The sequence below is a fragment of the Hordeum vulgare genome, chromosome 1H (assembly GCF_904849725.1).
Source record: "Hordeum vulgare subsp. vulgare chromosome 1H, MorexV3_pseudomolecules_assembly, whole genome shotgun sequence".
Taxonomy (NCBI): domain Eukaryota; kingdom Viridiplantae; phylum Streptophyta; class Magnoliopsida; order Poales; family Poaceae; genus Hordeum; species Hordeum vulgare.
The window spans coordinates 465,766,215-465,821,400 of record NC_058518.1 but is presented as its reverse complement, the minus strand read 5'-3'; the positions used below and the strand labels follow the sequence as shown (position 1 = coordinate 465,821,400).

At 45.6% G+C, this 55,186-nt stretch overlaps 2 protein-coding genes and 1 non-coding gene across 4 annotated transcripts; 2 read left to right on the top strand and 1 right to left on the bottom strand.

Moving 5' to 3' along the window:
- The first annotated feature begins 9,966 nt into the window (after positions 1–9,966).
- Positions 9,967–10,038, top strand: TRNAD-GUC. The gene has a single exon. It is a non-coding gene; the product is annotated as a tRNA-Asp (tRNA).
- A 20,541-nt stretch (positions 10,039–30,579) lies between these two features.
- Positions 30,580–33,860, top strand: LOC123445726. Of its 2 annotated transcripts, none has more exons than XM_045122759.1 (3): positions 30,580–30,914; positions 31,023–31,557; positions 33,147–33,860. In XM_045122759.1, exons 2-3 carry the CDS (start codon positions 31,046–31,048, stop codon positions 33,367–33,369), a joined length of 735 nt encoding a protein of 244 aa, XP_044978694.1. In that variant the 5' UTR covers positions 30,580–30,914; positions 31,023–31,045; the 3' UTR covers positions 33,370–33,860. The 2 variants fall into 2 exon arrangements, with proteins under 2 accessions (XP_044978694.1, XP_044978703.1); XM_045122768.1 differs by having other exon boundaries at positions 30,635–30,907.
- A 738-nt stretch (positions 33,861–34,598) lies between these two features.
- On the bottom strand, positions 34,599–38,952 carry LOC123445718 (phosphatidylinositol:ceramide inositolphosphotransferase-like). The gene is made up of 12 exons (XM_045122746.1): positions 38,533–38,952; positions 38,326–38,415; positions 36,945–37,031; positions 36,785–36,853; positions 36,306–36,386; positions 36,161–36,232; positions 35,986–36,046; positions 35,800–35,902; positions 35,606–35,701; positions 35,482–35,528; positions 35,062–35,207; positions 34,599–34,896 (listed from the first exon to the last, which is right to left on the bottom strand). Exons 1-12 carry the CDS (start codon positions 38,563–38,565, stop codon positions 34,822–34,824), a joined length of 960 nt encoding a protein of 319 aa, XP_044978681.1. The 5' UTR covers positions 38,566–38,952; the 3' UTR covers positions 34,599–34,821.
- Positions 38,953–55,186: the final 16,234 nt, after the last annotated feature.

Sequence of the window (55,186 nt, the reverse complement as noted above, 5' to 3'; positions counted from 1 at the left end):
TCCGGCGAGGCAGGAACAACCGTAGGTCGGGGATGGACGGTTCCCTCCGTTTCCCGACTGAATCCGGCGACAGCTTGAGGTCCGTCGAGACGGAGCTCGCGGGGGCCCAGCCACGCCCGCCCCGTCCAATGCGCGGCCGTCTCCGCACCGTCGTCGTCGTCGTCCGCATCTCCGTCTGCCTCGGTCGTCCCGACGGAGCGGCTGGAGCCGCGGGTGGAGCAACGGGAGGGCGGCTACTGAGTGCTCAGGGAGAAGTACCGCACCAGCCTGAACCCGCAGGAGAAGGTCAGCTACCGCGCTGAGGCTCCTTGCGGTTATGTGCCGCCTCACTGAACCACAAACTTCTGGCGCTTGACCTGCTGCAAGATTGGCTCCTTCACGTGTGATAGTTCACGGGTGGTCAAGCTTATGGTTCATGCAATACCAAACTGTTAACTGATGCAACTGACAGGGTGATGAGCATCTCACATGCGTGAGATTCGTGAATTTGATCATTTTGGTTAAGTGAAGGAAGATGGAACTTTTTCCTTACCATGCTGGTCTTCCTGGCCCGCTTGTCCGGCATGCACATCGACTCGTTGCCAGCCAGACACTTCTTGGTCCTTTGCCCGAGCACCACACTCTCCAGGGACATAGCCGGCTGCAAGGAATGCATCAGAGTTTATCACGTTTCAGCTATACATATGATGTGGTAGCTCTTGCTCAGGGTCTCAATGCTTCAAAAATCTTGACTATTTGGGGGTTCCAATCAGGCTTCGGTCATACCTCACGATTGTTGGTGGGAGTCCTGCTTGGGTCTTTGTTATTCTGCTGCTGCTGCTCCGGTAGCTCCCGTGTGCGGGTAAGATCAGATCCAACTGACTGGAAGCGGCCGTTTGTCGAGCCATCTTTCATTTCCTGATCTATGGAACGAGGTAAATACTAGGGTTTAGCAACTGCTGCCAAACCCAATGTGAAAAGACATACGAGCCTGAACATGGAAATGTGGATCACTGTTTCCACTCACCAGTCATTTCGTGATCTCTGCAGTCAAACTCAGCAGGCCTTGTGTTGGTATCAATTGCCTGCATGATGTAACATAGATTGAAATGGATCGGGCATGCCCAAACGAGTTGCCGAATTACTAGAGAAGTAGTGCGCAAAACTTGGAACCAACGGTCATACCATATCTTGAGTGATATCGACTTCCAGTATCTTCTTTATCTTAAGGAGCTTTCTGTTGGTGACTTCACAGTGAATGACAGCTTTGCCTGTGAGACACAGGTTGACATGTATTTTATGAAGAGAACAAATGTAGTAAACTGCATAACATGGATAATGTGTACTGACATGATCAACTAATCGAACTTTGTGAGGTACATCGAGAGCTCAACTCCACAAGGAATGGAAGGGAGGGGTGACCACCATTGAAATGGGGCGAGTGACGGGAACAAAGTGAAGCTTAGGACAACTTTTTTTTATTTGAGAAGAAGATGAGGAGAACGTTTTTTAGAAGAAGATAAGCAAAGTGCTCCGGAGGACGCGCTTTGTGTCTCGTGCGGAGGCTTGGTGTCTATGCTCAGAGCAGCTCACTCGCAAAAGCTTAGCAAGTTGCGCAAAAAACAATTTAAAATATATATTGTTCAATTTATTTATTTTAAATATGTTGTACACAAAAATGCTATTACCCATCAAAAAACAAAACATTATTACCACTCAATAAAAATGATAATTATTATTAAAAAAGTAATTCAATTTTTATGTAAGCATTACATTATATTTTAAAACTTTAAAAGAAACTCCTTCCGTCCAAAAATAGATGTCTTACATTTAACATTATAATTTACATTTAACATTCAATGATAAAATAAATAGGTTCTGCACTTTTTTCTAACCCGGTGCAACGCACGGGCATTTATACTAGTAACATACTATGATAGAATTTGGACTCCTCTATAGCTAGCTTGAGATCATAAACCGGACGAAATTTTTGAAACCTGAATGTATATACACCGGGCGGATCAAGTCCAGCGGGCCGCCCCGGGTCCCCTTGCTACACTATAGCAATTAAGACCTCATCTTATACTATTTTGGTATAGTATACACAGGATTTAGGCCTCGTGCACCCTGGGCCCGGCCCCCTAGGCCTGTGAAATAGATCCACCACTTTATACGTCATATATGAAAAACAAATTAGCAATTTAATAAAAAGTAAAAAAATGAAAATATTTTTAAAATAAACTTGACCTTTCATTATACTTGTAATAAAAAATTCACAAAAAGAAAATTTGTCTTGTTTTCAAAAAAGATAAATTTTCAGTCAAAATAGTGTGAATAGTGACCTATAATAGCTAATAAAATTTGTCTTTTTTTCCCAGAAATCAATGTTAAATTTTTCTCGTGATAATTTATATACTAGTGCAATAAAAAGTCAAGTTTAATCTAAAAATACTTTCGAACTATTTTAACTTTTTAATTAAATACTAAAAAATCTATATATAGGATGCATAAACCAAGAATCAAAGTGTAAATCTCACTACTTTGTGACTACGAGGAAACTCGTAACACCCTAATTTTTTTATTTTGGGTTTAACAAAAGTTTTTATTATTCTAATGAGAGTTATTGGGAATTTGATGAACTTTTCTTATAAAATCTTGATTTTTGAGAAAACCTCTTACAAAAAAATTCATGAGTTTGTTTTTTTGACTTCTAAAATTTCTGAATGATTCTTTCAAGCCAGAAAAATTAAGATGCGAGATTTTTATTTTTAATATAAGACCACAACTGAAATTATTGCTATAGACCTTTCTCTTGAAAAATATTTTATCACTTCTTCCCTTGCCTATTTTCAAAACTTTCACTTCCAATAATTCTCCCGTGTCCCAAGACAACATCCAATCAATTTTCACAAAGTTCCTAACCTATTTTGTATTTTTTATCTCACTCAAATAGTTTCAAAACGAATTCTAAAATTATTTTTGGACCATTGAACTTTTCAAAGGAATCCATAGCTATTTTAAGAATCTGACCCCAAGTAAATTATCCTAGCTTGTCCTTAGTACCCACAACCCAGTTATCCAAAAACCTTCTGTCCTCTGGTTCAGAATTTTCAAATTGGATTTGAATGAAGTTGGATCATATTTGCTTCTTTTGCTGAAATTCAATCTTCTTCAACTTCGAAAATTCTCACAAAATTTAGGGAGCCTCTAAGTGCATTAGTAGACCACCACACCAAGTTTCAGCTCCAAAAAAAATTATAAGTGCCAAAGTCATTCTATGGAGCACCTGGTGGGCAGGGAGCCAAAGACTTGTAAAATCCTTGCTCCAATCTCACCAGTGAGCCATGGCTCCTTCCCCTGTTCCTCCTGTGTGCTCTGAGCGTCGCTCGACATTTTGGCCGTCTCTGGGTGTCGCCATTGAGCTGGCACGCCGGCGTTCTCCGCACCCACGGCGGCAGCAGCACTCACGACCGCCGAAGTAGTGCTTCTACTAGATGGCCAACACCGTCCATTTCCTCTAGAGATGTCGCGTGTTCGACCGTGGCCTGCAGCACCACATGTGCATCGTCGTGGCCCAGTCGGCATAGAGAGCAGCGACTATCGTCCGCCACTCCCGCGAGTCCATCTCGTCGCACCGCTCGATTAGTTCGGGTCCAAACTAGATTAGGAGTAGTAATGAAACCCCTAGATCATTGTCAACCCCCTCGCGTCGCCGTAACCCCTGAGGCCTTGTTCGGTTCCATAAATTTTCAAGAGGTTTGAAGGGGATTGGAAGGGATTAAATCCCCAGCAAGTCAAAATTCACCTCAAATCCCTCCAATCAACCGAACAAGCCCTGACAGAGCTTCTGCCTCGCCGTGATCTGCGCCCGAGCTTATTCGCTCGCGGGAACCGCCTCGGCAGCCTATAAATAGGAGCCCCCAAGTTGCTCAACGACCCAACACCTCGAGACCTATCTAGACCAGAAAGAGGCCCCGAGGAGGCCTTCGTCTCCGTCTCGACGGCTTGATCCGCCTTGAGTCTCGGCAAAATTCGGTCGACGTAGCCGACGTACAGTGCCAAAACCTCGTGTGTAACCTTCCAGTGATCCAACTGCTGTGACCCACGTGTTAATTCGACGATTGCAGGTCGCTACGGAGAGCTTCATCTTGCCCGCAGCCGTCGTCCGCCGGAGTGGAAGCTGCCATCGACGTGGTCCTAGCCGACGACCATCTCCACCACCCCTATACGCGGAGGAGTCCCCTCAGTGCGTCTCCACCTTTCCCCTCCCCTGCTTCACCGTTGATCGTCGTCGGCGACCTCGTAGCCCTCTATCGTCGGTGAGCTTTCAAACCTGATGAGGGGACCCCGCTCGTCACGATCTTTTTCTTTTCGAATCATTTTCTGAAAGCACATTTTGGTCGAAAGGTGTTTTCTTCTGTGGCTGGCGGAGTCTTTATGAAACGTTTTCTATTTTCCTCAAACTAGCTCGTGGATAACTTTCTCTTTCTAGCAGATAGGTCCCTAGGTTCAATTCCTTTATATCTTTTAAACTAAAAATGATATGAACTTGATTCTTTTTCTAAAAAAAATCTTTTCCAGTCTAGTTTCTTATAGCATTTATTCAAAAATATTTTGGGACAACTTTTTATGAGAGCATGGTATTTACGTAGATATCAATATTTTTGTGATGTAGATACCAAAGGAGGAGACGATGTCGTCAACTTCACCGTGTCCACTTCCGACCTCGTTGATCTAGGCAAGCATGTTTGAACCTTTGATATGGTGTTTGTCGTCACGCTTTCTTGATAAAAATTGTTGCATGTAGACATGGTAGCATGACATCTTGATGTGATCTCATGCACGGATGATATTAAAACTTACAAAGTTGCCGGTAATGAATTGACAGCCTAGTCACGTGGGACGCGATAGGTTGTGCCATGGTCATGGTAGAGCATGACAGTATCTTAATGAACTAATGAACTCTAGTATCGGTATAGATCGAGTTTTGTCACTGTGTCACCTTGTTTTTCCGTGCTGCCACATGCTTTCCCGGAAGGGAATGCGGTTTAGTAGGTTGCAAACCTATTTTCATGTACACACCAATAGAGGGGTCGGATGAAGGATCCATGGCCCTGGAATAATGCGAGTCATCTGGTCAGGGGGCATCGGTGTTTCCGGCTAAGGCCAAGAGGGAGGGCACAACTTAGTTGCCTGCGGTATAAATTTGATCCCATGCTATTCGAGGTGTCGGCCTTCCCGTCTTATAGTGTTTCTTGAGCGTGACTTCGGGTGATTTCGAGTCTCGCGAAGTCGCGAGGTGCAATGGATGTGTACTGGTTATGTGTGTTTACTTCTAAAATACCGTAATCGGAATTAGTCTCACTAACTGTTGAAACCCGTTGGTTGCGGGTAAAGAGTACACCTTTACAGAGTCAAAATTATTCGAGTAGCCGTGTCAACGGTCAGGGACATCTGGTTAACAGGTCAGGCGTCAGTCTTCCTGTCGGTCTCTAGAGAACAAATAATTTCTATGACAACATTTACCTCTAATGATATAAATGTTGTGATTATTTGCTAACTTGTCACCATGATTGATGCGTTGAGTATTCCATGGGTTGGTCGTACCACATGGATACTCTTATATCTTTATGTTTGAGTATAAGACCTTTTCATGGTGTCGCTCAAATGCCCGACTGCGGTGTGTGTTATATTATTTTTATTATAAGCCCTTTACGCGGTGTCGCCTAGACACCCGACTGTCGCATATTTTTTTATTATATAAGCATTTTTTGTGGTGTCGCATAGATGCCCAACTGTGGGGTGTGTGGTATTACTTTCAATATAAGTCATTTATGCGGTGTCACCATACACCCAACTAAGGCATGCAATGCTTTATTTTCTCATAAGACCTTTACGAGGTGCCTCCCCAATGCGTGACTGTGGTAGTTTATTTTCTGTTTACCTTTTGAGGCGTCGCTTCAAACATCCGATCGGTGTATTTTTGCTTTTCTTTTGGAATTTTTGGGGGGACTACCGCCCAACTTTTCCACTTCTTGATTTATTACAATTTGCAGTTAAATTATTATGCTTGTTGAATGTTACAGTTTATTTAACTTGAGCATGTGCATTCTGTCTGCATTCGTATATCTTATCACCAAACTATCTTGCAAGTACATTTAAAGTACTCACCTGGCTTATTGATTTGATCAGATTTTAATGAAGGCGATCTTATGGATGAAGTACAATTTTCTCACAAGCAATTTTCTCATAAAATAGGATTATATTAGGCTTATTAGCAACGTGTACTCTCAACCAGATCAAAAGAACGACTCAGGAGGGACATGCTCCTTTACTCATCAAATCGCTTGATTCTCATCATGCATGCATTTGTTTGCTTCTACATGCATTGCTTTTGGTTCTAATTTTTTTAAGTTTGATTTGCATTTGTTTGTGTTTTTATGTACTGGTACAAACTACAAAGGTTAGGACACAAACGATTAAAACATATATGACTAGAAGCCCCATAAAATGAATACATAAATTATCTCATGGCGTCATTGATCCCGATTTATACGAGTGCATAAGTAAACCATCATCGTAAAAATATACACATTTATATGTCATGTCCATATAGTCTTTAGTTGTTCTTAAGTTATTGTTCCGAATTAGAAAGAAGATGACATGCTTGATGTCGCTCAAGATGGTCACATTGAAAGTGGTGCAGAGGACCATGGCAACCATTATGTTGAGTTAATGCATCTATATGACAAAGGCTTTACGATTAGCGCACACACATAATTTTTCTGGACGCTAGGTGAAGTATACGACATTTTTATAGTGTGATACCATTAACTCAACATAAGTGTTATGTGTATAATATTTTGTTACCAATATGATCGTTAATTTACGAGCGAGATATGTGTTGTCATTATATATTGGTTGTCCGATCTACAACGTCATATTGAAGTCACAGAAAAAACATCATGTGTGCTTTTACGTCGTCCCTTGAATTAGTAACTGAACTCTGAAGAAAATGCTTCAAAGTCAGAAAAAATGCACTCGACGAAAGTCTTCCGTGCAACCCCCCTTCAACAATTTCTCGTCCAACCCGTGGCAACGCACGGGCATTTTTCCTAGTAGTAGTACATGATTCTTAATGGTATATGCCGTCGTCCGCTGCCTATAATCATAATTTAATTTTTTGCATCTCTTCGCTACGATTCGAGGCAAACAACAACAACACACGATGCTGAAGAAACGGCGATCTGCTACCGATGGCGTTGTTGAAGAGCCCGTTGTCCGGAAGCAACACTCTTTCGCAATCCGATATGATTCCAGCCCATTGTACCTAATAGCATCAGACAACTGGTGCTCACGGCATAGCAAGTGCGTGAGTGCACGGGCAACTGTTGGCTGGCGATGTTTGGTGCGCTTATTACGGAATCCCGTTGCGGGTGGAGGCCACGTACGGGTTAGGGCAGGGCAGCCGACATTCGATTACTTCGTCTTCGTGGGCGTGCTGACGCTCAACGGCGTCTATCATCCCATCGGGCACCGTATAGGACTTAGGGTTAGGGATACCTCTGTGACGAGCGCTGCTACTTCTCAAACAACAGCGCCAGGAATTGACACGTTGACCGAGATTGGGCTTGCGTTGGTTTTTTTCCTTGAAGAGGAAACGGTGATGCAGCACAGGAGCACTAAGTATTTCCCTCAGTTTGAGAACTAAGGTATCGATCCAGAAGGAGGGTCTCGTCAAGTTCAGAGTACCTGCGCAAACACAAACAAGCTTGCACCCAACGCTTCAAAGGGGTTGTCAATCCCTTCAAGATTGTTTGCAAAGTGAGATCTGAAGGCGGAAAGTGCAACGAAGTAAAAAGTGTAAGGCTGAAAATATGGTGTGGAGTAGACCCTCGGGGCCATAGTGTTCACTAGAGGCTTCTCCCAAAATAGCAAGTATTACGGTGGGTGAACAAATTACTGTCGAGCAATTGATAGAACCGCGCAAAGTCATGACGATATCTAAGGCAATGATCCAGCATATAGGCATCACGTCCGAGACAAGTAGACCGATACTTTCTGCATCTACTACTATTACTCCACACATCGACCGCTATCCAGCATGCATCTAGTGTATTGAGTTCATGACGAACAGAGTAACGCTTTAAGCAAGTTGACATGATGTAGAGGGATAATCTCAAACCAATGATGAAAACCCCATCTTTTTACCCTTGATGGCAACAACACGATACGTGCCTCGCTACCCCTTCTGTCATTGGGTGAGGTCACCGCACGGTATGAACCCAAAACCAATCACTTCTCCCATGGCAAGAATCATACATCTAGTTGACCACACAAAAACCACAACTCGAAAAGAATTACAAGGATATGAAATCATGCATAAGAGAGATCAGAAGAAACTCAAATAAGATTCATAGATAACCTGATCATAAATCCACAATTCATCGGATCTCGACTAACACACCGCAAAAGAAGATTACATCGGATAGATCTCCATGAAGATCATGGAGAACTTTGTATTGAAGATCCAAGAGAGAGAAGAAACCATCTAGTTACTAGCTATGGACCCGTAGGTCTATGGTGAACTACTCACGCATCATCGGAGAGGTCATGGTGTTGATGGAGAAGCCTTCCGTGTCCGAATCCCCCTTCGGCAGGGCACCAGGACGTGCCCCAGATGGGATCTTGCAGAGACAGAAGCTTGCGGCGGCGGAAAAGTGATTACGATGCTCCCCTGAATTTTTTGGGAATATTTGAGAATTTATAGGCGCAAGATCTAGGTCAGGGGACCTCCAGGGGGCCCACCAGCCTGCATGGCGCCCCCTGCCCGCGGGGTGGGGGCTTGTGGGGCCCCTGGGGCTCTTCTGGCTTGGCCCCCGAGCTCTCCGATCTTCTTCCGTTTCAGAAAAAATCTTTTCGGGGATTTTCTTCCGTTTGGACTTCGTTTCAAAATCTCCTCTCAGAGGGGTCAAAAACATGGAAAAAAGAGGAACTAACACTTGGCACTGGATTAATAAGTTAGTCCGAAAAAATAAATAAAAGGCATGCAAAACATCCAAAGTTTGACAAGATAATATCATGAAACCATCAAAAATTGTAGATACGTTGGAGACGTATCAAGCGACAGTCGGCTATGATGACTTTTATTAGGCGACAAACGTAAGTTGCATCGATGGCGAGTTCTTTCGGCTATCAGACGCACATACATGCACTTCTTCGTAGATAGCGTTCCGGTAAGACAAAAGAACACATGCTTAAACACCTTGATTGAATCTTCCTGCGGACTGCCTCCTCAATTTAATACAATGACGAGAACACATAAAGCGAAACACCCAATTGCCGCCGTGAATGTCGGTGAAGTTGAAGTACAACCGTTGATGGTGAGGGTGCCAGGCTGCATGTAGGGCCGCAATGGAGGTTCACCACCAGCCGCAACCCTGCCCACACAACGTTGCAATCTCGGTTGTGAACGGTGTGTTGTCCAGCGAGCTCTACCAGGCGTCGTAGATGATCCTCCACTCTGCTTGATGCACCTCACCTTCATTTCTAAAATGAATCTTTTTAAATATTTAAATAGAAGACTGCATACGAAGCAAAATGAATGAATATATATTTTAAAACACGCCTATACAAAATGAATGAATCCGAATTAGAAAGAAGATGACACGCAAACCTTTTAAAAGACTTATATTTCTTTATTAATAGGTATATATAATAATATAATCGCATGTTAGCCTTGCGAGATACGCGGAAACCGTGGGGGGAAGAGCCACAGCCACTACGTGCAATCGGTGGGGGCCTCGTGACTTCCTTCGATTAGGGGAGCAACGAACGAACGACGACTTAAGAAATGTGATTTTAGGGTAGAGATAGACTAAGCGAGAATAGCCATGAAGGAGGTTAGGCTCCCTCACGGTTTTAATGTCGAGGCGCAGGCCTTGTCCTATGCAATTAGTAAGCCCAAATGCTAACATAAGCAATTAGGTCGTTGTAGTATAGTGGTAAGTATTCCCGCCTGTCACGCGGGTGACCCGGGTTCGATCCCCGGCAACGGCGCTTTTTACTTTTTTGCTCGCCTGATTATCCCATTGGTTCATGGTTCTGGATTCTACCATGGCATGGCAGCAGCAGCACACTCGTGTTCACGTTGCACGCACGGTGGCTTGTGCACACCATCATGAAAAGAACTACCTGTACAGACATGAATGGTGTTGCAACAGAATATGCAGATCAACGACGAAGGACCAGTTACCTTAGCCGTCTAATTGTATCATCATCTATACTAATAAAAGCATAAGAAGGCAGATCCAACTCGCGATCTTAGCCGTCTAATTGTATCATCAACGGTTTAATTTCACTGTTAACGAAACTCGCTAACGAAACCCCCGCTAATACCATCGCTAATGACGAAACCCCCCACGCGCTATCGATACGCACGGAACCGCTCCCGCTCGCCCCTGCCGCTCGGCGCTCGCCCCCGCGCCGCTCGCAGGTCGCAACTCGCCCCCGCCCCTCGCCTTCTCTCTCGGCCCAAACCGTCGACTCTTTGCGCCTCCCCACGGGATCCTCCTCGAGCGCACCATCCCGCGATCGGCATTGGCGCGCGCAGCTCCCGATGTCAACGTCTCCGCCTTCCCCACTCCCAACTCCCTCCCCATCCCGATCCCGATCCTCGCTGCCGCCGTCGGTTGTGCTCGTCGCCCCATCACCTCTTCATCCGCTGCCGCACGCCTTCTGGATCGGTGAGGGGTGCCTCCCATCCCTTGCGCCCGCCTTGGTAGAGAGAGAGGGGAAAGAAAGAGATAAGAGAGAGGGAGGACCGAATAGCTGCGGGAGGAGGGAGGACCGGATAGCAGCGGGAGGAGGGATGACCCCTCCATGTGGCTGCCGTCGTTGCCGTGCTCGGTCAGGAGGAGGAGGCCGCCTCCATCTAGCCGCCGTGGGCGTTGTGCCATGGCGACCGCACGCGACGTCGAGGAGGTCGTCCAGAAGCTCGCCTCCAACCGCGTCAGGCCCCGCGATGTGAGTACCCTGCTCCCTTCTCCTCTGCTCTATCCCCAAATCTGCTCCGACGATGACCTATCTGCTGTGCCCTTGTGCTCTGCATCTCTCGTCGCAAGCGGTATGCTTGTGATGTGCATCTCTCGTCACAAGCGGTATACATGGACGCTCACATGCAGTCAGTGTTTGAATCCACAGTTAGCGATGCATTTTCATGGGCAAATTGCTTTACATATGATCCTATTTTAAAAATTAAACTACATCATTTAAGAAAAATATGCATAGTCCCCGATAGCATGGATTGGCAAAATAACACAATATTTCTGCAGAATCCACAATAGCACATTCTGTAAAAATTACTCTAAACAATAGCAAAAAAAAACAATGCACAATGGCACGCTACAAGATAATGAACACAAATGAGTTGGGAGGGAGATAGATGTCACACTCAGACTCGATACCTTTTTTAGCTACCAATGCATGGAGCATCATGTTGTGGAGGAGACCAGGATGAAAAATAGTTCAGACCAAACCTCCGCTGCTACACAGCAAGTCATTCATAATGTGTGCCATTGTAGGATCCAATGAACAAGCAGTTGACTGGCTTGTCAATGATTCAAATACTAACATGATCGAAAACAGAAAATAAGTGAGCACTGCTGATCATGAAAATTAGACATCGCCGCATCTGGGATAACCATGGCATGCCGACCATGCACGCATACGGAACAACCATCCCTGCCGCTTCCTTTAATCCATGACGACGGAGAGGCGACATCTCCTGCATGACAAGGCAGAGGTGGCCCTCCTCCGTCATGGTCGTGCTCGATCTGGTCATCCTCCACGCCGGTGTGTACATGATGTCCCCACTCCATCCCTACAGGCCGCAGTCTTGGAGAAGAGGGTGATGCGATAGTTGTATTATTTGGATCTATTTGTGGTAGCATATTAGCAGCACTGTAGGATAGACCTGTTTTCTATTGCAAGTGAAGGTTCTTAGTCACTGGTACCATTATCATTTTGGTTTGAAATGAATAACCAAACTGGCATTAGCAAAGCTGCTGAGCATATACTCTGTTTATATTTTTACAAAAATGCTAGCATTAGATATGTACTCACTCTGTAACTAATATAAGAGCATTTAGATCATTAAAATAGTGATCTAAATGCTCTTATATTAGTCTAAACATTCTTATATTAGTTTACACAGGGAGTACTTTATACTAAGTTTTTTTTTCGTTCTGTATTTAGTAGAATTGGCTCTCGAGATGCTCCGCAGAGGACATCTCCAGCAACTCCGCGGTCATCTTGTGTGGCAAAACTCGGGGGTATGAAACTGACTCCGCAGGGATCACACCAACAAGAACACCTACAAAGAGGAGCCCAAAGGTCATGGAGCGTCGTTCCGCACGGAGCCCAGTTAGTGAGGTAGAAATTTACTTGTTTGACAGTCATTGCGTTACTGATTGCCCTCACTGGCTTTAAATTTGCAACTTTCTGTTCAGTTCAAAAACACTCGACATCCAAAGTACCGCTTTCAATATTTTCTACAAGAACTGAACTTTCGTTTCTCAAAAAGCCTTGTGCATCCCACTGTACGCCTTGTCATTTAGCCACCTGCAAATGTGTACAATTAGCTCTCCTAGAAGTAGTATGATGATGGCTTTAGCATCTATAATTAGTTCAGCACTGGAAAATGTAGAATTTTTCACAGGAAGCTTCATTTATATTACTTAATTTATATTGTCTACATTCATTTTTCAGAAGAAGCGCCCAAGCAGGCTAACTGAGCTGGACTCTAAGGTCAATCAGCTCCAGAAGACAAAGGAACAGTTGAGCGCATCTGAGTCACGAAGGGGCCAAGCACAGCAGGAGGATGATGAAGCAAAGAAGCAGGGGCAGGATGCATCGTCGAAGCTGGAGGAGTCGCAGTGCCAACTTGTTGAGCTCTCAGCAGCAAAGGAATCCCGTCTCGAGGAGCTACGCAAGATCCAACAGGAGCGTGATCGCACCTGGTAGGCCGAGCTTGAGGCATTGCAGAAATAGCAGTCCGCGGATGCTCCTCCACTCAGCTCGGAGTGTGATATTATCAATATGAATCGTGTGGATCTCTATTAAAAATGCTCACTATCTCCATGGTGGCGTTTGTTGGGGAACGTCGCATGGGAAACAAAAAATTTCCTACGCGCACGAAGACCTATCATGGTGATGTCCATCTACGAGAGGGGATGAGTGATCTACGTACCCTTGTAGATCGTACAGCAGAAGCGATGAGAGATCGCGGTTGATGTAGTGGAACGTCCTCACGTCCCTCGATCCGCCCCGCGAACAATCCCGCGATCAGTCCCACGATCTAGTATCGAACGGACGGCACCTCCGCGTTCAGCACACGTACAGCTCGACGGTGATCTCGGCCTTCTTGATCCAGCAAGAGAGACGGAGAGGTAGAAGAGTTCTCCGGCAGCGTGACGGCGCTCTGGAGGTTGGTGATGATCTTGTCTCAGCAGGGCTCCGCCCGAGCTCCGCAGAAACACGATCTAGAGGAAAAACTATGGAGGTATGTGGTCGGGCAGCCGTGAGAAAGTCGTCTCAAATCTGCCCTAAAAGCCCCATATATATAGGAGGAGGGAGGGGGACCTTGCCTTGGGGTCCAAGGGAACCCCAAGGGGTCGGCCGAGCCAGGGGGGAGGACTCTCCCCCCCCAAACCGAGTCCTACTTGGTTTGGTGGGAGGGAGTCCTTCCCCCTTCCCACTTCCCCTCCTTTTTTTTTTCTTTCTTTGATTTTTCTTCCTTGGCGCATAGGATTTGGTGGGCTGTCCCACCAGCCCACTAAGGGCTGGTGTGACCCCCCAAATACCTATGGGCTTCCCCGGAGTGGGTTGCCCCCCTCCGGTGAACCCCCGGAACCCATTCGTCATTCCCGGTACATTCCCGGTAACTCCGAAAACCTTCCGGTAATCAAATGAGGTCATCCTATATATCAATCTTCGTTTCCGGACCATTCCGGAAACCCTCGTGACGTCCGTGATCTCATCCGGGACTCCGAACAACATTCGGTAACCAACCATATAACTCAAATACGCATAAAACAACGTCGAACCTTAAGTGTGCAGACCCTGCGGGTTCGAGAACTATGTAGACATGACCCGAGAGACTCCCCGGTCAATATCCAATAGCGGGACCTGGATGCCCATATTGGATCCTACATATTCTACGAAGATCTTATCGTTTGAACCTCAGTGTCAAGGATTCGTATAATCCCGTATGTCATTCCCTTTGTCCTTCGGTATGTTACTTGCCCGAGATTCGATCGTCAGTATCCGCATACCTATTTCAATCTCGTTTACCGGCAAGTCTCTTTACTCGTTCCGTAATACAAGATCCCGCAACTTACACTAAGTTACATTGCTTGCAAGGCTTGTGTGTGATGTTGTATTACCGAGTGGGCCCCGAGATACCTCTTCGTCACACGGAGTGACAAATCCCAGTCTTGATCCATACTAACTCAACTAACACCTTCGGAGATACCTGTAGAGCATCTTTATAGTCACCCAGTTACGTTGCGACGTTTGATACACACAAAGCATTCCTCCGGTGTCAGTGAGTTATATGATCTCATGGTCATAGGAATAAATACTTGACACGCAGAAAACAGTAGCAACAAAATGACACGATCAACATGCTACGTCTATTAGTTTGGGTCTAGTCCATCACGTGATTCTCCCAATGACGTGATCCAGTTATCAAGCAACAACACCTTGTTCATAATCAGAAGACACTGACTATCATCGATCAACTAGCTAGCCAACTAGAGGCATGCTAGGGACGGTGTTTTGTCTATGTATCCACACATGTAAATGAGTCTTCATTCAATACAATTATAGCATGGATAATAAACTATTATCTTGATACAGGAATTATAATAATAACTATACATTTATTATTGCCTCTAGGGCATAATTCCAACAGTCTCCCACTTGCACTAGAGTCAATAATCCAGCCCTCACATCACCATGTGAATTACATTGTAATAAATCTAACACCCATACAGTTCTGGTGTCGATCATGTTTTGGTCGTGGAAGAGGTTTAGTCAGCGGGTCTGCTACATTCAGATCCGTGTGCACTTTGCATATATTTACGTCCTCCTCCTCGACGTAGTCGCGGATGAGGTTGAAGCGTCGTTTGATGTGTCTGGTCTTCTTGTGAAACCTTGGCTCCTTTGCTAAGGCAATGGCACCAGTGTTGTCACAGAACAAGGTTATTGGATCCAGTGCACTTGGCACCACTCCAAGATCCGTCATGAACTGCTTCATCCAGACACCCTCCTTAGCCGCCTCCGAGGCAGCCATGTACTCTGCTTCACATGTAGAATCTGCTACGACGCTTTGCTTGGAACTGCACCAGCTTACTGCACCCCCATTAAGAATAAATACGTATCCGGTTTGCGACTTAGAGTCGTCCGGATCTGTGTCAAAGCTTGCATCGACGTAACCTTTTACGGCGAGCTCTTCGTCACCTCCATACACGAGAAACATCTCCTTAGTCCTTTTCAGGTACTTCAGGATATTCTTGACCGCCGTCCAGTGATCCACTCCTGGATTACTCTGGAACCTACCTGCCATACTTATGGCCAGGCTAACATCCGGTCTAGTGCACAACATTGCATACATGATAGAGCCTATGGCTGAAGCATAGGGGACGGAGCGCATATGCTCTCTATCTTCATCAGTTGCTGGGCACTGAGTCTTACTCAATCTCGTACCTTGTAACACTGGCAAGAACCCTTTCTTGGACTGTTCCATTTTGAACCTCTTCAAAAATTTATCAAGGTATGTGCTTTGTGAAAGTCCTATCAGGCGTTTTGATCTATCCCTATAGATCTTAATGCCTAGAATGTAAGCAGCTTCTCCTAGGTCCTTCATAGAGAAACTTTTATTCAAGTAACCTTTTATGCTCTCCAAAAGCTCTACGTTGTTTCCAATCAGTAATATGTCATCCACATATAATATTAGAAACGCCACAGAGCTCCCACTCACTTTCTTGTAAATACAAGATTCTCCAACCACTTGTATAAACCCAAATGCTTTGATCACCTCATCAAAGCGTTTGTTCCAACTCCGAGATGCTTGCACCAGTCCATAAATGGATCGCTGGAGCTTGCACACCTTGTTAGCATTTTTAGGATCGACAAAACCTTCGGGTTGCATCATATACAACTCTTCCTTAAGGAAACCGTTAAGGAACGCCGTTTTGACATCCATCTGCCAAATTTCATAATCGAAAAATGCAGCTATTGCTAACATGATTCTGACGGACTTAAGCATCGCTACGGGAGAGAAAGTCTCATTGTAGTCAATTCCTGGAACTTGTGAAAAACCCTTTGCCACAAGTCGAGCTTTATAAACGGTCACATTACCGTCAGCGTCCGTCTTCTTCTTAAAGATCCATTTGTTCTGAATAGCCTTGCGGCCCTCAGGTAGTATCTCCAAAGTCCATACTTTGTTCTCATACATGGATCCTATCTCGGATTTCATGGCTTCTAGCCATTTGTTGGAATCTGGGCCCACCATTGCTTCTTCATAATTTGCAGGTTCATTGTTGTCTAACAACATGATTGTCAAGACGGGATTACCGTACCACTCTGGAGCAGCGCGTGATCTCGTCGACCTGCGTGGTTCAACAGAAACTTGAACTGGAGTTTCATGATCATCATCATTAACTTCGTCCTCAACCGGCGTCGCAATCACAGGGGTTTCCCCTTGCCCTGCGCCACCATCCAGAGGGATGAGAGGTTCGACAACCTCGTCAAGTTCTATCTTCCTCCCACTCAATTCTCTCGAGAGAAACTCCTTCTCGAGAAAAGTTCCGTTCTTAGCAACAAACACTTTGCCCTCGGATTTGAGATAGAAGGTGTACCCAACTGTCTCTTTTGGGTAGCCTATGAAGACGCACTTTTCCGCTTTGGGTTCCAGCTTTTCAGGCTGAAGCTTTTTGACATAAGCATCACATCCCCAAACTTTAAGAAACGACAACTTTGGCCTTTTGCCATACCACAGTTCGTATGGTGTCGTCTCAACGGACTTCGATGGTGCCCTATTTAAAGTGAATGCAGCTGTTTCTAATGCATAACCCCAAAACGATAACGGCAAATCAGTAAGAGACATCATAGATCGCACCATTTCTAATAAAGTACGATTACGACGTTCGGACACACCATTACGCTGTGGTGTTCCAGGCGGTGTTAACTGCGAAACAATTCCACATTGTCTTAAGTGAGTACCAAACTCGAAACTCAGATATTCACCCCCACGATCAGACCGTAGGAACTTGATCTTCTTGTTACGATGATTTTCTACTTCACTCTGAAATTGCTTGAACTTTTCAAATGTTTCAGACTTGTGCTACATTAAGTAGACATAACCATATCTACTCAAATCGTCAGTGAAGGTGAGAAAATAACGATATCCGCCGCGTGCCTCCACGCTCATTGGACCACACACATCGGTATGTATGATTTCCAACAAGTCACTTGCACGCTCCATTGTTCCGGAGAACGGAGTTTTAGTCATCTTGCCCATGAGGCATGGTTCGCACGTGTCAAGTGAATCAAAGTCAAGTGACTCCAAAAGTCCATCAACATGGAGTTTCTTCATGCGCTTTACACCAATATGACCCAAGCGGCAGTGCCACAAAAATATGGCGCTATCATTGTTTACTCTAACTCTTTTGGTCTCAATGTCATGTATATGCGTATCGCTATCGAGATTCAATATGAACAATCCTCTCACATTCGGTGCATGACCATAAAAGATGTTACTCATAGAAATAGAACAACCATTATTCTCAGACTTAAAAGAGTAACCGTCTCGCAATAAACAAGATCCAGATATAATGTTCATGCTCAACGCAGGCACTAAATAACAATGATTTAAGTTCATCACTAATCCCGATGGTAGTTGAAGTGACACGGTGCCGACGGCGATCGCATCAACCTTGGAACCGTTTCCTACGCGCATCGTCACTTCGTCTTTCGCCAGCCTCCGTCTATTCCGCAGTTCCTGTTTCGAGTTGCAAATGTGAGCAACAGAACCGGTATCGAATACCCAGGCACTACTACGAGAGCCGGTTAAGTACACATCAATAACATGTATATCAAATATACCTGATTTTTCTTTGCCCGCCTTCTTATCTGCCAGATACTTGGGGCAATTGCGCTTCCAGTGACCCATACCCTTGCAATAGAAGCACTCTGTTTCAGGCTTAGGTCCAGCCTTGGGTTTCTTCGGCGGATTGGCAACAGGCTTGCCGCTCTTCTTCGAATTGCCCTTTTTGCCTTTGCCGTTTCTCTTGAAACTAGTGGTCTTGCTCACCATCAACACTTGATGCTCTTTACGGAGTTCAGACTCTGCGACTTTCAGCATCGCAAACAACTCGCCGGGAGACTTGTTCATCCCTTGCATGTTGTAGTTCAACACAAAGCCTTTGTAGCTTGGCGGCAGTGATTGAAGGATTCTGTCAGTGATAGCTTCTTGCGGGAGTTCAATCCCCAGTTCAGCCAGACGGTTTGAGTACCCAGACATTTTGAGCACATGTTCACTGACAGACGAGTTTTCCTCCATCTTGCAAGCATAGAATTTATCGGAGGTCTCATACCTCTCGATCCGGGCGTTCTTCTGAAAGATAAACTTCAACTCCTGGAACATCTCAAATGCTCCATGACGCTCAAAGCGACGTTGAAGTCCCGGTTCTAAGCCATACAAGACTGCACATTGAACTATTGAGTAGTCCTCCTTACGTGCTAACCAAGCGTTCTTAACATCCTGATCAGCCGTAGCGGGTGGTTCATCTCCTAGCGCAGCATTAAGGACATAATCCTTCTTTCCAGCTTGTAAGATTAGCTTAAGATTACGAGCCCAGTCTACAAAGTTGCTTCCATCATCTTTCAACTTAGCTTTCTCTAGGAACGTATTAAAATTGAGGATGACACTTGCGTGAGCCATGATCTACAACACAAATATATTCAAAGTGGACTTAGACTATGTTCAAGATAATTAGAGTTTAACTTAATCAAATTATATGCTAAACTCCCACTCATAAAGTACATCTCTCTAGTCATTTGAGTGGTTCATGATCCACTTACACTATCCCAAGTCCGATCATCACGTGAGTCGAGAGTAGTTTCAGTGGTAAGCATCCCTATGCTAATCATATCAACTATATGATTCATGATCGACCTTTCGGTCTCATGTGTTCCGAGGCCATGTCTGCACATGCTAGGCTCGTCAAGCTTAACCCGAGTGTTCCGCGTGCGCAACTGTTTTGCACCCGTTGTATGTGAACGTTGAGTCTATCACACCCGATCATCACGTGGTGTCTCGAAACGACGAACTGTAGCAACGGTGCACAGTCGGGGAGAACACAATTTCGTCTTGAAATTTTAGTGAGAGATCACCTCATAATGCTACCGTCGTTCTAAGCAAAATAAGGTGCATAAAAGGATTAACATCACATGCAATTCATAAGTGACATGATATGGCCATCATCACGTGCTTCTTGATCTCCATCACCAAAGCATCGGTACGATCTTCTTGTCACCGGCGCCACACCATGATCTCCATCATCATGATCTCCATCAATGTGTCGCCATCGGGGTTGTCGTGCTACTTATGCTATCACTACTAAAGCTACATCCTAGCAAAATAGTAAACGCATCTGCAAGCACATATGTTAGTATAAAGACAACCCTATGGCTCCTGCCGGTTGCCGTACCATCGACGTGCAAGTCGATATTTCTATTACAACATGATCATCTCATACATCCAATATATCACATCACATCATTGGCCATATCACATCACAATCATACCCTGCAAAAACAAGTTAGACGTCCTCTAATTTTGTTCTTGCATGTTTTACGTGGTGACCAAGGGTATCTAGTAGGATCGCATCTTACTTACGCAAACACCACAACGGAGATATATGAGTTGCTATTTAACCTCATCCAAGGACCTCCTCGGTCAAATCCGATTCAACTAAAGTTGGAGAAACCGTCACTTGCCAGTCATCTTTGAGCAAAGGGGGTTACTCGTAACGATGAAACCAGTCTCTCGTAAGCGTACGAGTAATGTCGGTCCAAGCCGCTTCAATCCAACAATACCGCGGAATCAAGAAAAGACTAAGGAGGGCAGCAAAACGCACATCACCGCCCACAAAACCTTTTGTGTTCTACTCGAGAAGACATCTACGCATGAACCTAGCTCATGATGCCACTGTTGGGGAACGTCGCATGGGAAACAAAATTTTTCCTACGCGCACGAAGACCTATCATGGTGATGTCCATCTACGAGAGGGGATGAGTGATCTACGTACCCTTGTAGATCGTACAGCAGAAGCGATGAGAGATCGCGGTTGATGTAGTGGAACGTCCTCACGTCCCTCGATCCGCCCCGCGAACAATCCCGCGATCAGTCCCACGATCTAGTACCGAACGGACGGCACCTCCGCGTTCAGCACACGTACAGCTCGACGGTGATCTCGGCCTTCTTGATCCAGCAAGAGAGACGGAGAGGTAGAAGAGTTCTCCGGCAGCGTGACGGCGCTCCGGAGGTTGGTGATGATCTTGTCTCAGCAGGGCTCCGCCCGAGCTCCGCAGAAACACGATCTAGAGGAAAAACTATGGAGGTATGTGGTCGGGCAGCCGTGAGAAAGTCGTCTCAAATCTGCCCTAAAAGCCCCATATATATAGGAGGAGGGAGGGGGACCTTGCCTTGGGGTCCAAGGGAACCCCAAGGGGTCGGCCGAGCCAGGGGGGAGGACTCTCCCCCCCCAAACCGAGTCCTACTTGGTTTGGTGGGAGGGAGTCCTTCCCCCTTCCCACTTCCCCTCCTTTTTTTTTCTTTCTTTGATTTTTCTTCCTTGGCGCATAGGATTTGGTGGGCTGTCCCACCAGCCCACTAAGGGCTGGTGTGACCCCCCAAATACCTATGGGCTTCCCCGGAGTGGGTTGCCCCCCTCCGGTGAACCCCCGGAACCCATTCGTCATTCCCGGTACATTCCCGGTAACTCCGAAAACCTTCCGGTAATCAAATGAGGTCATCCTATATATCAATCTTCGTTTCCGGACCATTCCGGAAACCCTCGTGACGTCCGTGATCTCATCCGGGACTCCGAACAACATTCGGTAACCAACCATATAACTCAAATACGCATAAAACAACGTCGAACCTTAAGTGTGCAGACCCTGCGGGTTCGAGAACTATGTAGACATGACCCGAGAGACTCCCCGGTCAATATCCAATAGCGGGACCTGGATGCCCATATTGGATCCTACATATTCTACGAAGATCTTATCGTTTGAACCTCAGTGTCAAGGATTCGTATAATCCCGTATGTCATTCCCTTTGTCCTTCGGTATGTTACTTGCCCGAGATTCGATCGTCAGTATCCGCATACCTATTTCAATCTCGTTTACCGGCAAGTCTCTTTACTCGTTCCGTAATACAAGATCCCGCAACTTACACTAAGTTACATTGCTTGCAAGGCTTGTGTGTGATGTTGTATTACCGAGTGGGCCCCGAGATACCTCTTCGTCACACGGAGTGACAAATCCCAGTCTTGATCCATACTAACTCAACTAACACCTTCGGAGATACCTGTAGAGCATCTTTATAGTCACCCAGTTACGTTGCGACGTTTGATACACAGAAAGCATTCCTCCGGTGTCAGTGAGTTATATGATCTCATGGTCATAGGAATAAATACTTGACACGCAGAAAACAGTAGCAACAAAATGACACGATCAACATGCTACGTCTATTAGTTTGGGTCTAGTCCATCACGTGATTCTCCCAATGACGTGATCCAGTTATCAAGCAACAACACCTTGTTCATAATCAGAAGACACTGACTATCATCGATCAACTGGCTAGCCAACTAGAGGCATGCTAGGGACGGTGTTTTGTCTATGTATCCACACATGTAAATGAGTCTTCATTCAATACAATTATAGCATGGATAATAAACTATTATCTTGATACAGGAATTATAATAATAACTATACATTTATTATTGCCTCTAGGGCATAATTCCAACAGCGTTCAGGTTCCTCTCTGACATGGGGCTTCTCAGATGTGTGTTGCTCTCTTCCATCTTGAGGCTTTGCTGCTGCTGCTGCTTTCGCTCGACGTCTTGGGCGATCTTGTTGTCCACGTGCTGCCTCTGAACCTTTTGACTCAATAGGTAACTTTCTGTTAGTCCCTAGAATATAGTTTGATGGATGGATTAAAATAATTGTAGCCTGGTTGATGCAATTGCTAATTAGGGACCGGAAACAGAAGAAATGTTCGACAGTCTCCTTTTAATGGTTACTGTAACATGGGTCGATACTTTATGCTATAATAACATTAGAATTTTAATGTGACCTGAACATGGAACTTGTAGGTAATTTTCTGTAGAGATCTGAGTAGTTACTGCAACTAATGGAAGCCACTCTGCTCTATATTAATGGTGTACATTATAATTCGGTTCATGATGGAGTGATTGAGAAGTATGATGTATGTTTCGGGATACCTGGCCGCTGCTATGCATCAACATGTGATTGAGAAGTGGGGACGACCTAACGAAGGATGGTGCATAGATAAGTCCTGCTTAGCAATCCATAAAATTGGCTTTCTGTTCCATCAATACAATGCAGTGTGTATATCAAAATTCTTGGACTGAGTTTCTTATTACTGGTACCATTCGTCCAGCAACGGTCAAGCAACAATCCAGAAATTGGAGTCTATCTCACTTGGAGCTCCAACCTTTTTTTAACAACAGAGGCATGACTCATCCCTACATTTTTCAAATTTTGTAGCTTGAAAGGTTTCAGCTATTTCCATCGAAAGACGTGGAGGTGTCCTACTGTGTGCTCAACAACAGAAGATGAACTGCGAAATTTTTGTCAAGTCGCAAGGTTCAACCTCCCATCACTTATGATTTGTTCTTCATAGAGATTCCATAGCTTAATTTATGAGCCATCGCGTAGATGATACCAGTGTGCTGGACCGTCGACTGGTGTTCAATGCCCAGTATTTGCTTCGTGTCAACATGGAGACTGCTGATGTCCGGTCTGTAAACAGAGGAAAAGGCATATCTATTCCCAGCTCTTTGCCAGTGAGTTCAGTATGCACCGACAACAGGATCATCCGGTACTACTACCACCACCAAGCATAGTTTCATTTGCATGCTACTGTCATTTTATTTATATACGCATGTTCACTATCACTGAACATGCTTTCATTTGCAGGCGTGCCAGTATAGTTTTGTTTAGGTTTTCAAATGATTAACAATCCAATGCTTGTTTATCGCATCCAGTTTGCTTCATACAGAGTACTTGCTAATAGAAATCAAGATATTGGTCACCTCCCCATGTTCAGCAGTACAAGTCTGATATTGATGCTCGTTGGCAATCATGATTCTGGAATCAATTTTTACTACCAAATTACTCTGTCCCCTTGTCATATCAGTACCCAACTCCTTGCACATCATGATGACACTCTTTTGCATGTTTTAAGGCTGTTTTTTTTTCTTTTCTTTTCTTTTTTTGCTTATAGAGATAGTGGTGTCATTATCTATTTAGCTTCACCCCCTACACTCGAGCGCTGGGAAGCAGCAGGAAGTCGGGCATCCATGGTCCTCGGGTCCCCGCACAGCGCCATCGCGCCCGCGTTGCTTGCTCTGCTGCCAGCAGCCTGTGGCATGCCATCGAGGCCCAGGTGAGTTCCACCACCCCTAAAACCTTCTCTTCCGATGTTCAGTTGCAAATACTGAACCTGTCCATGGACAGCTACCTGCAGCAACTCCTATTTTTTTCATTTTCAGTTGTACATCTTATCTCTATCCTTGCTTTCTTTTTTTATGTATACTACGTACAATCTGTACGTTGTTTTCTTCTACCATTCTTTGCTGCATAATCTTTTTTAGTAAATGCCCCAATTTTGGTTATGAAGCATGTATAGTATAGAACGGGAAAATGGATACTCAGGGCATGAACACACTTTCATACTATACTCCCTCTTATATTAATTTACGGAGTAAGTAGTAACTAATGTCTACTGAAATATTGTGGCCAAAAGTATGTGCAATTCTTTACCTTGGCCCGCCCAAAAGAATGTGTATTATTTATTCGGGCTTTCTTCTTTCTTCTTTGTGATACAGTTTGGAGTTAGGAATTTTTTTTCTATAATCTGAATTTTAAAGAAATGTTGACTTAGCTGGTGAAATCCTTGGACTGAAATCCACTGATTCTTCGGAGGATTCCCATGATTATATCCTCGGACTTTAGGAGATGAGTTTAATTTGCATACAAGTGATGCTTCGAGATTATATCTTTGTATCCACCATCAGTGGCTGGATCACACAATTCCTTTTATTTATCAATTATAATTTTCCTATCCGTTAGCAGGACTCCAATCGTGTTCATGTTTCAAAATAGTTGCCTAGGAGCATGCTTATAATCTTTGTGCAGACCAGCGAATCAACAAGACTTTTTAGTTTTGTGTTAAGAGAAATGTAATAAAGATGCCAAAAATTTTCTCAAGGTTTCTTAGTTTAAGGAACAACAAAAATTATCTATGGTCAGCATGAACACACTTTCATACTATGACTTTTTTTTGAATTAGCAATTTTGTAACATGAATTATCAAGTCAATTGTTGTTTGCAAGTTTACACATTGTAATTTAGTTACTACATAACTGGTTATGGGCAAGCCGAGTTAGCGAAGAATTGATTTGGTTTTTAAATATATGGTTCAGAATTGAGTTTTTTTTCTTCGAAATACTTAAGTACTCCCTCTGCAAACTATCATAAGAGTGTTTAGATTACTAAAGTAGTATTTTAAATGCTCTTATATTAATTTGTAGAGTAAGTAGTAACTAATGTCTACTGAAATAATGTCTGATGTAATAAATAAGCCAAAAATTTTCTGAAGGTTTCTTAGTTGAAGGAAACAACAAAAATTATCTATGATCAGCATGAACACACTTTCATACTATGCCTTTTTTTAAAATGCACTTTCATACTATGCCTTAGTAGCATGGAGTATGTACGCTCTCTTTTTTAATGTTTTCTTAAACTAATTAGTACATCCATATTTTTTTCAATTTTTGGATTTACATGTTTTTATCAGGTCAAGCAGGATAATATCTGTGGTTCTCATGACATTTGGGATGCTTGAAACTTTATTATCTTTTGAGTGAAGAGTCGTCTTTGTTTTGCAAACACTACCTGGATGGAAAATCCTACAAAGCGTTTGTAGAGAAGCATACGAGAGCTATGTTTGACAAATGCGTGATATATAGGTTAGGCTCTGTAAAAAATGATTCACAGACAATAATGTAATGGATTCTGTTATATTAATACATTATCATGTTCTCTTTTGGTTTTAATTTAATAATACCTACTAATAAGAATGAATGAGTATATTTTTTTATGGTTATATCAGATTACTAGTAACAGCAAAAAAGAAATACTCTGTTCCAGTGGCTCGATTTCTTGCAGAAATCACGCGTTCTTGGACAGGCCATACACAGCATAGCAAAGATAATAACCTTGAGAAACCATGTGTCGCGCATACACACGGCGCCTGCATGCTACGGCCTACGGACGGCGCCGTCAGTACAGTACAGTACAGTTCAATGCCGGCCCCTCGCTAGGCTCTTCTCCACAGTGCGTGGGGCCTGGGCTGCCCTTGCTCGCCCCGTCGCCGTAAACCCGACCTGCGTCGCAATCACGGCGGTACCACACGAAGCAGCCAGATCCTGCCCCGCGATTCCGTTGCCTCCTCTCCTCGCCCCTCGTTCCAGCTCGCGGTTAATGTCTGCTGCTGCTGCTGCTGCTGCCGCCGCCATACGATTCCGCTGTATCATGGTCACAGTATAAGCGGGAGACAATGCTTGCTTGCTGCCACGGCAAATTAAAATCCAACGAAGCACTACTACGAGCTTTGCTGGTGCGCGCAGTAGTACCGTCTCATGGATCACATGATGCTTTGCTCTAAATGCAAGATCCGGACTGTTTTGCAGTACAATCTTCAGTACTACTGGCAAATCTTTAGCCACTATGTGGTCTGCGCGTACTGTGATGGTACATCTGATCAGTTGTTAATTGGCCTGGTCCAGTGCCTCCGTGCTGTCTCTCTGAATTCATGAAGATGCAGCGAATTCTTCCTTGTGCCACTAGAGTACTCCTAGACTGTACTAGTAGTGCTATTATTTTCCCCTCTCTCCTGGCCATGCATTGGTCTGACACCACACATAATGGGAATGGATCGCACGGCCCTGAGCACTGAGCAACATAACTCGGTTTTCTGAACACCGGGCACCTCTGCTCCTTGCCATTACCTCCGGGATCTCTTCTTCTCGGCACAGTTTCTCTCTCCCTCTCTCTCTGCCATGGTCTCATGGGTGGCATCAATATGACAATATCCAGCCTACCTGTGCCACACGAGCATATTTTTTCTCTCTCGGCACAGTTTCTTTCACAATGTTAGCAAGCCACAAGAGGATCGGCGATACAAATTTGTTAGCACAAGAGTATTCTTGCACCGAGCCCGCACACTCACTCACTACACGCATCTTCTGCGATACTGGTTAGTGCTTGGATTTTGCAGATTTGTCATGTAGCACGAGGGCTTTAGCAGTGATGAACATGGCGGCAGGCGGGGCTGAAGAGTAGGAGTAGGTCTCAAGCCACCAAAAGCGCTTTGTTCTAAAGAAAAGAGTTAGCGCTTGCTTTGACACCACCCTGGACTAGTTGATATGTGCCCAGGCGCTTTTCTAATGTCACCTAATCCTCTCATGATTTACCCGAGTGCTTCATCCAGAGAGAAAAGTCACACGCCTCTGCTACACTTTCAGTAAATACGAATCAATGGCGCGCTGACGCGTGTTGCGCCTTGGGATGGTGGCTGGCCGGTGGGGCCCGGCTGCCAGCGTTGGATAATGTAGGGAAGAAGATGCAGACAACGCAGTCCCTCCAGGGACCATGGGGCATCATGCATGCATGGGTGGAGTGGTCGACTGGGAACAAGAGGAAGCAGCTTAAAATACTGAACGCTTTGCAGCTAAGATATCAGCACATCTGAGTTGGTGCCTGGTGGTGCTTTGTAATGGAGTAGTGGTTAAGTGCTATAGCTAACATTATATCCCCTAGATTCCTGCTAGTGTATGTAGTATTAGTTTAGTTCGTCCTTATTTTATGAAGCACTCAGGCAGTTGTGATTTACCACACTCGAACGGTTCCATGGCATCTCCTAGTTTCCACAACCATCATCCACACACACACACACACAAAAAAAAAAAAAAGTTTTCACAAGCATCAGCTTTATTTTCCAGTGTAAAAAAGGTGCAGACAGGCCGTCACAAAGGGCCACGGAAGCGAAGCCTGAAAACACACACACACAAACGCACGCATGTGCCATGTTTCCTTGTATAATTGGAACGCGGATCAGATGCACCGAAGCCCCGTTCAGGCTAGTAAGGAGTACTGTACTACGCCACGTTTCGCCATCTTTCCGTGCGACGCAGACTCGCGGGCTGTATGCAGCAGGTGAAGGAATAATGGCGGTCTCCCCTTTCCACGTCCACCCATCGTTTCCTACGCGGCGAGCTTACAGGGGAACATAATCATCTTCCACCCGAGTAAAATGGTGACGGGGTATCGCATCGACCTGCCGCCGTGGAGATGCCCAGCTCCGCACGCTGTCCCAAACAACCGATGAACAAAGAAGAAGAAGAAGATGATAATTTTTAGGGTGAAACTTAACCATGGATTCTACTCCCTCCGTTCCTAATTTTAAGTCTTTCTAGAGGTTTCATTAGTAAACTACATTCGGATGTATATAGACATATTTTAAAATGTAGATTCATTCATTTCACTCCATATGTAGACCCTTAATGAAATCTTTTAAAATACTTATATTTAGGAACTTGGAGTAGGAAACTCCGAGCGACCAATAAGTTCCACGCAAGCAGTATACCGTTCCCAGCGTTTGCTTTTTCATCAGTGAACTGAAGCAAAGACGGGGAAGAAACCCAAGGCATGATTCAGCGTGCCCAAAAAAACAGATGATGACAAATCATGGTAGGCGTTCTGGTATTCCAGCGCAGTGCCTCTCCAGGGAATAAACTCGTGGCCTTCACACACTGGTCGCTACGCCCCCGATTCGATTGTCTGTCCCATGCCAAAGGTGGCAAAAGTGAGAAAAGTCGTGACAGCCCGTGAGCGAGTTCATGCCGGTTCCTCCATCCCCAACGGGGTACTCCAATACCAGTGGGCAGCCGACGATTTTCAGTGCTTACTGACTGCAGCCGGTGAAAGCACCTTCATTGTCGTACCAAATTAGCAGCAGCTTGAGCATGCCGTGAAGCTACTTAAGGCTGTTTTGGCCGGCCGGTGGCGTGCTGGGGGGGAGCGTGCCTCGCTGAGATGATGAGACGGCATGCACTTCCGGAAGCAAATCATGTGGAGACTTGCCGTTCATCCGTTCACTGTGCACACCGGAGCACCTCTTCCCATGATCGATCATCGGTACGCGCCACGATCATAGACCCCGGTTCTCCAACGTACGATTAACTAATCGAGTACGTGCGTACCCGCTGCAAGTCAACAAATACGGAACCTTAATTAATTATCCCCTCCGTCCCAAAATAAGTGTCTCAACTTTATACTAGCTTTATTATAAATTTATACTATTAAGTTTAAGACAGTTATTTTGGGACGGAGGGAGTATAATAACTTGTGCCTGAAACGGGCAGATCATTGATAACCTAGAGTAGAGTAGTAGCCAATACACTTGTCATTTGGAGTACTAGTTAACCTAGGACATGGAGTAGCCAATACTCAAGCATTTACTACTAACAATGCCGAATCATTGGTGATCTTATGAGGCAGGACAGAGTACACAATGGATATTTTTCTTTAACGTTGTGTTTCCGTGGTCTCTGTCGTCGCAGATTCCGCCTTATCACTTCACAATTATTTGAGCCGCATTCTTTGCAATGGGACATGGCTACCTCCGCTTATTTAGGGTCATATTCTCATAATAGTTTTAACTAATAAAATACAAGTAATACACAGGAAATATGATATCATTAAAAACTTTGTTCATATACAAATCCAACGATATAATTTCATATGACTTGCAGTAGCATATTGTTAGTATAATTTATGGTCAAAATTTAATACTTCCTCCGTTTTTAAATATAAGTCTTTTAAGCGATTTCACTAGGGGACTACATACGGAGCAAAATGAGTGAATCTACACTCTAAAGTATGTCTATATACATCCGTATGTAGTGCTCTAGTAAAATCTCTAAAAAGACTTATATTATGAAACGGGGGGAGTACAAAATAAGAAGAGGACCAATAAATTTGGAAAATATATAGCACATTACTAGACCAGCACCCATAGTGGCATACTATAGGTGCACTAACGCCTCAGCCATCAGAGCTTGGTGAAGTATTTTTCTTCGATAAAGGAGGTGGAAACATTCGACCTTTGCATCATTGTCATGAACACATCCGTTCTTATCAATTGTTAAGCATAAATTGCATAATACAGAGCGAAGACAACATGATTGGACCATTATAAGATATGAAATTAACAGCTATGGGCTATGGCTATGTTGATTGCATCAATGCCTTCAAGAAGAGGCATTGATGCCTCAAGAAGACCACATCCGTTCTTTTGCATCAATGCCTTCAAGAAGAGGCATAAATTGCATAATACAAAACAAAGACAACATCGTTGGACCATTATAAGATATGAAATTAACATGCATGGCTATGTTGATTTCTTTTGCATCGATGCCTTCAAGAAGAGGCATAAATTGCATAATACAAAACAAAGACAACATCGTTGGACCATTATAAGATATGAAATTAACATGCATGGCTATGTTGATTTCTTTTGCATCGATGCCTTCAAGAAGAGGCATAAATTGCATAATACAAAACAAAGACAACATCGTTGGACCATTATAAGATATGAAATTAATATGCATGGCTATGTTGATTTTTTTTGCATCAATGCCATCGGCGCCATATTCGGTTGGAATTGTATACAACGATTAATGGGAAGAAGGCCTCATTTGGTTTACAGGATTTTGGGATGATACTTAAATCATTTCTTTCCGTGAGATTTGCCCCCCATGTGTAGCATTTCTTCCACATGAATAAATATACTAAATTTCTTAGCATTGTGCTCCTCGAATCGCAATTCACCATCGAAAACTAACCAACATAATTTTTAGTGGTAAGCAGAAAAAAAAAGTTGTAAGGATTGGAGTGGATGGGCATCATAGTCCTTTACCTTTTTACACAATCACAATAATCTAGTTCTAAAACGTGGAAATAAAAAGTTTCCAAGAAAAGAAAAAATACTGCTCACCAGTACACCACAGATTCAGAGGAGGGCAATAATCTTGAGCTGCACTCTTCTCCACGAGACCCATCAGCATCACCCCCGCCCCCATGGCCATAAGACGACGGTGAGCTGATAGCGCCAGACGGACCAAACCCCTCCTCGCCTCCTCCTGTTCCTCCCCCGACAAGCACAGAACTCGTCTTTTCTCCTTTCTCTTTTCCCCCTCGCCTCACTCACTCACTGCCAGTACAGTACAATCCCTCCGCTCTTTATTCCCCTCGCCTCCGACTCGCCCTTGTCCCCTTGCGTGTCCGTCCCGCGGTCATGGATCAAGAAACCTCACGAGAACCCCGCCGCTCCAGCCGTATGTCGCCGCATTAGTCGGGGGGAGGGCCCAGTCCCCGCCGGATCGCTCCTCGCGATCGCATTGCATGCGCGCCTCTTGATCTTGTCTTTATCCTGGACACGGATTGGTTTCCGTCGCCGGATTCGGAGCGGCGGCATTCTGGTTGGTTGGTACGGAGTGAGTATTTTCTTTCTTCTGTTTCCCGGCGAGTTTGGTGTGATTTGGTGTTTTGGGTGGCTGAGATGGCTTGGCTTCCCCCGTTTCTTGGGATTTTGTTTTGGTCAGGCCGCGTCTGAGGAGGAGGAGCGATGGTCGGCGACGGCGCGCGGTCGGCAGTCGCCGCCGGGGTCCAAGACATCGAGCTCGGCGAGCGGCGCCGCGGTGATGAGTTCCTGGACGACGACGGCGAGGAGGAGGAGGAGGAGGGCAGCCAGTACTTCACGGACGCGGAGGACCGGTCGTGGCCCTCGCACTCGCGCCACGAGTCCGCCGCCTTCGAGGACTGCATCTCGCGGTGCTCCTGCGGCGGCGCCGACAGCGACGCGGACATCGAGGCCGGCGGCGGGCACTTCAGGAAGTCGTCCTGCGTGTCCGAGTGCTCGCTGGACGACGTCGACCTGGAGGCCGGGCTGGCCGAGAGCGCCAAGGGCAGCCCCGACCCCGAGAAGGCCGAGAGGAACTGCCGCATTTGCCACCTCGGCCTCGAGAGCGCGGCGGCCGAGTCCGGCGCCGGCATCACGCTCGGCTGCTCCTGCAAGGGCGACCTCTCCTACTCCCACAAGCAGTGCGCCGAGACCTGGTTCAAGATCAGAGGCAACAAGTAAGCTCCTACTACTCTGTTAGCCCGTTGGCTCAGTAATTTTCATCCCCAATTACTCTAAAAATGTGCCAACCATGTGCATTAAGTTGAATAAATTGCCAATCCACTCCTGTTCGGTTAATTGGATTAGGCACAAGGCAGGGTTGCAGGCATTTGTGTACTACTACTATTCAGTGTGACAGTAAAGAACTCAATTTTGCTTCAAATATATACTAGGCTTTTGTGAAAGATGGTGCGTTTGGGTGGACGAACACATGGTTAAGGAATCTTATGGGCTGCTGTTTTCTTTTCTTTAGTTCTTTCTTTCTTTACCTTGGTAAAGGGAAAGGCGGCAGATGGATAGGCAAAGGCAAAGTGCTGGATTTGATTAGTAGTAGGGGTATAGGGTTGTATGAACTGCGAAATGCTGAGATCATTGGAGGGGATAAAAGTAGGATTGGTTCATCAGGTCTGTTTTTCTCACAGAAGCCCATCAGTTTGCTCTCCTGAATTGCTGCGTTCACCAAGTTTGTTTCTTATTAGATTGCCTTAGTCAGAGACGCGTTTCTGTTTGGTGGTGTAGGATTAGGTGCCATTCTGTCACCTCCCACTACAAAAGTTTCGATTAAACTGTTGGTAAGAATCATAATGTTTTGCGCCGAGCCTTGGTGATAACTGATAAGAGCTTCCAGTTCAGGAATGGGGTATGAAGGGAGGCTGGTTAGCTTTTTGTTAGCTCACGAATTAGTGAATCAGTTACGTGTACAAGGCATCGACCAATAGGAACTAAAATGAAGTTTATCAAACGGCTGGTGCTTGTTCGTCATAGAATCGAGCCGTATAAAGAGAAAATTAACTGTTTGGTCTGTTCTCACAATTTTACTTAGGTGTGACAGCTTCAGCATGCAGTTTATGCAAACTGCCAATAAAGGATATTTCCCAAACAATGCAGTTCATGATGTTGGAGTTCTCACTGTACATTATAAACCTTAAAGATGACAGGATGTTGTTCTATTGAAAATTAGCTAGACCATAACCAAATATTGCATCAGGAACATTTCTAGTTGCTTCGGAGCATATTGGCATATAGTGTACACCTAACATACTCCTACAATGTTGCTGTCATTCAAAGAAGCATTACACTCAATGCCTACCGTGTGAAGCTAGCTAACATTTCGTTTTGGTTCAGTTGCTAGTGCTGACTTTTCAATACGAGTTCGCAAGTTTAGATTTCAATTTTCTTATGATGAAAGCTACATAATTCTGCGACCGCAACTACATCAAAACTCATTTGGTCGATTTTTCTATTCCATTGTTCCGAACTTCAGATCATGCAACACAGTCAGCTATTTAGCAACTAAATGATGAGTCTATCTGCCTAAGGTTTCTTACAGTTACTAGCATTTTCTTTTGCGTGGTTAAAGAGCATCATCTACTCATTACCTTTTGCTGCAACAAAGAACATCGAATGACCCTGTATGATTATTTCGTTTTCAAGTGCAAAGGTAAATGTGCAAAAAAAAAAAGAAAAAAAAGAGGAAGATAACTATGTGCATTTTGAGTGTGGATGGCTGAACCTAAAGTATTCCTTTCTCCTTTTCTTTGCCCAGGACCTGTGAAATTTGCAGCTCAGTCGCATGCAATGTGGTAGTTTTAGGCGATCCAGAGTTCACCGAGCAGTCGAATGAATCAACTACCGCAGCAGCCGGGCATACATTTCCAACCGAAACTAGGAGGTTTTGGCAAGGGCACCGGTTCCTCAACTTCCTTCTAGCATGCATGGTTTTCGCCTTCGTCATCTCATGGCTCTTCCACTTCAATGTCCCGGGGTGAGTTCTCGCAGCCAATGGCCCCTCAATAAAAGCCACAGGGCCATTGAGGCAAACATGTGGGTCAGATTCAGCAAATCTGGAGAGCGGGATGAGGTGAAGTTATTAAGCAGTGAAGAGGTACAAATGAGTGTGTATGTGGGGCGCGACGGCCTTAAGTTTCTCTGGATCAGGATCCGGTACGAAAGAAGCCCTGATGAAGATCTGCCGCCGTTCATGAATTTGGGTGAAGGTAGCAAACAGCGAAGAAGAGAAGGTGTGTTGTTCCGGGATTGTTTTAGGTTTGAAGGACATGTTTTATGTTAGTGTCGTCGTTTCCTTTAGCTTGGCCGTTTTCGCCTTGTGAGTTGGTGTGATATGTGCAGATTTTGTTTTATGCCTTCCATCCAGTGTTTATAATCCTGATAAACAGGATGAGGTGGTAGCTGTGCTTAGCAGGAAGAGAAACCCCACTGCCAGCTCAGGTTCCGAATAATGAAGAGAAAATGTTTTTGAGACGCTTGAGCTCTTGTGTCTGCACATGGAAACGTTGCTGGGGAAACTTGTGTTTGTTTCTTCAACGCTTGTGCTATATGTTTGGCTGCTGCATTTACTTGCTTGCAAGTGCTGGACCAATATGCATGGGTGACCACACTAGCACAATTTGGACGGTGCAAATGCAGGCAGGTGCAGTCACGGTACGTAGAGCGTGCTGTGGTGCGAGCAGGGCCAGCTATAAATGCAACGAATCGGTGGGAATTTTGAAACGATGCGCGCGAATGCAGACTTGTTCCTCTATAGGCGCCTTGTCCCCGTCCCACTTCTACTCCGTATTTTCCCACAATAATCAAAGATTGTCATCTGGCGGAAATATTGCTTCATGGTCGCGGTCCCTTTCCCCAAACACAGAACGGTGAAATTCTCGGGCCCAAGGCAGAGGGAGGGAAGGAAGGAAATCGCACGCAAACCCCGATATGGATGGTGGCCTGGGCGGGCGAGCTGCCGCGCGGCGCACTCGATGCCGCTGCACGGCTTTCGCGGCCACACGCTACTGCTGCTGCTACTAAGTAGCACGCATCCATCACATGCGCAGCACCCGCGCCCGCGCCCATGCCGCCGCTTACGTCGTCGCCGTGCGCGGCACAAACAGAAGGAGCTCATCATCCGACCACGCCACGCCACGCATGGCGCAACAAGCCCAGGCAGGAGGTGCCGAACGAGAAAGAAATAGATGTGAAATTATGAATGCGGACGTCAATGGATGGATAGATTCATCATAGAATTAAGCAGGTCGATATATACATTTACACCCACATCCACATCCACATATCTTTTGTTCAAAGGAAGGCCATCGCAATAAGGAAGGGATGGTGGGCGTCTGTCTTGTTCGGTTTCAGCACCGATACACAAAGAGAAAAAAGGCCATCGCCCACAGGATTCTCCTTGGGCGCGCCAAGACGAAAAACTCAACTCCCCGTCACGCGCCGTTGGGCGTGGCGTCGGAGAGCATGTCCTCCTCGGGGTGCCTCCCGTTCATCTGCACCCGCTGTCGCTGAAACGGCCAGAGGCACAAGCGTCAGCCAAGGTGTCAGCAAAACCACAACGTATGTCTGTGGAGTACTACAGGCAGTCCGGCGTGCCTCCTCGATGGGTACGAGCTCAAACAGATCAAAGATCAACAGGTCAAAGAGTTCACTGCTGAGAGCTAGTGCCATACCCGATCGGTGGGATCCCCATGGTTTCCGTTCAACAACTTATGGAACTCATCCTTGAGCCTCACGTCCTTCTCATCCTTCAACCTGCCGTCTTTATCTTTGGTGCTCAGCGGAATCAAGGGCGATCCGTTTGTACGGTCCGGCATTTCTGCAAAGGATATCCACAAAGATCGTTACAAAAGTGCCCACACACAGAAAATCAAAACAAATCTGCTTTTCCGGTTCGTAATCCCTAGACTGTCAATTTTTGATGACCAATGTAATACAACTTGTATTTCACAAAGAGTATACCATAAGAAACTGCATTCAACTACTAATCCAATGGTATACAATTCATATGTCATTGCTCAAACTGATGACCTAGAGGTACACGCACGCCTGACAAACCGGAAGGGAGGTAGTATGTGACATAAAAACCGTACCTGGGAGCTTGTTGTCCACAAAGAACACAACTAGATTAACGGCATACCTGTGAGGAAAAGTAACTATCAGAAAACAGGTAGTAACCAAAGAAATAACTGACAGGCAAAACGGAAGCTACTATACCAAGCAACAACAACATCGACGGTGTAATGCTTGCGAGCAGCAATGATGAGAAGACTTTGAATTATAGCCATTATCCAGGCAAGGAGCTTAATAAACCTGCAATACAAGGTTAAACACTTCAATTCTAATTCGGGCATACCCACCACCAGACAGAGCTTCATAAATTTCAAGCCAAGTATGGGTACGACAATAACCTTTTTGAGCCATATTTGTGATATGTTCGAACGAAAACAAGAGTGAAAATCATATGGGATGAGAATATAAGATCACCACAGCCAAGATTTACTCCACGGGGAACTGCAATGAATAACACAAAGTTCCGGACGGTCAGTCAGAGAAACTTGCACAAAATGTCAAACCAATGATGGAAAGGAACTTACAATTAATCAGGAGCACTTCAAGCACATTATTGGGTGGTGGAAGAGTGGCCATAGTTGAGCCCTATAAATACAAAGCTATAGATGACTCCATATATGACTAAATGAGAGGCTCTTCCAGGCTGTAATGCTGAGAAAGAGCGCATGCGAAAATTGGCCAAGGTGAAACAAGGGCTACCTCACGACAGTGATAGTTTGGACCCGGAAGCTGGGTGGAATAGAATGTAATGATCCTTAAAACCTGTGAAGCCTGGAGAAGCAATATTTAGTAACTTATCGGGTCATGCAAAATATTATAAATTTGTTAGGAAGGTTGCACTCACAACTAAAAAAGCGAGCACCCTGCGCCAGATTAGGATGGTGTAGAAGCGTTTGCTATGATAAATGAAAGGATGAAAGGTCCACTGCATATACAAAGATAATGTCATGATACTTGTAACAGCCAGCTAGATCAGCAGCATCAGCATCGTTGAAAAACAGGAGAAATTCATCATACAAGCCTAAAATAAGGAGGAACTACAGATGACACGGTCAAGTAGGACATCAAACAACACTTAATGTTTACTTTTTGCTGGCATCATATATGTCAAAATGAAGAAATAACATCTGACTAGTCTACTGTTTTTCAGGTTATGTGTAATGAACTATTTACTGAACATACAGCAAGAACGAACCCATGGGAATACATAGATATAAGGTAGGTGTAGGTAGTCAAAAGAAGTATTACATCCGTATCTAGACAAATCTAAGACAAGTAATTCGGGACGGAGGGAGTACGCAGTAGAGAATATGAATTACCTACCAGAAAAAAGGAGAAGAAGATGAAAACAAATGTGCATTCACTAATGTAATTTCTGTCTTGTCCAAGCTCCTACAACAAAGCAGTAGCCAAATGCTGTAATGAAAATTATATCAACTTAATAGACATATTGAAAACACTAAAGATATAGAAATCCACGTACTGGAAGGGCCATAAATCCCAGGTCCTGGAGCAGTGGTCCAGGCCGATGCAAGTAATGCACTCCTCGAGCAGCCAGCCCATGAATATACTAATTATAAAGAACAGTATTGTATGAATATCCAAGCAATACATTAATCAACTACGTATCAAGCACAACAGTGCAAGTGATCGTAGGTAACTAAAATGAAGAAACTTTTGAAGTGAACAATCAGGAAATGACCATCACGGTAAAAAAAAGGAAAAGGTGATACATGAAGAAACAATATTAACAACTGGGAATTGTGTTAGTCCAAGCATGCGCAAGGCAAGTTACTTGACAGGACTCTGGTTCTGGCAGACATATGCAGCTTGTGAACACACCAGCAAAAGTTGACCTGATACTAAAGGAGAGTTTGACGAATGATATCACAGAGAAGAAGGTAACGCCGAATGAAGAACTCACAGCGCAAAGAGCAAGATTAATTTTCTATGTATAATTTGCTGGCAAGTGAGATATGCTTTTAACAGAAACATAAATCTATATTAATTTTGAAATCAGGATAACGAGAATATATTTGATGTCCTAGAAAGGACAACAAGTCGACAAATAGAATGATATCCATGCATATAAGTTACAAGCCGATGCACGCGACGACAATTCATTCCTACATCACGACATAAATCGCATACGAATGCTGCTCCAGCACGACAAACATTTGAATAAAATGCTTACCCGCGCTCATTATACCACTCAATGATCAGTTATTCCCGCCATACACACAAGCGACAAACTATCAGAGATGCCTCCTCTCCTCCTCACCACCTGGATATGGAAGGGACTAAACAGAATTCTATAGACTTATTCCTTTGACTGACCTTCCATTCCAGTTGGTGTCCGTCCCCCTTGAGGGGGCCTACCGGGGGTGTCAAGCACACATTGGTGGTTTTTCTGCCGTTTGTTTCTTAAAGAACAAGAGGCAGATAAAACCACGAGCTTTATTAGTGATTCAAACTAAACAGTAAAAAGGGGAATGTTTTCAACGCATATTTCCTCCAAACAGGGCATGTGTGTGGGTGCAGAACAGTTTCCACAGAGAAATTTCATCATCTCTAGGTTTCTGCCGATCAGCAAAACTGCTAGAATGCAGTCCAATCTACAACAGGAAACGCTACTGCAAATACTTAACAACCTGCAAACCTAAGGTCGTCCCAAGTTGTGGGAAAAAACAGGTCTAATAATAAGATGATGCATGAAAAGTTGCCAAAAGGGGCAAATTTGTTATGACAAGCGGCCACATTTACAAGCCATTAAATACTGAAACGCGCGGCACTAGCCATAACAAAACTAATAAGTTCACACACACGACCGGAGGCTGGGTGGGATACTGGATCAGGGGGCTCACCTGGAACACAATCCCAGCGAGGAGTAGCGGCCACTTCTCGCGAAGCAGCGGCAGCTCGGTCGTCGTCTCCGCGCACACCTTCCTCCATACCTGCACAAGCCCATAACAAGGATTTGTAAATCCTCACAGCTACTCCTAAAAAGAAAAAGGAAAAAACTTGCGGTAGAGGCGGGCGGAAGGCATCGCGGAATCAAGCGGAGACGAGACCTTGGAAGCCTCCCGAGCTAGGTAGATCGTCATGGCAGTAGACCGCGCGAAACCTGCTCCCACGACGGCTGCTGCAGCTTCTACTGGGCGAGGCGATCACGTCCATGCTCCGATCCGCACATCACGCCTCGGCCCGCCGCGTCCGCGGGGAGGGATCGCCGCTTGGCAGGAGCAGGTGACGGCGCGAGCCAGAGGGAGACGCGCCAATTTGGGTCCGCTCCTCCGGCAGGGGAGATGCGGGAGGCTGAGTGGCGGCACTCTGTGGATCTCGCGGGAGGGTCGGCGGGGAGCAACGCGGCGGGGAGGGCGGCGGCCGGCGGCGTGAGACCTGAGACCTCGGGGGAGTTGGGAGTCGACAGGGGGAGCTCAAGAGAGGAGAAGAGAAGAGAGAGATCGAAGGAAACGAGATAATGATGGGTTGGTAAATTGCGGGCGGGGCGGGGGGGTTTATGGGAAAGGGGCGGAGGTGGGGGGTGGGTCGTGGCCTCGTGGAGTTTTCCAACCGCCTTTTGGCACGGTCTAGTTAGAACTGGAGAGGGCACGTGATTTGGCCTGCCGTGCTTGCTTTTCTTCTTTCTTCTTTCTTCTTTCTTCTTTCTTTTTCTTTTCTGGGGGGAGAGACTGCCAGTGCCGTGGGTGTTTCTCTATGCTTGTTGGCTTGTTGCCCATGGAGTTTGTTTGTAAAAGCTTTTTTTTTTCAAGTATAGTGTCGATCAATCCAGGCTGCTGCACTTGTGCAAATCTTTGTGTTTAGTGGGGTCATGCATTGCATGGCACCAGGCTTGCATTAGTCACTCTGCTGGTGTGATGATGATTTACAATTATGTTGGCAAACAAATGTTGTTGGTAAACACTGTTTTTTCTATGACGGCTGCTACAAATCAGGCTAGGAAATCATCCACCTAGTCAGGCGTTCGATGCGGCGTTGATGATCATTCGATCACGGCAATACAGTGATTTTCTAATGCCCATCCACCTCATGCTTTCTTCTCTACTCCCCATCTACCTGATGCTTTCTTCTCTAATCCTCATTCACCTGATGGACAACAACAACATCTCATGCAGAACAATGCAGCAATCCCCGGTGGCACCTTGGGTCGTCGGCGGCTGCATTGTGGTACCGGGAGCCACCGGGGCGGCGACAAAAGCTTGCGCGCAACATCGAGACGCCCCGGCAAAGCTTCATTGGAGCTCCCACGAAGCTTCGTTGACGCCTCAGCGAAGCTTCATTGCAGTGTTGCGTGTTGCGATGCAACTCCACCACCGGCCCTGGCAGCAGCTCTGAGCTCTGTACTGCTGCAACGCAGCTTCATCGTCGCCGTGTAGCAGTGTCCTCATACAATCTCCTATTGCAGCGCATCTCTACCGCCGACCATGGCAGCAGCTCGTAGCAGCTCCTGCTCCAACGCAGCTTCGCCATCGACGTGACCGCGACATCGTCTCGCATCGCCTGCTGCAACGCAGCTGAGTCGCCGGCCATGGTAGCAGCGTCCTCTCGGCGACGGGCAATGGTGTTGGTACGTTTTGCTATGTGCTCGAAGGAAGAAGAAAAGGAGAAAAAGGAACGGGTGGCTCAGACTTGTGGAGGAAAGAGATAAGGATGGGGTGAGCTAGCCTGCACGTGACGTGTGGCACGCGTCATAGGTGGCTTGCACCCGTGAGAAATCGGTCGGGTAATTTTGATCGTTTTCGTTTTCTATAGGTAAATAAGCCATTTGTAGTGCGTGATTGCTTGTTACTTCGGTTCAATAAAACTGTGTATACGATTGTACATATAAATATGCATTGTGTCGGAAATATGCCCTAGAGGCAATAATAAAGTGGTTATTATTATACTTCCTTGTTCATGGTAATCGTTTATTATACATGCTATAATTGTATTGATTGGAAAGTAAGATACATATCTCGGTACATAGACAACAAAGTGTCCGTAGTATGCCTCTAATAGACTAGCTCGTTGATCAAAGATGACTAAGGTTTCCTAGCCATAGACATAAGTTGTCATTTGATAAGTGGTCACATCATTAGGAGAATGATGTGATGGACAAGACCCAAACCTTAAGCATAACGTTTGATCGTATCGAGTTTACTGATATTGCTTCCTGCATGTCAATGTATCTATTCATGTGATCATGAGATCATGCAACTCAGTGACACCCGAGGAATGCCTTGTGTGTATCAAACATAGCAACGTAATTGGGTGACTCTAAAGATGATCTATAGGTATCTCCGAAGGTGTCTGTGCAATTGGCATGGATCAAGACTCGGATTTGTCACTCCGTGTGAAGGAGGGGTATCTCGGGGCCCACTCGGTAATACAATATCACAGTAAGCTTGCAAACAATGTGGCTAAGGAGTTAGTCACGGGATCTTGTATTATGGAACAGGCAAAGAGACTTGCCGGTAACGAGATTGAACTAGGTATGGAGATAACGATGATTGCATCAAAGGGAACTGGATACATGATTAACTGAATCTTTGAAATCGTTGGTTCGATCGATATAGATCTTCGCAGAATGTGTGGCAACCAATATGGGCAACCAAGCCCCCTATTGGTTATTGACCATAGAGGTGCCTTGGTCATGTCTACATAGTTCTCGAACCCACATGGTCTGCACACTTAACGTTCGGTGACGATATAGATACAGTTGAGTTATTGTGTTGGTGTCCGAAGGTTCTTCGGAGTCCGAATGAGATCCCAGACATGACGAGGAGCTTCTGCATGGTCCGGAGGTGAAGATTGATATATGGGAATTCCGTTTTGACAACCTGAAAAGTTTTGGGCATCACCGGTATTGTATCGGGGATGGCGGAAGGGTTCCGAGATCCACCGGAAAGGGTACACCCACCTCGGGGGGAGGGGGACATGGGCTGAGAGGGGTGCGCACCAGCCCCTGGAGGGCTAGGCGCCTCTCCCAACTAGGCCCATGTGTCCGAAGGGGTAGGTGGGGGCTGCTTCCAGTTGCTCAACAATTAGCAATTGTCTAGCAATGGCCCACCAGCGTGTGGGATCGCAACAGTTTTCGAGGGTAGAGTATTCAACCCAAATTTGTTGGTTCGACACGATGGGAGTGAAAGGATATTCTCCAGTATTAGCAGTTGAGTTGTCGGCTCAACCACACCTGAAAGATTAGTATCTGCAAGCAGGATATAAGCAGCAAAGGTAGTATGATAGCAACGATGCTAGGAAAGAATCTGTTGACGGCAGATTATTCCTAACTGAAGTATCAATGGCGCCAGTAAAGTATTGTAGCAGGTAGTAGCAGTGTAACGAGTAACAGCAATGGCAAGGAACATCAATAGTGACAGCAGTAGCAAGTAGCAGCAGTAGCAAGTAACATCAACAGCAAGTAACAGTAGTAGCAATAGTAGTGGCAGCAGCAGCAGGACAAAGCAAGTAACAGTAGCAACAATAGTAGTAACAACAGGAGAGCAAAGCAAGTAACAGCAGCAACAAGTAACAATAGCAGTGGGACAAACTCGTAGGCAATGGATCGGTGATTTGTTGGATGACATTCATCATGCAATAGTTATAACACGGAGAGATATGTGGCTAGCTCCCGTTCATCAATGTGATGTAGGCATGCATTCCGTGTGTAGTCATACGTGCTTAGGGAAAAGAACTTGCATGACATCTATTGTCCATCCCTCCCGTGGCAGCGGGGTCCAAATGGATACTACGGGATATTAAGGTTCTCCTTTTAATAAAGAACCGGACCAACGCATTAGCACTTGGTGAACACATGAACTCCCCAAACTATGGTCATCACCGGGAGTGGTTCCGGTTATTGTCACTCCGGGGTTGCCGGATCATAACACATAGTAGACTCAAACCTTAAGCATAGCGTTTGATCATATCTAGTTTACTGATATTGCTTTCTGCATGTCAATGTATGTGTTCCTATGACCATCAGATCATGCAACTCAGTGATACCGAAGGAATGCCTTGTGTGTATCAAATGTCGCAACGTAACTGGGTGACTATAAAGATGCTCTACAGGTATCTCCGAAGGTGCCTGTGCAGTTGGCATGGATCAAGACTGGGATTTGTCACTCCATGTGACGGTGAGGTATCTCGGGGCCCACTCGGTAATGCAACATCACAGTAAGCATGCAAGCAATGTGGCTAAGGAGTTAGTCATGGGATCTTGTATTACTGAACGGGTAAAAAGACTTGTCGGTAACGAGATTCAACTAGGTATGGAGATACCGACGATCGAATCTCGGGCAAGTAATATACCGATGGTTAAAGGGAACTGCATACAGGATTAACTGAATCCTTGAAATTGTTGGTTCGATCGATATATATCTTTGTAGAATGTGTGGGAACCAATATGGGCATCGAGGTCCCTCTATTGGTTATTCACCATAGAGGTGTCTTGGTCATGTCTACATAGTTTTCGAACCCGCACGGTGTGCACACTTAAAGTTCGGTGACGATATAGATATAGTTGACTAATTGTGTTGGTGACCGAAGGTTTTTTTGATTCCCGTATGAGATCCCAGACATGACGAGGAGCTTCGAAATGGTCCGTAGGTAAAGATTGATATATGGGAAGTTCCGTTTTGACAATCGGAAAAGTTTTGGGCGTCACCGGTATTGTATCGAGGGTGTCGGAAGGGTTCCGGGATCCACCGGAAGGCGTCCACCCACCTCGGGGGGCACATGGGCTGAGAGGGGTGCTCACCAGCCCCTGGTGGGCTAGGCTGTTGGAAATATGCCCTATAGGCAATAATAAAATGGTTATTATCATATTTCCTTGTTCATGATAATCGTCTATTGTTCATGCTATAATTGTATTAACAGGAAACAGTAATACATGTGTGAATAAATAGATCACAAAGTGTCCCTAGCAAGCCTCTAGTTGGCTAGCTCGTTAGTCAATAGATGATCATGGTTTCCTGATCATGGGCATTAGATGTCATTGATAACGGGATCACATCATTGGGAGAATGATGTGATGGACAAGACCCAATCCTAAGCATAGCACTAGATCGTGTTGTTCATATGCTAAAGCATTTCTAATGTCAAGTGTATTTTCCTTCGACCATGAGATTGTGCAACTCCCGGATACCGTAGGAGTGCTTTGGGTGTATCAAACGTCACAACGTAACTGGGTGACTATAAAGGTGCACTGCGGGTACCTCTGAAAGTGTCTGTTGGGTTGGTACGAATCGAGATCGGGATTTGTCACTCCGTGTGACGGAGAGGTATCTCTGGGCCCACTCGGTAGAACATCATCATGAGCTCAATGTGACTAAGGAGTTAATCAGACGATGACGTGCTACGGAACGAGTAAAGAGACTTAACGGTAACGAGATTGAACAAGGTATAGGTATACCGACGATCGAATCTCGGGCAAGTTCTATACCGACAGACAAAGGGAATTGTATATGGGATTGATTGAATTCTTGACATCGTGGTTCATCCGATGAGATCATCGTGGAGAAAGTGGGAGCCACCATGGGTATCCATACCCCGCTGATGGTTATTGGCCGGAGAGGTGTCTCGGTCATGTCTGCCTGTCTCCCGAACCCGTAGGGTCTACACACTTAAGGTTCGATGACGCTAGGGTTATAGGGAATTGTTATACGAGGTTACCAAAAGTTGTTTGGAGTCCCGGATGAGATCCCGGACATCACGAGGAGCTCCGGAATGGTCCGGAGGTAAAGATTGATATACAGGACGGATGGTTTCGGACACCGAAAGTGTTTCGGGCATCACCGATAACGTACGAGGACCACCGGGACCACCGGAGGTGGCCCCGGGGGTCCACTGAAGGGGGGCAACGACCCCGAGAGGTAAGATGGGCCAAGTGGGGGATGGGAACCATCCCCTAGGTGGGCTGGTGCGCCTCCCCACTCAGCCCAATGCGCAGGGGAGAGAAAAGGGGGGGGGGCAAACCCTAAGCCAGGTGGGCCTAAGGCCCACCAGGGATGCGCCACACCCCTCCTCCCCCCTCTGGCCGCCGCACCTCCCATTTGGGGGGGCTGCCGCACCACCTAGGGTGGGAACCCTAGGGGTGGCAGCCCCTCTCCCCTCCCCCTATATATAGTGGGCACTTTTGGCCAATGGGAGATAGACTTTTCCCTCTCTCTCGGCGCAGCCCTGCCCTTCTTTCTCCTCCTCTCTACCGGTGCTTGGCGAAGCCGTGCCGGGAGACATCGTCTCTCCACCGACACCACGCCGTCGTGCTGCTAGAGTTCTTCCCCAACCTATCCCTCCTCCTTGTTGGATCAAGGTGCGGGAGGCGTCACCGGGCTGCACGTGTGTTGAACGCGGAGGTGCCGTAGTTCGGCACTAGATCGGAATCACACCGCGATCTGAATCGCTACGAGTACAACTCCATCAACCGCATTCTAGCAACGCTTCCGCTTAGGGATCTTCAAAGGTATGAAGATGCTCTTACCCCTCTCTTGTTGCTGGTCTCTCCATAGTAAGATCTGAATATGCGTAGGAAAAATTTCGAATTTATGCTACGTTACCCAACAGTGGCATCCGAGCCAGGTTTTCTATGCGTAGATTCTATGCACGTGTAGAACACAAAAGTTGTGGGCGATGATTTGTCAATTTTCTTGCCGCTACTAGTCTTATTCTTTTCCGGCGGTATTGTGGGATGAAGCGGCCCGGACCGACTTTACACGTACGCTTACGTGAGACTGGTTCCATCGATAGACATGCACACCGTGCATAAAGGTGGCTAGCGGGTGTCTGTCTCTCCTACTCTAGTCGGATTGGATTTGATGAAAAGGGTCCTTATGAAGGGTAAATAGCTTTGGCATATCATCGTTGTGGCTGTCATGTAGGTAAGAAGGCGTTCTTGCTAGAAACCCAAATCAACCACGTAAAACTTGCAACAACAATTAGAGGACGTCTAACTTGTTTTTGCAGGGTTTGACATGTGATGTGATATGGCCAAAGTTGTGATGTTGCATGTATGATGTATGAGATGATCATGTTATTGTAGTAGGTTTCACGACTTGCATGTCGATGAGTATGACAACCGGCATGAGCCATAGGACTTGTCTTAATTTATTGTATGAGATGCAACGTCATGTGCTTACTACTTTTACTTCATTGCTAACAGTTAGCTATAGTAGTAGTGATAGTAGTAGTTGGCGTGACGACTTCACGGAGACACGATGATGGAGATCATGGTGTCACGCCGGTGACGATGATGATCATGCGATGCCTGAAGATGGAGATCGAAAGAGCAAAGATGATAATGGCCATATCATGTCACTATATGATTGCATTGTGATGTTTATCATGTTTTTCATCTTATTGCTTAGAACGACAGTAGCATAATAAGATGATCCCTCTTTAAATTTCGAGAACGTATTGCCCTAAGTGTGCACCGTTGCGAAGGTTCGTTGTCTCGAAGCACCACGTGATGATCGGGTGTGATAGATTCTAACGTTCGCATACAACGGGTGTAAGCCAGATTTACACACGCGAAACACCTAGGTTGACTCGAGGATCTTAGCATGTACAGACATGACCTCGAATACAAGAGACCGAAAGGTCGAACATGAGTCGTATGGTTGAATACGATCAGCATGAAGTTGCTCACCATGGTGACTAGTCCGTCTCACGTGATGATCGGACACGGGTTAGTCAACATGGATCATGTATCACTTAGATGACTAGAGGGATGTCGATTTAAGTGGGAGTTCATACTTAATATGATTAAATGAACTTAATTGTCATGAACTTAGTCTAAAAGGTTGTCTTTATAAATATCGTAGATGGCCAACGTCAACCTCAATTTCAACGCATTTCTAGAGAAAAACAAGCTGAAAGATGATGGTAGCAACTATGCAGACTGGGTTCGCAACTTGAAGCTCATCCTTGAAGCAGCTAAAAAGGCTTATGTCCTTGATGCGCCGCTAGGTGACCCTCCCGCTCCCGCAGCATCCCAGGACATTCTGAACGTCTGGCAAACACGGAGTGATGACTACTCTCTAGTTAGGTGTGGCATGTTATGCAGTTTAGAAACGGGGCTCCAAAGGCGTTTTGAGCAACACGGAGCATATGAGATGTTCCAAGAGCTGAAGCTAGTTTTTCAAGCTCATGCCCGTGTCGAGAGATATGAAGTCTCCGACAAGTTCTTTAGCTGTTAGATGGAGGAAAACAGTTCTGTCAGTGAGCACATACTCAAAATGTCTGGGTTACACGGTCGTCTGACTTCACTTGGAGTCGAACTTCCGGATGATGCTATAATTGACAGAATCCTCCAGTCTCTCCCACCAAGCTACAAAGGCTTTGTGCTTAACTACAACATGCGAGGGATTGAGAAGACCATTCCCGAGTTGTACTCGATGCTCAAGCCTGCAGAAGTAGAAATCAAGAAAGAGCATCAAGTGTTGATGGCCAACAAGACCACTAGTTTCAAGTAGGGCAAGGGTAAGAAGAACTTCAAGAAAGACAGCAAAGTTGTTGCCGCGCCCGATAAGCCAGATGCCGGGAAGAAGAAAAATAATGGACCCAAGCCTGAGACTGAGTGCTTCTATTGCAAGTGAAAGGGTCACTGGAAGCGAAACTGCCCCAAATACTTAGCGGACAAGAAGGCCGGCAACGTTAAAGGTATATGTGATATACATGTTATTTATGTGTACCTTACCACCGCTCGTAGTAGCTCCTGGGTATTTGATACCGGTGTTGTTGCTCACATTTGCAACTCAAAGCAGGAACTGCGGAATAAGTGGAGACTGGCCAAGGACGAGGTGACGATGCGCGTCAGGAATGGTTCCAAGGTTGATGTGATCGCCGTCGGCACGCTACCTCTACATCTACCGTTGGGATTAGTTTTAAACCTTAATAATTGTTATTTAGTACCAGCTTTAAGCATGACATTGTATCAAGGTCTTGCTTGATGCGAGACGGCTACTCATTTAAGTCAGAGAATAATGGTTGTTCTATTTATATGAGTGATATGTTTTATGGTCATGCTCCGCTGGTGAATGGTTTATTCTTGATGAATCTCGATCGTGATGTTACGCATATTCATAGTGTGAGTACCAAAAGATGTAAAGTTGATAATTATAGTCCCACATACTTGTGGCACTGCCGCCTTGGTCATATCGGCGTTAAGCGCATGAAGAAGCTCCATACTGATGGACTATTAGAGTCTCTTGACTTTGAATCATTTGACACATGCGAACCGTGCCTCATGGGCAAGATGACTAAGACTCCATTCTCAGGAATAATGGAGAGAGCAACCGACTTATTGGAAATAATACATACTGATGTGTGTGGTCCAATGAACGTTGAAGCTCGCGGTGGCTATCATTATGTTCTCACTCTCACCGATGATTTGAGTAGGTATGGGTATATCTACTTGATGAAGCACAAATCTGAGACGTTTGAAAAGTTCAAGGAATTTCAGAGTGAGGTTGAGAATCAACATGACAGAAAAATTAAATGTCTACGATCTGATCGTGGAGGAGAATATTTGAGTCACGAGTTTGGCACACACCTAAGGAAGTGTGGAATCGTTTCACAACTGACGCCGCCTGGCACACCGCAACGCAATGGAGTGTCTGAACGTCGTAATCGCACTTTATTAGATATGGTACGATCTATGATGTCTCTTACCGACTTACCGCTATCATTTTGGGGATACGCATTAGAAACTGCATCATTCACTTTAAATAGGGCACCGTCTAAATCCGTTGAGACGACACCGTATGAACTATGGTTTGGCAAGAAACCTAAGTTGTCGTTTCTTAAAGTTTGGGGCTGCGATGCTTATGTGAAGAAACTTCAACCAGAAAAGCTCAAACCCAAAGCGGAGAAATGTGTATTCATAGGATACCCTAAGGAAACTATTGGGTATACCTTCTATCTTAGATCCGAAGGTAAAACCTTTGTTGCCAAGAACGGATCCTTTCTAGAGAAAGAGTTTCTCTCGAAAGAAGTAAGTGGGAGGAAGGTAGAACTTGATGAGTTAATTACACCCCCTCTCGAACAGGATAGTAACGCAGCGCGGGAAGTGGTTCCTGTGGCGCCTACACCAACTGAAGAGGAAGCTAATGATAATGATCATGAAGCTTCAGATCAAGTTACTACTGAACCGCGAAGGTCCACGAGGGCACGCTCCGCACCAGAGTGGTACGGCAACCCTATGATGGAAATCATGTTGTTAGACAACGGTGAACCTTCGAACTATGAAGAAGCGATGGCGGGCCAGGATTCCAACAAATGGCTTGAAGCTATGAAATCCGAGATAGGATCCATGTATGAGAACGAAGTATGGACTTTGGTGGACTTGCCCGATGACCGGTGAGCCATAGAAAACAAATGGATCTTCAAGAAGAAGACTGATGCAAACGGTAATGTAACCGTTTATAAAGCTCGACTTGTCGCAAAGGGTTTATGTAGCGAAGCTGAAATCAGTCTGAATCATGTTAGCGATTGCCGCCTTTTATGATTATGAAATTTGGCAAATGGACGTCAAAACAGCGTTCCTTAACGGGAACCTTAAGGAAGAGTTGTATATGATGCAACCAGAAGGTTTTGTCGACCCTAAGGGTGCTAACAAAGTGTGCAAGATCCAGCGCTCCATCTATGGACTGGTGCAAGCATCTCGGAGTTGGAACATTCGCTTTAATGAGGTGATTAAAGCGTTTGGGTTCATATAGTTTTACGGAGAAGCCTGTCTGTACAAGAAAGTGAGTGGGAGCTCTGTAGCTTTCCTCATACTGTATGTGGATGACATATTATTGATGGGGAACAATACAGAAATGTTGGAGAGCATAAAGGCCTATTTGAACAAGAGTTTTTCAATGAAGGACCTTGGAGAAGCTGCATACATATTAGGCATCAAGATCTATAGAGATAGATCGAGACGCCTCATAGGTCTTTCGCAAAGTACATACATTGACAAGATACTGAAGAAGTTCAATATGGAAAACTCAAAGAAAGGGTTCTTGCCAGTTTTGCAAGGTATGAAATTGAGTAAGACTGAGTCGTCGACCACGGCAGCAGATAGAGAGAAGATGAGTTCAGTCCCCTACGCTTCAGCCGTAGGCTCTCTTATGTATGCCATGTTGTGTACCAGACCTGATATAAACCTTGCCATAAGTTTGGTAGGGAGGTACCAAAGTGATCCCGACATGGAACACCGGACAGCGGTCAAGAATATCCTTAAGTACCTGAAAAGGACTAAGGAAATGTTTCTCGTTTATGGAGGTGACGAAGAGCTCGTCGTAAAGGGTTACATCGACGCTAGCTTCGACACAGATCCGGATGACTCTAAGCCACAGACCGGATACGTATATGTGTTGAATGGTGGGGCAGTGAGCTGGTGCAGCAGCAAGCAAGAAGTCGTGGCAGCATCTACATGTGAAGCGGAGTACATAGATGCTTGAGAAGCAACTCATGAAGGAATTTGGATGAAGGAGCTCATCACCGACCTTGGAGTGGTTCCAAGCGTGTCGGGTCGAATGACACTCTTCTGTGATAACACTGGGGCCATTGCCATAGCCAAGGAGCCTAGGTTTCACCGGAAGACGAAGCACATCAAACGCCGCTACAACTCCATCCAGGACCATGTCCAAAGTGGAGTGATAGATATTTGTAAAGTACACACGGATCTGAATGTTGCAGACCCGTTGACTAAACCTCTTCCACGAGCAAAACATGATCAGCACCATAATGCTATGGGTGTTCGAGACATCACAATGTAACTAGATTATTGACTCTAGTGCAAGTGGGAGACTGTTGGAAATATGCCCTAGAGGCAATAATAAAATGGTTATTATCATATTTCCTTGTTCATGATAATCGTCTATTGTTCATGCTATAATTGTATTAACGGGAAACAGTAATACATGTGTGAATAAATAGATCACAAAGTGTCCCTAGCAAGCCTCTAGTTGGCTAGCTTGTTAGTCAATAGATGATCATGGCTTCCTAATCATGGGCATTAGATGTCATTGATAACGGATCACATCATTGGGAGAATGATGTGATGGACAAGACCCAATCCTAAGCATAGCACTAGATCGTGTTGTTCGTATGCTAAAGCTTTTCTAATGTCAAGTGTCTTTTCCTTCGACGTGAGATTGTGCAACTCCCGGATACCGTAGGAGTGCTTTGGATGTATCAAACGTCACAACGTAACTGGGTGACTATAAAGGTGCACTACGGGTACCTCTGAAAGTGTCTGTTGGGTTGGTACGAATCGAGATCGGGATTTGTCACTCCGTGTGACGGAGAGGTATCTCTGGGCCCACTCGGTAGAACATCATCATGAGCTCAATGTGACTAAGGAGTTAATCACACGATGACGTCCTACGTAACGAGTAAAGAGACTTATCGGTAACGAGATTGAACAAGGTATAGGTATACCGACGATCGGATCTCGGGCAAGTTCTATACCGACAAACAAAGGGAATTGTATACGGGATTGATTGAATCCTTGACATCGTGGTTCATCCGATGAGATCATCGTGGAGCAAGTGGGAGCCACCATGGGTATCCATACCCCACTGATGGTTATTGGCCGGAGAGGTGTCTCGGTCATGTCTGCCTGTCTCCCGAACCCGTAGGGTCTAGACACTTAAGGTTCGATGACGCTAGGGTTATAGGGAATTGTTATACGATGTTATCGAAAGTTTTTCGGAGTCCCGGATGAGATCCCAGATGTCACGAGGAGCTCCAGAATGGTCTGGAGGTAAAGATTGATATACATGACGGATGGTTTCGGACACCGGAAGTGTTTCGGGCATCACCGGTAACGTACCGGGACCACCGGAGGTGGCCCCGGGGGTCCACCGAAGGGGGGCAACGACCCCGGGAGGTAAGATGGGCCAAGTGGGGGTGGGAACCAGCCCCTAGGTGGGCTGGTGCGCCTCCTCACTCAGCCCAATGCGCAGGGGAGAGAAAAAAGGGGGGAGGGGGCAAATCCCTCCTGCCCCCTCTAGCCGCCGCACCTCCCATCTGGGGGGCTGCCGCACAACCTAGGGTGGGAACCCTAGGTGTGGCACCCCCTCTCCCCTCCCCGTATATATAGTGGGCACTTTTGGCCATTGGGAGATAGACTTTTCCCTCTCTCTCGGCGCAGCCCTGCCCTTCTTTCTCCTCCTCTCTGCCGGTGCTTGGCGAAGCCCTGCCGGGAGACATCGTCTCTTCATCGACACCACGCCGTCGTGCTGCTGGAGTTATTCCCCAACCTCTCCCTCCTTCTTGCTGGATCAAGGTGCGGGAGACGTCACCGGGCTGCACGTGTTTTGAACGCGAAGGTGCCGTAGTTCGGCACTAGATCCGAATCACACCGCGATCTGAATCGCTGCGAGTACGACTCCATCAACCGCGTTCTAGCAACGCTTCCGCTTAGCGATCTTCAAAGGTATGAAGATGCTCTTACCCCTCTCTCATTGCTGGTCTCTCCATAGGAAGATCTGAATATGCGTAGGAAAAATTTCGAATTTATGCTACGTTACCCAACATAGGCGCCCCTCCCAACTAGGCCCATGCGGCCGAAGGTGTAGGCGGGGGCAAACCCTAGGGGACCGGCCGCCCTAACTTGGGGGGCCAAGCCACCCTTGGCCGCCGCCCCACCTCTTAGGCGCAACCCTAGTGTTGCCCGCCCCACCCTCTCTCCTATATATATGAGAGGAGAGAGACGGCAGCCGCACCATAAGCCACGGTGGAACCCTACCTCTCTCTTGTAGTAGTAGTACTTCTCCTCCGTCGCGATCGTTGCAACACTTGGTGAAGCCCTGCCGAGATCGCACCACCACCAGTGCCACCACACCGTCTTGCTGCCGGAGAACTCAACCTCTACTTCACCATCACTCATCGGATCAAGGAGGTGAAGGCGTCATCGAGCTGCACGTGTGCTGAAGGCGGAGGTGTCGTCCGTTCGGCACTTGATCGGGACGTTCATGATCGGATAGCGGGACGGGTCGTGATTGGATCGCGAAGATGTTCGACTACATCAACCGCATTTCTCAATGCTTTTTCTGAGCGATCTACAATGGTATGTTGATGCACTCCCGTTCTCATAGATGTTAGTCTCCATAGATTGATCTTGCTGAGCATAGGAAATTTTTTATTTTCCATGCAACGTTCCCCAACAGTGGCATCATGAGCTAGGTTTATGCGTAGATAGCATGCACGAGTAGAACACAGAAGAGTTTATGGGCATTGATGTTCAGATTGCTTACTTCCGTAGCCTTATTTTGATTCGGCGGTATTGTGGGATGAAGTGGCCTGGACCAACCTTACTCGTGCACGTATGAGAGACCGGTTCCATCGACTCACATGCAACTTGTTGCATATAGATGACTGGCAGGTGTGTGTCTCTCCCACTTTAGTTGAATCGGATTCGACAGAGGCGGTCCTTGTAGAAGGCTAAATAGAAACTTGAATATCACCAATGTGTTTTTTGCGTAGGTAAGAACGGTTCTTGCTAGTCACCCATATCACCCACGTAAAACCTGGAACAACAAAGTAGAGGACGTCTAACTTGTTTTTGCAGGGTATGTTGTGATATGATATGGCCAAGAAAATGATGAGATATATGTGATGTATGAGATGATCATGTTTTGTATAGATTATCACGACTTGCATGTCGATGAGTACGACAATCGGCAGGAACCACAGGGTTGTCTTTAATTATTTGTGCCTTTTTTTGCTTTACTTGATCGCTATGAGTTAGCAATAGTGGTAGAAGCATAGTTGGCGCGACAACCTCAATGGGACACGATGATGGAGATCATGATGATGGAGGTCATGGTGTCATGCCGGTGTCGATAGAGATCATGTCGGTGCTTTGGAGATGGAGATCAAAAGCACAAGGTGATGATGGCCATATCATGTCACTAATACGATATGCATGTGATGTTAATCCTTTTATGCATCTTATTTTGCTTAGGACGATGGTAGCATTATAAGATGTCCGTCACTAAAAAATTCAAGACAAAATTGTGTTCTCCCCAAGTGTGCAACGTTGTGAAGGTTCGTCGTTTCGAGGCACCACGTGATGATCGGGTGCGATAGACTCTACATTCGCATACAGCAGGTGTAAGCTAGTTTTGCACATGCAGAACACTTAGGTTAAACTTGATGATCCTAACATGTATAGAGATGGCCTCGGAACACAAGAGACCGAGAGGTCAAACATGAGTCATATAATAGATATGATCAACACGAAGATGTTCAACATTGAAACCACCTCATCTCACGTGATGATCAGACTTGGGTTGGTAGATTTGGATCATGTCACACTCAAACAACATGAGGGATGTTGAGTTGAGTGTGAGTTGTTGAGTAATATGATTAATTGAACTCATTATCATATTGTAGATCAATGGCTCGCGCAGTAGCTCCCGTGAATTTTAATGTGTTCCTAGAGAAACCTAAGATGAAAGATGATGGAAGCAACTTTGCGGACTAGGTCCGAAATCTGAGGATTATCCTCATGGCTTTGCAAAGGCTTATGTCCTTGATGCACCGCTTGGTGCGCCACCCTCTCCGGTGTTGTTTGTGGATGTTGTGAACATCTTGCACACACGTGTTGATGTCTACACGATAGTTCAGTACGCCATGTTGTACGGCTTAGAATCGGGACTTCAAAGGCGTTTTGAATGTCATAGAGCATACGATATGTGCGAGGAGTTGAACTGTGTTTTTTCAAGAAAATTCCCGGATCGAGAGGTATGAGACCTCCGATAAATTCTTTGCGTGCAGGATGGATGAGAGTAGTTCTGTCAGTGAGCACATACTCAGAATGTCTGGGTAATACAACTGTTTGACTAAGCTGGGAGTTGAGCTTCCACCTAAGACGGTCACTGACAGAGTTCTTCAGTCACTGCCATCAAGCTATAAAGGCTTCGTGATGAACTATAACATGCAAGGGATGAACAAGTTTGTCTCCGAGATGTTCGTGATGCGAAAAGTCGCGGAAGTAGAAATCAAGAAGGAGCATTGCTACTTCTCAAACAATAGTGCCAGAATTGACACGTCAACGGAGACTGGGCTTGCGTTGGTTTTTTTCCCTTGAAGAGGAAAGGGTGATGCAGCACAGGAGCAGTAAGTATTTCCCTCAGTTTGAGAACTAAGGTATCGATCCAGAAGGAGGGTCTCGTCAAGTCCAGAGTACATGCGCAAACACAAACAAGCTTGCACCCAACGCTTCAAAGGGGTTGTCAATCCCTTCAAGATTGTTTGCAAAGTGAGATCTGAAGGCGGAAAGTGCAACGAAGTAAAAAGTGTAAGGCTGAAAATATGGTGTGGAGTAGACCCTGGGGGCCATAGTGTTCACTAGAGGCTTCTCTCAAAATAGCAAATATCACGGTGGGTGAACAAATTACTGTCGAGCAATTGATAGAACCACGCAAAGTCATGACGATATCTAAGGCAATGATCTAGCATATAGGCATCACGTCCGAGACAAGTAGACCGATACTTTCTGCATCAACTACTATTACTCCACACATCGACCGCTATCCAGCATGCATCTAGTGTATTGAGTTCATGACGAACAAAGTAACGCTTTAAGCAAGGTGACATGATGTAGAGGGATAACCTCAAACCAATGATGAAAACCCCATCTTTTTACCCTTGATGGCAACAACACGATACGTCCCTCGCTACCCCTTATGTCACTGGGTGAGGTCACCGCACAGTATGAACCCAAAACCA

Bases quoted from the DNA above. Each gene is read 5' to 3' on its own strand.
- LOC123445718 (XM_045122746.1), bottom strand. From the start codon at position 38,565: ATGACGATCTACCTAGCTCGGGAGGCTTCCAAG. The intron at 38,416-38,532 runs GTCTCGTCTCCG...GGGCTTGTGCAG, and splicing joins TAGCTCGGGAGGCTTCCAAG to GTATGGAGGAAGGTGTGCGC. The intron at 37,032-38,325 runs GTGAGCCCCCTG...CTTTATAATTAG, and splicing joins TCGCTGGGATTGTGTTCCAG to TATATTCATGGGCTGGCTGC.
- LOC123445726 (XM_045122759.1), top strand. From the start codon at position 31,046: ATGGTCGGCGACGGCGCGCGGTCGGCAGTCGCCGCCGGGGTCCAAGAC. The intron at 31,558-33,146 runs GTAAGCTCCTAC...TTCTTTGCCCAG, and splicing joins TTCAAGATCAGAGGCAACAA to GACCTGTGAAATTTGCAGCT.